Source organism: Copadichromis virginalis, linkage group LG23, assembly GCF_057382275.1.
Source record: "Copadichromis virginalis isolate Kocher_CV1m ecotype Utaka linkage group LG23, C_Virginalis_male_GT1.1, whole genome shotgun sequence".
Lineage (NCBI taxonomy): Eukaryota > Metazoa > Chordata > Actinopteri > Cichliformes > Cichlidae > Copadichromis > Copadichromis virginalis.
Window position 1 is genome coordinate 50,044,181 of NC_140639.1, and position 72,089 is coordinate 50,116,269.

At 42.2% G+C, this 72,089-nt stretch overlaps 2 protein-coding genes across 3 annotated transcripts; both read left to right on the top strand.

Moving 5' to 3' along the window:
- Positions 1–12,340: 12,340 nt before the first annotated feature.
- On the top strand, positions 12,341–29,063 carry LOC146682062 (protein NLRC3-like). 2 transcript variants are annotated; one of them, XM_085448461.1, is made up of 5 exons: positions 13,015–14,673; positions 16,741–16,914; positions 22,889–23,086; positions 27,746–27,919; positions 28,595–29,063. In XM_085448461.1, the coding sequence occupies exons 1-5, from the start codon at positions 13,088–13,090 to the stop codon at positions 28,602–28,604; spliced, it is 2,142 nt and encodes a 713-aa protein (XP_085304587.1). In that variant the 5' UTR covers positions 13,015–13,087; the 3' UTR covers positions 28,605–29,063. The 2 variants fall into 2 exon arrangements, with proteins under 2 accessions (XP_085304588.1, XP_085304587.1); XM_085448462.1 differs by lacking the exons at positions 22,889–23,086; positions 27,746–27,919; positions 28,595–29,063 and adding an exon at positions 12,341–12,783 and having other exon boundaries at positions 12,888–14,673; positions 16,741–16,918.
- Positions 29,064–29,740: 677 nt separating this feature from the next.
- LOC146682063 (uncharacterized) lies at positions 29,741–36,979 on the top strand. Its single transcript, XM_085448488.1, has 7 exons — positions 29,741–29,853; positions 29,981–30,206; positions 30,571–30,671; positions 32,610–32,798; positions 32,866–32,940; positions 33,062–33,151; positions 36,482–36,979. The coding sequence occupies exons 2-7, from the start codon at positions 29,981–29,983 to the stop codon at positions 36,716–36,718; spliced, it is 918 nt and encodes a 305-aa protein (XP_085304614.1). The 5' UTR covers positions 29,741–29,853; the 3' UTR covers positions 36,719–36,979.
- The last annotated feature ends 35,110 nt before the right edge of the window (positions 36,980–72,089 follow it).

Consider the following 72,089-nt stretch of genomic DNA (forward strand, 5'->3'; position numbering starts at 1 on the left):
TTGGTTTCTCTGTGTAAGATTACAGGACAGTTGTCAGTTTCAGTTTCAAGTCAGTTGGATAAATTCATATCAAACTTCTCAAACTGTATCATTAAAGCATTGTTTAGGTGGACAAATATGAAAGATATGAAGATAAAAACAGTAACAGCTGGCAATCAAGGGAAAACAACCTTACGAAAAAGGTCTTAATCATTATTGTTTTAAAGTAAATCTTTCAGTCCTTACTTCAGTGATTGTTTGAAGTCTCTGTGCTTGTTGTCAGTCGCAGATTTGTGTAAAATATTTGCAGTTTGTGAATAAAGTTTGCAGGAGCTCCAAAGTTTGTCTGTTCAATACCAAAGTAATGAGGAGACTGAGTGCAGGTTTGGAATCCTCAGTGACAGAAGAATGCAGCAATGTTTGAATTTGAATTTGTTATTGTTTTATTAACAACAACTACCAGGATCATACCATAGCAACACAGTGATGCCCAATCAAATGTCAGGTACAAGGGATAGCCCACATACACATCCAACAGCACAGTAAAGCAATGGGCACCAATGCCACCAGTCAGGCCTTAAAAATACCTGAGTTATATAACAGCACACTGACAGTGTCTCATCCAAAAATATAAAATGTATAAATACAGTTAATATCATTTTTATTTAAATTTTATTTAATTCTCTTCATATAGTGCCAAACAGATGTCTCAAGTCGTCATTGTTACAACATAGATAAACATGAACATGAAATCCATTATTTAATTCTCTTCCATTCACTCCAGTTCAATTCAATAGCTATATAGATGGATAGACAGATACTGTATTATATACTATATTGATTCCAAATGGAGAATTAATGTGTTATATCACCAGGATAATGAATTCAAGTAGTACAATCTCCAATAAACAGACAACACAGTTCAAGTTCAAAGTGCAATATGTGCAGGATCCAGGCTTTATATTGTAAGATGCAAAATGTTTATATATACATAATATTGTTGAAAAAATAAAGAAAGTTAAAAATCAAAATAAGTTTATTGTCACTGTGGCTGATGTGATTGCAATATGAACCCGGAAGCAGACAAGGGAGAGATGGAACTGAATCTTAACAAAAAAACAAACCATTTATTAGGTTGAAAAACACGAACACAAAACAAGGCCCAGCAAACAGGAGCGGAAACTAAAACTAAAACCTATCCTGGGAATAACTCGGTATGACTATGACAACTATGACAAGAAAAACATGAACATGAATCCGAGGAGGTGCATGCGAGAAACTCTGATGAAAAAACATGAACATGAACATGGACCTAAACAGAATCAGGAGATAACCTGAAACCCGGAATAACGTGAACGGAGGAAAACGCACCAACACTGCCCAGAGGAAGACAGCGGACTTAAACACACAGAAGAGAAAGGAGGGAAGTGGAAACACAGCTGACACAAATGAACCTGACACCACAGGGGAAGCAACATGAAACACACTGAACATGGAAACACAACCCTTTCATAATAAAAGACGAAACAAGGAGAGACGTGGACGTGTGATGGGCTGAGTTGCCAAATGGCTGGTAGGCTTTTAGCTAGGCTTTAGCTTCAGCCAAGTGGAAGCTAAATTGGCTAGTCATTCATATGTAAATTAGGTTGTTACCTGAGAATTCTGGAGGGGAGTGGGGGTGTGTGAATGATTGCTGATTTCTAACTGCCAACTGCCTCTTTGTTTGTCTGGGGGGGAGCTGCTAAAAGCGGTGAACTTCCTTTTGTGTTCGTCTTGATGCATTCTCAATCATCCAGGAAATTAAATCTCCAAAAGTCACCAACTTGGAGTGGTTAGTTTCCTGAGCCACAAGGAAACTTGTGTTTCAGTTTGCCATCTTAGGGAGAAGGAGGATCATCATAGTTTTGGTGGTTGTATAAATTAATAATTTGTTTTAATTAAAAAACTTTCCCTCTGTCATTTCCTGAGTGTTTCAAAATAAAAGTCCTCTCTTTCATGTTTTGAATGTGAGGCTGTTTCTGTGATGCCTTCAAATCTGTTTCAGTCTGCAGATTTTTACAGTTCAGACCCAAAGTGACTCAAACATTTACTTAAAAGAGGTTTTTGTTCGTCTGGGTTTTCCTGCTCAGCAGCTCTAAACAGGCAAAAGCAGAAACACACAAACAGAAAGAAACAGGAAAATATGTGTTTCTGTGAACAATGCAGCAGCAAAATGAAAGACCAGGATTTATTTTTAATGATTGACCAGTGTTGGGTAAGTTACTTTAAATTAGTAACTTAGTTACATTACTAGTTACTTCTATCAAAAGTAACTCAGTTACTCCAAGTTACTCGTTACTTTCAAAGTAACTAGTTACTAGGGAAAGTAACTTTGGTTTTACTCAGAATTCTCTTGTTAATGTGTTGCTTCCATAACTTTGCCAGTCTTCTAGCTTGCTTACTTGCCACAAGTGCACTGTGCCACCTACCAATAGAAAGGAAAAGATAATGTGCATATTTCCACGAGAGAAATCCCACGCCTGGACCGTCGTTGACCACCACCATGATTCTAGCCTACGTCACAGCATCATGTGCGCCTTTTACATCCAACACAAGAACTGCAGTCGTGGTGCTGTCGATTGTACTCAGAACTCGGAAATTCTGCCTTCTGAATAGGAAGATGTAGGTAACACCAGACTGCAGATGAGCTGCATACAGAGCTGGACTGGGACAAAAAAATCAGCCTGGGCATTTTGACTAGAGACCGGCCCACCATTATAGCAAAAATCCTAAAGCCTTTGAATGAAAACAAACGCTGTTGTGACAGTGATGCTCACTGTCTTGATGGTGTATATGCATCAATCTATCAATCGTTTGTTGTAAGATTCAGATAATTATTTTTTAAAAGCGAGACACTTTAAATGAGAATAAGATAGAAAAGTATTTCCTTGTGCCCCCCTCTCCCTGTTAATGCCCTACCTGGCCCCCCTGGCAAAACTTTGCTAGAGCCGCCCCTGCACAGTTACCAGCTGTCAGCTACCTAAAAAAGGATCCTGGTGTTATTTGTCTCTCAGAAACAGTTCATAACTTCCCTTCAACTCATTCATGTCACCTAAAAGGTAAACCTGTTTCTCCATCACAGCTCTGATGATTCAGTAAGGACATCTCCTGGTTTCATCTTCATGTTTCCCTCTCACCACATAACCAAACCGATATCATGACCAGCAGCTTTTTTGCAGCTGTGGCTCCAGCAAACATCAGCTGATACTAGAAATTAATATGAAATAAATTCTAACAACAGCTGATCAAGCTTAAACGTGCTGCTGTTGTTTAACGTGAACTCCGCTGGTTTCCTCTTTCTGTTGCAAAGTGGGAGATAAACAAACAAGAGAGACGATCAGCTGATCATTGATCAGCTGATCAATGATCAGAGGCAGCTGTGCAGCAAAGACACAGAATAAATCCAGCTTTGTGCCTTTTTCATTGTAGCTGAATTACGGGACTAACTGTTCCTTTTCACCTCAATAAGAAATGCGTAATATTTTCTCTGAATACCAGATGAGACGGTTGGCAATTCTAATAACTTATGAACAAAATAAAGTTCAACATCATTAACTTCATAGCACCCACCCAGCTGTATAGAAACTCCATCATGCTAGCTAGTATGCAGTACGGAAAAAGTCAGAATAACAAAAATAAACTCCACCTAAACTTGGTTCATATCTGACCCAGAGAGACTGCAGGTCATAACTTCTTACCTGAAGTTCAGTTCACACTTGGACCGGCGGCTGCCTCGGGTCTCTTTTCCTTCTGCTTCCCCCTTTCCCTCCTCCACCTGCTGGCTTCCACCACTTGCTAATGTTACTGAATCTGTGGAAGCTCCGCGATAGCCACCACACGAAGTAACGAGTAACGAGCCTATCTAAATCCCAGTAACGACTAACGCGTTCCTGATTTTAGCATAATAACTAGTTACCGTGCTCGTTACCACAATAATAACGTAGTTACTGTAACGTGTTACTTAATAACGCGTTAGTCCCAACACTGTGATTGACAAAAACATTAAATGATCATGTTTATTTTCACATAAATGTTCCATCGGTCCTTCTTTTAGAATAAGTTTAGAAATGAAAAATATTAATAACACACCAGGAAAAAGCCAACAGCACGAGTCCTGAAAGGCTTAAAGAGAAAATAAACGCACAAAGAATGAAACAAAAAGGCACAAAACCTCAAAACAAGAGTGAATTAAATCTGAGCGACACACAAAGATGCTAAAAGCCCCAAACATGAACCTGTGAGGTCATTAATACCTGTGTGTGTGCATGTTTACATGTCTTTGTGGGGACCAAAATGCCCGTCCCCACAAGTTTGAAGACATTTGTGAGACTCAGAATGTGGTTTTAGTGTCAGGGACAGTCAGGTCAGGGTTAGGCATTCAGTCTTAATGGTTAGAGTAAAAGGCTGAGGAGAGCATGATGTCAAATAGATGTCCCCACAAGGATATGAAAACACAACCGTGTGTGTGTGTTACTGTGAATTTGTGAGACAAGTGAAGATTTCAGAATCAGTGAGAAATGTTTCACTTCCTGTTGGTGAAGAAGAGCAGACTCCTCTTCAGCCACAGAAATGAAGAAGCTTTTATTTTTGTCAGCCTGACAAACACGAGCTCAGCCACGAGCAGAGGCGACCCTGCAGAGGTGAAGGTCACAGTCAGAATCAGCGCCAGAGAACCGCACAAGGACGGCCTCATTGGTCACGGCTGAGTTCATTATGTGATGGTAACAAGCTGATTATTACAGAACAGGAAACACACGTCTGCTCATCAAACACCAGCTGCTGCTGCTTTTATCAGTCTGACAACAAAACCTCACAAGAAAGAAGTTTTTGTGAGTTTGCAGCGTTCCTCTAAACTGAAAACTAAAACAGCCTGAAAATGGGAACACGCACCCACACTCGAGAGTCAGGCAGCTTAAATGTGTTTGTCTTCATCTGTAGTTACGTTTCATTGGCTGGAAATGTGCTAACTGGAATCATTCATGAGTCCAGATGAACAAAAACAAGTGTTTACTGCTCCACGCTGCACGAATCTGAATCAAAATCACTCAGACGCGCCCACGTAGGCATTCCACTAAAACCATGTGACCACCTTCACCTTTAAACCTGTCGTGAATATAAATTTAGACTTTTCACTTTATTTTGAAAGAACAGATTTGCAGGAAGTGCGGCTGCTGCAGAAACTCTTCACTTTTCACTGGCTTTAATCTTGAAGGTTTCTCCAGATGTGGAACATTCATGCTAAACATTCAACATCTGACGACCGTCTCCGTGTAAAACACTGACAAACTCAAACTTTATACGGTAACTGACAGATTTATTCCTCCATTTTCAGGCATTTCACAATGAACTTGGATTAGTTTGATGATTTTATTCACGTTGGTGAATAAAACCAGCCAAGAGGCTGATTCCTGCAGAGGAGGAGGCAGAGTGGAGGAATCTGCAGGTTCTGTCTCTAACACACAACCAGAGCTTCAATCATAACGAGCACATAATAAAACCATGATCCCCCCTGATCGACTCTTTTAGCCTGTTTCCTCTGGATCGAACAGGATCTAACAAACCCCAGCTTCTGCTGGGACACTGGTCAGCATGGGAGGAAAAAGATGGCTGCCGTGTTGCCGTTTCCTGTCTTACACCAGCATTATACTTCCTGTATCTGTGGGTCTGAGTTTTTAATCAGAGGATGAACTTAAAGCTTTCAGTCTGCTCTACAACCCACCACCTATCCACACGTCTGCTAAGTGGACTGGAAATCAGTAAAACTTCTACCAGACTTTAGTAAATATTGCATTAAGATGAGCAGACAGATTTTAATCTCAGCATCGTGCACACAGATTTTTCAGGACACTGGAAGAGTTCCTGCCGTGGATTTAGATGTTAGTGTTGTGTGGATGATCCCATTCTGTGATCTTTGTGTTACTAACACTGATGACACCACCGTTATTGGACTCATCTCGGACGGGGATGAGTCTGCCTACAGGAGGGAGGTTGAACGTCTGGTGTCCTGGTGCAGCCACAACAACCTGGTGCTAAATGCCCAGAAGACAGTGGAGATTATTGTGGACTTCAGGACGCACACAGCTCCACTCCCCCCCATCATCCTGTCTGACACCCCCATCACCTCTGTGGACTCATTCCGCTTCCTGGGTACCACCATCACCCAGGACCTGAAGTGGGAGCCCACCATCATCTCCGTCATTAAGAAAGCCCAGCAGAGGATGTACTTCCTGAGGCAGCTGAAGAAATTCAACCTGCCAACACGGACGATGATGCAATTCTACACTGCAATCATCGAGTCCATCCTCACCTCCTCCATCACCGTGTGGTACGCTGGAGCCACTGTCAGGGACAAACAGAGACTGCAGCGTGTTGTGCGCTCTGCTGACAAGGTGATTGGCTGCAGACTCCCATCTCTGCAGGACCTGTACACCTCCAGGACACTGGGGCGTGCAGCTCGGATCTCAGCTGACCCTTCTCACCCTGGACACAGTCTGTTTGACCTGCTCCCCTCAGGCAGGAGGCTCCGGTCCATTCGCACCAGAACCTCTCGCCATAAGAACAGTTTCTTCCCCTCTGCTGTCGGACACATGAACAATAACCGTATGACTGTTCCCACCACTACCACGTGACCCTACGCTGTGTTCACTGCATCATTCCATGTTTGGCACTGATCACCACCTGCACTCATGTATATATCATGTATATATCTATCTACTTAGCACTTTTAATTCTTATTCTTATTTTTATTTTCATGTCTATTTAAGCGTAATTTATGACAGTATGTTTGCACTGAAGCACCGCAGCAATTTCCTAATGTTGTAAACCTGCTCAACATTTGGCAATAAAACCCTTTCTGATTCTGATTCTGATGCTTTTACACTTTAGGACCCTCGAGACCTCTGCTGCTCAGCCGTCCTGATCGCTGCCTCCACTTTAACCAGAGGCTGTAACCTCTGATCATTTCACCTGCACCGGCAGTAAAACTCTTCTCCAGAACCAAACGTGCCATAAACCCATCACAGCTTCATCATCAGCTCAGTCTCAGCAACATGCAGACGACCGAGCAGCAGAAACTCTGCAGGGAACGTCTGAAGTCTGTTCTTCAGTTTTCCCAGCTCACTGTTTATTGAACATGAGACAGAAAAATAATTTCACCTTTAATGTGAAACTTTTATCGCCTGTGACATGTTTGCAGGAAGTTTTCATGCTGTGATTTAGTGTCACAGCCATAAATATCACACAAGGTAAAAACTACAAGTCCCAGCATCCTCTGTGTTTAGGGAGGAGCAGTGAAAGTGAAAGTGTTGATCCTCCGAGCAGCAGGAGGAGGAAGGTGGAGCTGAGGCAGGCGAGTGTTAACATGAATATGTTTCTTCTTATGACATAAAATAATTCCACGCTGTTCGTGTCTGTGGGTGAAACGTGAGGCCGGTCGGCTCCTCTGAGCGCTGGTTTCCTGTAAGTAGAGAGGAAGTGAGTTTAGCTGAGAGAGCAGGAGGAGAGTGAGAGCTGTGCTGAGGCAGGTGAGTGTTAACACCGCTCTGACATTACTGTGTCTCTGTGGCGGGAACAACAGGCTCCGTCAGTGGAGGCAAAAATAATCAGACTTTGGTTTTTCAAAGGAAACTACTTTATGTTGGGAGAAGCCGCGCGCTCATTGGATAACGGCTTGTCCATCTCAGGTTATTAGCCAATGAGCGCGCAGGTTCACAGTAAGACCCGCCCTTATCACGACTGGTTCTAAAACTAAAATGGCGACAGAAACTCTGTGAGTGGAGTTCAGGCTGACTTTATGAAAGTGCGACGTTTGAGCCACTTCCTGTTCTCAGTCCCGGCGTCCTGATCACCGAGGTTTCTGTTGCTCTGATGTCTGATATTGATTATATCGGTAAACAGGCTGTAGGCAGAAACATCAGGTCTGATCTGAAAATCCCTTCAGAAACAAACTTTAAGAGTTTTATGTCCGTGAGGCTGTAAAACTGTAACGTGTCCTGTGATCTATAAACACTCTGTGATGAATAATCTGAAGTCATTTTGAGCCTGACAGTAGTTTCCTGTCACAGAGCAGAAGCTGCAGGAATTTTTGGCACCTTTATATTTAATTTATTCCAAAATAAATCAATAAAGGTAGAAAAGAACTCTCAGTGACATTAAAAATCTATTTTTAAAGACAGATGTGACCAAGTGCAACAAATATAAGATGAGATGTTTACAGATATTTGAAGTATTGATCATATGTAGAACACAGAGCAGGTCCAATAACAGAGTCATCCTGCTCACAAACAGCAGTTTGGTTTCATGAGCTCACTTCCTGCAGTGATCCTCAGCTTCTCTCCAAAGGAGCCGTAACATGTGGGCTCCTCACCATGATGATGATCCCAAACACACTGAGTTCCTTCATCCACCTGATCATGTACTTATTAAATAATGTGATGGTTTTGGTGTTTTTTAAAGACTTTGAGCCTCTAAAATAACTGGTTTGGACTTTAGGGCCAAAGCTCCAACATTAGAAAGCCGTCAGTGTGATGCTTCCAGTACAACAGCACCTCTGAGTGTGTGTGTTTACCTCTCAGACTAACTCCACCCTGACATCAAGAAGATGGAGGAAGAGGACGGAGCAGCATCCAGCTGTGTGTCTGTGAGGAGTGACGGGGTTACACAAACACCTCCACCTTACAGTCATGGACCTGCAGCAATAATGTAAGAACACTACTAACTTTATTAGTCATTTCAACATAACCATGACAGAATCATTGATCTGTGATTGGTTCAAACTGTTTGATCGGAGTTTGATTTTTATTGACTTGTTTTCTTGCTAAGATCTGAACTCTGTAAGTTTAAGTGAAGTCAGTGCAGCAGAATCAGAGAGAAGAGCTGAGAACAAACTGAGTTCATTCAGAGACAGAAAAACTGGCTGATGATTGGCTGACCTGTCAGCGTTATGAGGCAGACACAATATCACAGAGGGATCAGCTGATCATATGGCTGTCAGAGAGAACTGATCAGTTATTGATGTTTGTGTTTGCAGAGGTCAGAGGTCACAGTCTCCAGTATCCAGCTGTGTGTCTGTGAGGAGTGACTGGTCCAGAGAAATATTTCCTCCATATTTCAGTCATGAACCTGCACCAACAATGTTCTTCAATCATGGAGCTCAGCTGACCATGTAAGAGATCTGCTGACTCAGAGTTCAAAGGTTGTTTCTATAAATGTTCTGCCAGTGACATCATAACTTAACCTCACACTGGTCTGTGTATGAAGTATCATTTAGTGGCAGTTGTTAAAGTTGTATAATGATGATGGTAGTTTGGGGTGTATTTTCCTGCTGATGCAAATGCATCTACTTTGCCCTTTGTCTGGTGCTTTGGACAAAGACGTCCAATGAAACTCAGAACAATACAGTTTGCACCACCAGCAGGCAGAGGAAGTGGCTGACATCCAGAAATCCTACCAGTGGCTGAACAAAGCTGGACTGAAAGACAGCACAGAGGCACTAATCATGGCAGCACAGGAACAAGCTCCGAGCACAAGACCCATAGAGCCCGGGGTCTACATGGCTCTTTTTGGGGGGGTTGTGTTGTATTAATAGTGACTTTGTTTCTTTGGACCAAAATCTTTTGTTTTTCAGTTCAGTTGCAACATTGACTAACACTAATGCAGGGGTCGGCAACCTGCGGCTCTTTAGTCCTTACAGTGCGGCTCCTCGTGGTTTGGGAAAATAAATTAGAAGTATTTAGCTGAAGTGTATTTTATTTATGTTCTTTTTTAACTTGTAGTTCTAAATTGGAAGATTATTGTGATATTGAAATATAAAAATAAAATTATATTTTTTATTTTTTCATTGTTCAAATAAGCGTCACACTCGTGGAAGCCGGTGTACCCGCCGAAACGCCGTGCATTTATCGAGACTTTCAGCCCCAGGTAGGCCAATTATGGATCTTCGGATCCACATTATGTCAGCAGCTGTTCTCCACCGTGAACTATGTTAAAAACAAACACCGCTCACGCCTCACAGACGACAGCTTACAGTCCTGTAAAGATGAAAGTGACTTCGTACAGCCCCGACCTGCAGACGCTGTGTGCAGAGGTTCAGGAGCAGAAGTCCCGTTGTAAACATATCACGGCAGACCCGACGATGTTTGCATGAACACGCTTTTCAGCTTCTCTTTATTGACCGCTTTTCACACACGGTTGCTGTACGCACACAGCCGGCTGTAGCTTTGCAGCTCACAGCCCGACACACAACAGCACAGACGTTAAGGCGGCGAGGCGTGATTGCCGCTCAGGTGCGTCCACCTCGCCGCTGCAGACCACGCCCCGCCACACACATTAACCAGGTAAAATACATATTTAGGCAGAATTTTGCAAATATCTATTTTTCATCTTTCAGCAGCATAGAGCTTTTTTTCCAATTGTTTTTTAAAAGTCAGCTCAAGGCTCCAAAAGCCCAAAGGAGATATAAGGGTGGCGGCTCACAGCAGCTTTTGTTTGCTACATCATTTTAGTTCAGCTGGGTGTCTTTCCTTTTGTTATATTTCTTTAAGAGTTCAAATGTGTTCATTACATAAATAACCTGTAATTTTCTCTGTAGCACTTCATGGATTTCATAAGCAACACACCTTAGTTGTTCATACAAAGCATAAAGGTAAAAACAGTATATACAGTGTTATCTTCATTCTAGATGTCAAAAAGTATTTGTGGCTCCCAGTGTTTTCTTTTGCGTGGAAACTGGCTCCAAATGGCTCTTTGGGTCCTGAAGGTTGCTGACCCCTGACCTAATGGTATATTTTTTTTAGCTGGATCGTTCTATAAAAACATGAATCAAATCTGAGAAAAGTTTCCACCTGACCTGTTGAATGTTATTGAAGCCAGAAGTTTGCCTTCATACTGTGTTTCTTGCATGCCTTTTGTGGTGTACTAATTGATGTGAAATGAATGCAATGTGGTTGTATTTGCAGAGGTCAGAGGTCACAGTCTCCAGCATCCAGCTGTGTGTCTGTGAGGAGTGACTGGTCCAGAAACACACCTCTATATTTCAGTCATGAACCTGCAGCAACAATGTTCTTCAATCATGGAGCTCAGCTGACCATGTAAGAGAGCTGCTGACTCAGAGTTCAAAGGTTGTTTCTATAAATGTTCTACCAGTGACATCATAAATGATTCCTAATGGTGGTCCGGGTACGATAATGCTAGTATCAATCGTAGTAGTAATGCAATCCAAGGTAATGATTTCTTCTCTGTTGCTGTGAACGTCTCTGCAGCCGTCTGTACTCTAATCTGAGACAACTATTACTGACAGAAACCATCACATCATCCAGTTTGTGTGTTTGCAGCTGCTTAAAAGATTTTAAACAGATTAATCAGTAATTCATGTGTTTGTGTTTGCAGAGGTCAGAGGTCACAGTCTCCAGCATCCAGCTGTGTGTCTGTGAGGAGTGACTGGTCCAAAAACACACCTCCACAATTCAGTCATGAACCTGCAGCAACAATGTTCTTCAATCATGGAGCTCAGCTGACCATGTAAGAGAGCTGCTGACTCATTTACGGGTGTTTGAAATTCTGTGACCACTTTGTAATTTTAGTTTATATTTTTAAAGTGTTTTTATTTGTAGTTGCCTGTATTTTTATTACACTGTGTGTAACGTGGTGGTTTGTGCTGTTTGGGATTGTTTTGGTGTATTTGTGTCAGAACATCAGATAAATGATTTCATCACATTTTAAAAGAAAGTATCAGGATAATAATCTGAACTGAGTCATCAGAAATAGAAAGATGGTCTCAACAGGCCACTGAGCTGATCTCCAAAGAAATGCAGAAGATTGAAGAGTCCGAGGCTGTTTATTTGTCACAGGCATCGTCATACACGTACAACACAGTGAAATGTGCTGAGCTGCTCCTGTGACTGGACAAAACATTAGAAACAATCATTAAATGAAATAATGAAACATTGTGCAGATGTAATGTTAAAGTGCTTTGTGCCACATTAGCACAGCATGTACTGACAGAGCAGTGCAAGCAGAACAAAGCAAATGAGCAAAGTGATGTAAACAGAGTAACTGAACAGAGTGAGCAGAGTAATATCAGCAGTAATGAAGCAGCAGGATCAGTGTAGCAGCGTGTGACGTCATAATGAATCAGGTATGATCTGAAATATGACAGTGAGACAAGAACATGATGTAAGGTCCTGTTTAAACCCTGATGGTGATGCTATGAGGGGAGCATGTTCTGATTTAGGACTTGGATGGTCTGAGGATAGAAGCTCCTCTCTGTTTGTGTCCTGATGGTGCAGAAGCTTCTGCCTGATTGGCTCTGTGATGAAGGCTTTTACTGTGGAGTTTGTAGGCTGATCACTCTGTGTTTAATAAGACAGGCAGGAACAGCAAAGGAAACTTGGATTCTGAACTCAAACACAAGTTTCTCCACTTTGACTTTTCTCTGTGACCATCAGAGCTTCTGCACAGTGTCATCAAATCTGGATGTTTGTCACTGACAGTCAATGATTTTAGTGATAAAGAAATGTGTTCACAGAGGGAGGAAGAGGAAGAGGAGTGGTGTCTGTGAGGAGGAGCAGCTGTCCTGCTGTGCTTTGTGTCAGGACGTCCTGAAGGATCCAGTCTCTACCAGCTGTGGACACTGGTTCTGCAGACAGTGCATCTCCTCATACTGGGACCAGTCTGCTTCATCAGGAGACTGGTCCTGTCCCCAGTGTGGAGAAAGATCCAGAAGCAGAGCTGGACTGCAGACAGCCAGTCAGAGCAGCTGTGTACAAAGTAAGACTGAACATCTGTCTGCTGATGGACTCATTTCTGAAAACTGGACTTCTTGTTGTTGTTCAGACATTGAAGAGTTTTCTTTCTGTTTTTCTTTCTTTCAGCAGATGTTGGTCTGCAGGAGGTTTTAGATGAACATAAGATCAGTCTGAGGAGGAGATGTGAACGTGTGACTGAAGGAAGTGATGAAACAGGAAGTAGAACCCTCCTCAACAGGATCTACACTGAGCTCTACATCACAGAGGGACAGAGTGAAGAGGTTCATAGCCAACATGAGGTGAGGCAGCTGGAGACAGCTTCCAAGATGGACGCCCTCCATGACACTCCAATCAGGTGCCAGGACATCTTTAAAGCCTTACCTGACCAACAGAGACCCATCAGAGTGGTTCTGACCAACGGCGTGGCTGGTGTTGGAAAAACCTTCTCAGTGCAGAAGTTCACTCTGGACTGGGCAGAGGGCTTGGAGAACCAACATGTCAGTGTGGTGGTTCTGCTTTCATTCAGGGAGCTGAACCTGATCAGAGAGGAGCAGTACAGTCTTCTGGAGCTGCTCCATGTTTTCCATCCAACATTAGAGAAGGTCACAGCAGAGAAGCTGGCTGTCTCTCAGCTTTTGTTCATCTTTGACGGCCTGGATGAAAGCAGACTTTCATTGGATTTCACCAACAGGAAGCTGCTGTCTGATGTCACACAGAAGTCATCAGTCAGCCAGCTGCTGACAAACCTCATCCAGGGGAATCTGCTTCCCTCGGCTCTCGTCTGGATAACTTCCCGACCTGCAGCGGCCAATCAGATCCCTCCTACATGTGTTGACAGGCTAACAGAAGTACGAGGCTTCACTGACGCCCAGAAGGAGGAGTACTTCAGGAGGAGATTCAGTGATGAAGAGCTGTCCAGCAGAATCATCTCCCACATGAAGACATCCAGGAGCCTCCACATCATGTGTAGAATCCCAGTCTTCTGCTGGATCACTGCTACAGTTCTGGAGCACATGTTGACTACAGAGCAGAGAGGAGAGCTGCCCAAGACCCTGACTGACATGTACTCACACTTCCTGCTGGTTCAGACAAAGAGGAAGAAGAACAAGTACCACGAGGGACATGAGACGAGTCCACAGGAGCTGACGGAGGCTGACAGGGAAGTTCTTCTGAAGCTGGGGAGGCTGGCGTTTGAACATCTGGAGAAAGGAAACATCATGTTCTACCAAGAAGACCTGGAGCAGTGTGGTCTGGATGTGACAGAGGCCTCGGTGTACTCAGGAGTTTGTACAGAGATCTTCAAAAGAGAGTGTGTGATCTTCCAGAAACCAGTCTACTGCTTTGTTCATCTGAGCATCCAGGAGTTTCTGGCTGCAGTCTACATGTTCCACTGTTTCACCAACAGGAAGTCAGAGGTGCTGAAGGACTTCTTGGGAAAAAAATACAAAGAGTCATCTCTGGATGATTTTTTGATGGAAACACTAACAAAATCCTTCAGGAGTAAAAATGGTCGTCTGGACCTGTTTGTCCGCTTCCTTCATGGCCTCTGTCTGGAGTCCAACCAGAGACTCTTAGGAGGTCTGCTGGGTCAGACAGAGAACAGTCCAGAAACCATCCAGAGAGTCATCAAGAATCTCAAAGAAAGGAAGACAAAATCCTCTCCTGACAGAAGCATCAACATCTTCCACTGTCTGATGGAGATGAACGACATCTTATTATCTCAGGAGATCCAAGAGTTCCTGAAGTCAGAGAACAAATCAAAGAAACTCTCTGAGATCCACTGCTCAGCTCTGGCCTTCATGCTGCAGATGTCAGAGGAGGTTCTGGATGAGTTGGACCTGAAGAAGTACAACACAACAAAGGAGGGACGACTGAGACTGATTCCAGCTGTGAGGAACTTCAGAAAGGCTCGGTGAGTCCAAATGTGATCATTAATATTATCAGTTGGTGATAGTTTAGTTACTCAGTCATAAACTGCAATCATTTCTTATTTGAGGTCACACTAGGGCTGCCACAAACGATTATTTTTGTGATTATTTGACTAATCAGATCAAAAATAAAACATACAGCTTATTGCACCAGCATGCATCTGCTGTTATATAACTATCATTAGCTTACAGCTTAGAGTTTTTAAGGTATGTGCTAACTAAAAATAAAGACCAGATGATAGTTTATTAAACTTTTAATGAAATTTGCAGATTGTAGCAACAAACAGAAAGGCCCCCAAAATGTGTGCCGAGTTCTTCAGTGTGATTTCTCCACGGTGAAAGCACACTGTGCTCCACATAGTTATGAAGATCTTTGTTAACCACATTAGCTTCACATTAGTAACTTTGTCCTCGACAGCTCGGCCATCTTCAGAACCTGCCCAGGAATTGAACTGCACATGTGCACTGGCTCCAGACGTGGGGTTGTCCTGCATAGTCAGTGGTGTCAGTAGATCATTAAGTAAAATAATATGTAACTAGATTCCTTTGAAAGAGCAACCATGGACGACAAAGCTGGGCGGAGTGCTCTAAGACACCAAATGAGCAAATGTTTGCTGACCTGTATCAGTGATCACCTTTTTGTTGGCCTGGTCCCCCAGTCCTCCCACTCCCCCCGGTCCTCGGTGGATGCTGTCACTTCCTCTGACACTGGCTCACCATTTATGTTGTGTCAAAAATCAAACGTGAAGATCTAATTTACTCTAAACTCTCTGACTGTTACTAATATAGTCATAAAATATGCAACAACCACTGGAGATGGAGATGAAGCTTCAACTTGCAGAAAATAGTTTATTAAAATCAGTTTGAATAAACCCAAGGCTCAGAGCAAAAGAGACAAAAGCGCCCCCAAGTGGTCAGACAATAGACGAACAGAATAAACCCTATCAAAGACAAACACGCTGGAAGCATCTTTTCTAACACTCCAGTATTTATTAGCATTTATTATAAATTTATTGTGACTTTGAAGACGTTCAGTGTTTCCTTTGGTATAACGGAGGTCTGACTACAGTCCAGTAAACACACTGATTAGGATTATAGATTAAACTGCAGTAATACTTTCACAGTGTGCAGTGATGCACAGGTCCGAGTGGTTTTACACTGAAATTCTCAACAACAGGAAACTATAAGAATTTGTTACTCTAATAATAAACATAGAAGAAGAAAAAATTTTTCATTTAGAGTTGATGAATATAAATGAATTTGAACTTTACAAACCAATCAAAGACAAACTGATCCATGTGAGTTTATAACAATATTCAAAGGCTGCTGCTGGACACAGACAGGTAACATCATTTTGACTTGCTGTCACCTGGATCTGGAGTCATAAACACTGAAGCGCTGAACATTAATACAAGTCTGTTTCTGCCAACTAGTGATAAACCTGCAGACTAATGGCTCAGAAAGCTAAAACGAGCCAATCATTTCTGTGTTTAGTTCCCCTGAAATCAGATGTGATATCAGCAGCTCTGAGTTCATTCATCATTATTGTCCAGTGATGAGATTTCTGCTCCGTTTGGTGACAGTCCGCAGATTTTTCCTGAGTGTGGACGTGAACAGTCGTACCTGACAGCAGCAGGTAGCAAACAGAGATCGTCTTTCCAGCTGGAACTCTTCACTGAGCTGAGCTCATTCAAAATGTTCTGGATTCAAGACAGGAAACAGTCCACATGTGTGTCTTCACTCTGACTCTGGATCAGATCTCAGTGACAGACTGTGGACATTATGGAAGCCTAAATGTGACGCCATCTTCCTCCTTCATCTGCAGATTAAAGCCAAACAAAGATTCTCATTAAAAGTCTGCAGGTCTGAGAGAGACTCAATCGTTGTGTCATGTCAAACACAGTAAGAGGAGCTGAAGCACAGATGTGAAGAGCAGATGTTCATCAGATTATGACCTCACTCTGTTTTGTCTTCATATACATTCAGTCTGTGTTTATAATGCAGACTTTCTGCTTTTATAATAACACATTTTGTATTTTCTATGATCACAGACTGGCTGACTGTGGACTCTCAGGGACTCATTGTGAAGTTGTGGCCTCGGCTCTGAAGTCCATCCCCTCCCATCTGACAGAACTGGACATGAGTAAGAACAAGCTGCAGGATTCAGGCGTGAAGCTTCTGTGTGCTGGACTGGAGAGTCCAAACTGTCGACTGGAGACTCTGAGGTGAGTTCACTGACTGCAGCTGTTGTTGTTTTTCTATATTTCTGATCTTTGATATTTGAAACGTTCTTTAGTTCCTAAATGTTCAGGATGTGTCTGAAGACAAATGTGAAGAAGTTTGAGTGCTTTCAGAAATGTTGTGTCTTTCCAAACGACTGAACAACAGTTTTTCCTCTTGGCTCCAAATAGAAGTGACAGACTTGAGCAGCGTTCATTTAAAGGCTGACAGAAGAGGAGTGGTGACGGGGAGATGTTTGTCAGGACAGCTTTTCAGCCTCCACAGGTTCATGTTGTGCTCCATCAGTCAGTGAAGATGAAGTCAGTACTGGTGAGGCTGTAGAGTGTGTGAGGGATGTGAATGAGGCTGTTGGAGATCTGATGATAGCAGATAAAAACAGGCTGCAGAGACTTTGAGCTTGTGTGGAAACAGACAGAGAAAAGAAAGACATGAATGTCAAAGCTAATAAAGGTGAAGTTAGGAGCTGTGATGATGTTCATGTATCAGAAGCTGATCGGGCTGCTACAGAGACGACCCACACAGCTGCTGTGGTGAGGTTTGTGTTAAAGCAGAGGAACACAGGCCCACACATGACAGCAAAGCAGGTTTCAGGCTCTGTGAGAGGATTTCAAACAGAAGCTGGAGAAGAGAAAGGACTACAGAAAGAAGGCAGCTGAGACCAGTCCAAGTGTTTCCATGGAGCCCAGTCTAACATTCATTCATACACTAACGTACAGAAGTGAACGGGAAAATGAATCCATAGTTTCAAATGTAGAAACAGTTCTCAGTTCATTTACAGAGTTTAATACAGTTCATGAGGAAATGTTCAAAACAGCAGCTGAGAAGAAATCTGCTTCACAAAGTTGGATCCAATTCCAATAGTTTGTGATGCACTTGAACGCAGCGTGAGCAGTTCACTGCCTAACCCCACAGAGACTGTCAGTCTGGACTTTTCTTTATTTCTATTGGCTGTCAGTGAGATTTCAGAGCAATCAGAGACTGTGGGTCTGTGTATGAAGTATAATTCATGTGCAGTTGTTGAAGTTGTAGAATGAGAAATGGCAGTTTGGGGTATTTCCTGCTTTCATTGTCCTGCTTGTGCTGATGAAAATGTTTATTGACGTGTGAATTCATTCTTCAACGCTCGATTCTGCCTGAACAACGTGAAAACTTTGCTTTTCTTTGTGTAACACAATTCAAAGCACTGAAGCATCGACTTCTTTCATTATTACACAACAGCAGACTGGTGTCTAATAAACAGTGAATGATGCAGAAACAGATGTTTGAAGCTGTTCTTGGAGTCCACTGAGAGAGAGAGAGCTGTGCAGGCAGGAACAGCCAAAGTCAGAGAGAATTCATGAGCATATTTATCAAACGTGAAGCAGAGTTTGGATCTTCTTTTGCTGCTGCTTCACTCAGTTTTGGTTGGAGACAGATGAAACCTGCAGCTTCAGGATCTGTGAGCTGTCCACTTTCAGCCCCGACGGCGTGTCCGTGTACGTGCCGTCGAGTGAACGATCCACGCTCTGTGTTTCCATCTTTGTGTGTTTAGCTGCTCTCATTTACTGTTTTATCTGTTTGCTGCTTGTTGAAATAGTTTGTGAGCTTTAACCTGAGATTCTGGCAAAATACATTTATATGAAACATCGATTCAGGATTGAATGAATCAACATCGTTTTATTCAAATTAAAACCATTTAAATGGGAACATGAATTTTTTACAGCCGCCTCTAATGCTGGGTAATGTCAGCTGGTCCATGTGCAGCTGGCTGTGAGGCTCAGGGAGCGTCTACAAAGTGCAACACTGAAAGAACATCATCCATAAATATTGAGTAATAACTGGACTCTCATACAGCGAGACTCAAATGCCTTTAAACATCAGCTTATCCTGCTGATCCAAGTCCAACACTGAGTTTGTAAAAACATGTTTGTCAATCATTTTGTTTGGTTTCTGAGGAAAATGATTCAATAACTTGCTGCTAATACACAACATTTCATCATATTTCCTCATAACCCTCTTTTGTCTGACCATTTGATCCCATTTGAATTTGCAATAAAGGATCCACAGAGTTTGGTGACAATAATGACAGTAGATGTTTGTGTGAAAGTGCTGGAAGCAAATGAGTGTGTGATGTTCTTTCAGTGTTGCACTTTGTAGACGCTCCCTGAGCACTGGTCTCACAGCCAGCTGCACATAGAGACCAGTGTTGTTAGTCCAGGTCAGAAGATGACTTGTTGGAATGAAAATGAGCTTGTAGTTTGTCTGCTTTAATAATGTGACTGGAAAAAGGTGTTGGACTTCAAATATGTCCATTTCTGTCACACTTCACCTTTAAAAGTGAAGCCATGTGGTTCCTGGAAGGAAAAACACGACTTTTTCAAGTCTTTGTCCTGTTTTTATGAGAAATGTACGACTTTAATGTTTTTTTTTCTATACTCAATTTTTATTATAATTTACAACATTGCAACTTGTACTTGTCGATGTTCACAAGTAGGACAGTTACAGGAACTGCAATGCAGAAATCTAGATTAAAATAAGAACTGCAATTAGGAAGCACAAAACAAAACCCAAGCAAACAAACAAACAAACAGACAACAACATAACAAAAAGAAAACAAAACAAAAACTTTATGTAATATTAAATAACTTGTGACAAACTTAGCCGTAAATGGACAAAACGAAACAGACCTATGCTAAATTATTGAAACAGTAAAGCATGTATGGGTCGCCAACGCTCAGTAAACAATTCTCTCTGAATCTGCAGAGCAGATGTTATTTCCTCCATCTGGTAAATTTCTCTTGCTTTATCAATCCACATATTATATGAAGGTGGGTCAAGATTCAGCCATTTAATAGTGATACACTTTAGTGCTGCTGTAAGATTCTTAAGAGATACGTTTTATTGTTTCCCGCAAAACCCTTTGGTAAGACTCCTAAAATGACTAACTGTTGGTCTTTTGTTAATGGTTGTTGGAAAACTGTACTGAGGACTTTAAATATGTCATTCCAAAGTGAGCAGATTTTTGGGCATGACCAGAATATATGTGAGTGGGTTCCTAAAGAAGTACCACAATTTCGCCAGCAGGTGTCAGGATTTGTAGGCTTCATTTTGGCAATTATCTCTGGGGTTCTAAAATATCTCATGACCACCTTCCATTTAAATTCTCTCCACAGCCCAGAATTAGTCACCAGATGGGCTTCACCGAACACCTCTTCCCAGGTGTCCTCTGAGATTTGAGTGCCAGTCTCAGCTTCCCACCTTGCCTTAATATCCAAAGTTGCATTTGTATTGAAACTCATAAATGTGTTATAAAAATGACTGATTAATTTTGGGGAGGAATGACTTTGAAATGTTTTTAGAAATATTTCCTCAATGGGTGAGGGCTCCAAAACTTGCCTCCATTCTTTATGTTTTGTCAAAAAGCTTCTTAGCTGCAGAAATCTAAAAAAGTCAGAAGAAGGAAGCCGAAACTGACCTCAACTGTTCAAATGAGCTCAGGTGCCCATTCCTCACAACATGACAAAGTTTATGAAGCCCGCTATGTGACCATGCTCTGAAGCCAGAGTCTTCCACAATAGGAGAAAAACCCTGCAGGGAGGAGAGCCTTGATAACATTGAAATTTCTTTTGGAAGACCAAATGATTGTTTGTTTCTACGCCAAATCTTTAGTGTGACCCTCGTCCGTTCCCCCATATGCACATTTTTAATTGAAATGTTAGAACAAAGCAGGGATTCCAATGATCTTTCGCACATTGTCTTCTCAATGTTTAGCCACTGAGTTTCAGACAAATCCCGCACCCATACAGTCAGGGGTCTCATGAGCTGCCCAGAAATAATATTTCAGGTTTGGAACAGCCAATCCCCCCTGCAGGTTTGACAGTTTTAATGTTTGGAACTTGATCATCCCTCATGTGTATTTAGTCTCTGTGTCGCGTCATCTGTGTTCCCACCCTCCATATTTTCATGCCCAGTCTTTTGTATTCTTAGCCATAGCTTTCTGTGTCTTCATGATTTATTATAGTATTAGTTCCCCAGTTTAGTTCTCTTCACTGTGATTCTGCCTTGTTTGATGTCTTCAGCCGAAATAAAGGCTCGCTTTTCGTTCAAAACTCAGTTTCATGTCTGCGCCAGTGTCTGCGCCTGAGTCCTCCACACACTCTCCATACGGTCAGCCACTGCGACCGTGACACTAAACTACATGCTGTGTGCAGCCACTCTCCTGAGCCTGTATTATATACACAGCGGTTACAATGACAAACTGAATACAATCTCATATCTACAAAACAGGCTGAGTCAAAGTTGCAGCTACGCTTATGGACATGGAGAAAAAACAGGCGAGTTATCAGCTCACCAGCTACGACTAAGAACAGCTAACCAACTATCCTTGAGATCTACAATGACCAGGGAATAAGGTCTACAGACAACCAAACTATCCTTGAGATCCACAATGATTTCAATAAGGTGTTTGATATTCCCTCCTTGGGAGAAGATGCGATCGCTAGTCTGGAGGAACCTGTCTCTAATGTTGGAATTGAAACGGCCGTACGGAGCATGCAGTCTGGAAAATCTGCTGCCCCGACGGGTATCCATCTGATTTTTTCATAAAGTTTTCTGACCGACTGAATTCACTGTTAAAATCAACTTTTGAAGAATCCTTCCTCTCACAGTCGTTGCCTCCAACAATGCATCAAGCAGTGATGTGTTTAATTGTAAAACAGGAAAAAGACCATTTAGATTGTCGTTCATGTCGTTTAATATCTTTGTTCAACACAGACACCAAGATCCTGGCTCAAGTGTTGGCCCGTCGCTTACACAAGTATTTGTCCTCCATTATTTCACCAGACGGGCTTTATTAGGCACTCTTTGTTGAACATTAGAGCTCTATTAAATATCATTTATACCCATGTTAAAGGTGATACATTGGAAACTGTAATTTGGCTTGACGCAGAAAAGGCGTTGGATCGGGTGAGATGGGATTTTTTTTTTTTTATACGCTTTAATTTTGTATCTTGGATAAAAGTATTGTATTGCTCCCCTCTAACAGCCGTCCAGACTAACAATAATCTGCCCCCCAGGACAGGGATGCCCTCTGTCTCCTTTTTGCCATTGAACCGCTAGCTGTTGCTCTGAGACAATGTGTTGGTGTTGAGAGAAAACATCGAGGGGGTATCGAACATGAAGTCTCTCTTTATGCCGACGACATGATTTTATTTATTTCCAACCCATCGAACAGCCTCCGCAAACTTTTGGATAGACTTACAATAATAATAATAATAATACGTTTTATTTATAGGCGCCTTTAAGAGCCTCAAGGTCACCTTAATGCATACTTAAGGAATTTGGGACAATTTCTGGATATAAAGTGAATTTTGGGAAGAGCGAGGCAAAGTCTATCTGTACGACAACTGGGGAGTTTTGTGTATTTTAGCCCCTTTTAAACCCAGCTATAACAAGTTTAAGTACTCGGGCATCTGGGTGACAAGAAAACCACAAAGACTTGTATAAAACTATCTTCCTTTATTGTCGAAGCTTAAAGAGGATTTTGGAAAACGTGAGTTTTGCCTCTTTATATTTATGGTGGGGATGCAGAACAAGGAGCAAAGATGAATGTGATGCTGAATCAGCAGAAGACTTGGACTCATTTGATTCCAGCTTTGATATCATTGATTTCAATATGTCCATTTCTGTCACACTTCACCTTTAAAAGTGAAGCCATGTGGTTCCTGGAAGGAAAAACACGACTTTTTCAAGTCTTTGTCCTGTTTTTATGAGAAATGTACGACTTTAATGTGAAACATTCAGAGTTTTTTCTCTTGTTGTGTTTGTTTGAAGCTGCTTCCTGTTGGCTTCAGCTGTTTGGAGTTTCCATTTTCTAAACTTCTACATTCTGAAGCTTCTTCAGCTCTGAACAGATGATGAAACACTGAATGATTTCAAGCACTTTGTCTAATAAACTTACATCTTTCATTCTTTATACAGATTGAGGAACTGTGGTTTGTCAGAGATCAGCTGTGATTATCTGGCAGCAGCACTGAAGTCCAACCCCTCCCATCTGAGACAGCTGGACCTGAGTAATGACTCCTCTTGGTCTTCGACTAAGAACAACCTGCAGGATCCAGGAGTGAAGCATCTGTGTGGTTTCCTGGAGAGTCCAGGATGTAAACTTGAAACTCTGAGGTCAGTCAGCATGTTTTAGTTGTGCTGAGATGAATATGATGTGAAAGTTGTGCTGACACTAAACTGCAGACATCAGGCTGATATTATACTGATCCACACTGAGGATCTTCATGGTAAAGTCTGTTTTCTTCTTCTCTGGTTTAGTCCATTGACTGCAGCAGAACAATGTTCACATTTCAAACAGTGATACTCAACGTATGGCCCGCGGCCCACACGCGGCCTGCCCACCTTTCCTGATTCAGAGAGAGGGGACCCTGATTAACTGTGTAGCTTCTTCCTCACAGTTCTAAGTATCAGACACAACAATGAATAATCCACAGCTGACTGTCTTTAGCAGGTCAAAGGTCACGGCACACAGCAGACAGTCAGAAATATTCTAACTCTGATCATTTATCAGTTGTGACACTGTGAGACTTGATCAGAGGTGTGATCATCACAGCAGAGGCCTTTGTGTCAAAGTCACTGAGGATCAAACAGAAACACATGAAGCAGATTTTCCTCTTCTGGCTTTTTATAGCAGATAACCTTCAATATATTCTGCAGTCGATCAAAAACTGAAGCAAACCATGAAGCAACATGTGAACATGAGCTGATGCTGCTGAAGTGAAGCAAAGTTACAGAGGTTTGATTACAGACACAGCTGAGAGTTTGTAATCTGTCATCATTTTAAAAAGTTTCCATGGAACAGCAGAAATGAGGCTTTACTGTCAGAGGCCGACAGCACTGAACACAACAGCAGACTGGTGGCTAATAAACAGTGAATGATGCAGAAACAGATGTTTGAAGCTGTTCTTGGAGTACACTGAGAGAGAGAGAGCTGTGCAGGCAGGAACAGCCAAAGTCAGAGAGAATTCATGAGCATATTTATCAAACGTGAAGCAGAGTTTGGATCTTCTTTTGCTGCTGCTTCACTCAGTTTTGGTTGGAGACAGATGAAACCTGCAGCTTCAGGATCTGTGAGCTGTCCACTTTCAGCCCCGACGGCGTGTCCGTGTACGTGCCGTCGAGTGAACGATCCACGCTCTGTGTTTCCATCTTTGTGTGTTTAGCTGCTCTCATTTACTGTTTTATCTGTTTGCTGCTTGTTGAAATAGTTTGTGAGCTTTAACCTGAGATTCTGGCAAAATACATTTATATTAAACATCGATTCAGGATTGAATGAATCAACATCGTTTTATTCAAATTAAAACCATTTAAATGGGAACATGAATTTTTTACAGCCGCCTCTAATGCTGGGTAATGTCAGCTGGTCCATGTGCAGCTGGCTGTGAGGCTCAGGGAGCGTCTACAAAGTGCAACACTGAAAGAACATCATCCATAAATATTGAGTAAGAACTGGACTCTCATACAGCGAGACTCAAATGCCTTTAAACATCAGCTTATCCTGCTGATCCAAGTCCAACACTGAGTTTGTAAAAACATGTTTGTCAATCATTTTGTTTGGTTTCTGAGGAAAAAGATTCAATAAGTTGCTGCTAATACACAACATTTCATCATATTTCCTCATAACCCTCTTTTGTCTGACCATTTGATCCCATTTGAATTTGCAATAAAGGATCCACAGAGTTTGGTGACAATAATGACAGTAGATGTTTGTGTGAAAGTGCTGGAAGCAAATGAGTGTGTGATGTTCTTTCAGTGTTGCACTTTGTAGACGCTCCCTGAGCACTGGTCTCACAGCCAGCTGCACATAGAGACCAGTGTTGTTAGTCCAGGTCAGAAGATGACTTGTTGGAATGAAAATGAGCTTGTAGTTTGTCTGCTTTAATAATGTGACTGGAAAAAGGTGTTGGACTTCAAATATGTCCATTTCTGTCACACTTCACCTTTAAAAGTGAAGCCATGTGGTTCCTGGAAGGAAAAACACGACTTTTTCAAGTCTTTGTCCTGTTTTTATGAGAAATGTACGACTTTAATGTGAAACATTCAGAGTTTTTTCTCTTGTTGTGTTTGTTTGAAGCTGCTTCCTGTTGGCTTCAGCTGTTTGGAGTTTCCATTTTCTAAACTTCTACATTCTGAACCTTCTTCAGCTCTGAACAGATGATGAAACACTGAATGATTTCAAGCACTTTGTCTAATAAACTTACATCTTTCATTCTTTATACAGATTGGAGAGCTGTGGTTTGTCAGAGATCAGCTGTGATTATCTGGCAGCAGCACTGAAGTCCAACCCCTCCCATCTGAGACAGCTGAACCTGTTCAACAACAACAAGCTGCAGGATCCAGGAGTGAAGCATCTGTGTGGTTTCCTGGAGAGTCCAGGATGTAAACTTGAAACTCTGGGGTCAGTCAGCATGTTTTAGTTGTGCTGAGATGAATATGATGTGAAAGTTGTGCTGACACTAAACTGCAGACATCAGGCTGATATTATACTGATCCACACTGAGGATCTTCATGGTAAAGTCTGTTTTCTTCTTCTCTGGTTTAGTCCATTGACTGCAGCAGACCAATGTTCACATTTCAAACCTTCAAAGAAGAAGAAAAATCCTCCACTGGAAAATTCACTGTGAAACTCTCAAACTCTTCATTGCACCTTAAAGTCTGTCTGACACTGAAATCCAAAGCAAAATGTGCGTTTGCTTTACAGACAGCAGTCCAACACAAACATACACACATCATCCAAAACACAGTCCAACATCCAAATCTCCTCCACTGCCAGCATGAATGATGGGAAAGAGAAGGAGGAACACTCTGACATTCAGGGTTAGAATGAGTTTCATCAAGCAGACTGTGAAGATCAAAGCTGCATTAGAAAGCTTACATGAATGAATGAGTGGACAGAAGTGGACAGAGATCATCTGAAGCACTTCAAAGGCTTTAAATCAGCACATTTCTCTTTATTCTTTATCAACTCTGTTAGTTTCTCTCAGTTTTCTGTGGAATGAAGCTAACAGCAGGCTAATAAGATGCTGACCAATAGGTTTCTATTAAAGGTTGTAATTTGTATATGAAAAAGTGCTTTGGCTCAGCAGGGATCAGCTTACAGGTAGAATACAGCTGCTGGATGGGATTAGCATGTCATAGCTATCTACCAAACTGCTAACTGGGGGATTTCAGGCCATCTATGGATCATTTTTGCTAACTGTTTATTCAGCTTAGGCTCACAGGGCTGCAGCCTGTGCCCTAGCTGTCATAGGGCAAGAGGCGTGGTCCACCTGCACAGGTGAGCAGTCCATCACAGGGCCAACAGAGAGCGACAGAGAAGCACTCCCTCACATCCACACCTACAGCCAATGTAGAAGCACCAATGAACCTAAGCAGCATTTCATTGGACTGTGGGAGAACATCCAACCTCCACAGAAAGGCCCAGCTGACCAACAAGCTTCAACCTACAACCTTCTTGCTCTAAGGCACTAGTGCTAACCACTTTTGCCCATTTCAGCCCAAATCCTGCATCTTCCTGTTTCTGACTCCAGGCCAGCTCCACTAACACTTTCTCATCAGACACTGCCACCTAGTGGAGGAAGTCTTAGTTCCATTTGAAGCTTCAGATTACAGTTAGTTCCTTTACAAAGAGGTGGAGGTGGTGGGGCCACAGCACCATCATCACTGAGTGCCATAGGACACTTAACCTTTGTTTCCATATGCTGGGAACTTCCTGTTGTTCCCAGGAGGACTGGAAAATGTGTGAAAATCTCCCAGTCAGTTCCTCACAGCACACTTCAATCATTTCCCTCCCACAGCATCAGGACCAGGGCTTTTTCTCTCTTTGGTCCCACTAAGAGATTTCCACACAAACACCTCATCAGTGGGACTCTCAGAGCTACCAGCCCTTTGCTACAATCACAAAGCTCTTCATTGAAATCAATGATATCAAAGCTGGAATCAAATGAGTCCAAGTCTTCTGCTGATTCAGCATCACATTCATCTTTGCTCCTTGTTCTGCATCCCCACCATGGACTTCATTCCTTTCCAAGCCAGCCTTGAGTGTCCTTTATTCAGCTCATCCTCTGCTTTACTTTTACACCTGATTTTAGCTGCTTTATCTCTCTTTCAACAGGTTTCTGTGCCTCAATCTTTTTCTTCTCTCCCTCATAACAAGACAGCTTCTTCTGCCTGAGAACATGTTGGAGTGATTTACTAATCCAGGGCTGCTTATTGGGGAAAATACTTCCTGTTTCCAAAGTAATCCCCATTTTTCCCAGAAAGAAATGTCAGTAGAAATCGATGATCTAAGTGAGAACATGAGCCTTTCAAAAGTCCCAGTGGGTGCAGTCAAAGCAGTCCCTCAGTCCCAGTATCGAGTCTTTGGTCCAGACTGGAACAACTGTGTGCCCAGTTTGAGCTCTCTTCAGTGCTGTGACCTGACAGACCCAGAGGGGCCATCACATCACATTTAGAAGCTCCCCTGATGGAGCCACAACACATGTCCAATACTTAGTCTGTCTTGTTGGACCAACTGGAAGAAATGATTCAAGGACTTAGTCACAGAACAGAGATTCAAATCTCCAAAATCCAACTGGCTGCATCAGGACATATAGTCTGAAACTCTGCACAGTTTCCTGTTTGAAGCTGCTTCCTGTTGGCTTCAGCTGTTTGGAGTTTCCATTTTCTAAACTTCTACATTCTGAAGCTTCTTCAGCTCTGAACAGATGATGAAACACTGAATGATTTCAAGCACTTTGTCTAATAAACTTACATCTTTCATTCTTTATACAGATTGAAGAGCTGTGGTTTGTCAAAGATCAGCTGTGATTATCTGGCAGCAGCACTGAAGTCCAACCCCTCCCATCTGAGACAGCTGTACCTGTACTACAACAACCTGAAGGATCCAGATGTGAAGCAGCTGTCTGATCTTCAGCAGAGTCCAGACTACAGACTGGAGACTCTGAGGTCAGTAGAGTGATGGAGTGAGTGGGTGGTGCTGTCAGCAGTATTGTACTAAACACAGTCAGTATGAAACAAAGATCCAGTGTTTCCTGTAAAGCTGCAGCTTCTCAGTGAAGCTGTGAGAGGAGAACGGTGACAGGCTTCAGGATTGGACACAAACACTTCCTGTTTCTCACCTTTATGGTCACCATAGTAACGGCTGACACGCTCTGATCAAACACTGTCAACAGCCAATCAGCTCTCTGAACAAAGCAGCACGCAGACCAATGACTGCATTGATTTCCAAGTTTAAAGCAGTGAAGAACACAGTCTGTAGGTGAGGAAGAATTTAGTGAGAGCAGATGTTTGGATGGAATTCCTCCAGTTAACAGCTGGAACCGTCCATCTGGATTGTTGGGCTTGTTGTTGGGGTTCCTACAGAGCTCAGAGTGGACACACCAAGGTTCTTCTAATGAATGAAAGTCCAAACTCAAACTAGGAGGGAAAAACATTTTCAGCAACTTCAATAAAAATCCAAAGATTAGAAAAAGTGAAGCAACAATGAGTCCTAGTACAGTCCCAGCACTGACGTCCCTGCTGCTCTTTATACTGGATGTGCTGCATCACTGACTGACAGCTGATGAAGAGTCTCTGGAAACACTCGTTTATCTCCTCTGCTCTTCCTCCTTCTCTCTGCAGGTGGAGGTGATGATGGTAAACAGGACGGTGTGTGTGCTGAGAGAGGAGCAGCTGTGTCCTGATGATCCAGAGAGGTTGAAGCAGCAGCAGCTTGTGTGTAGAGACGCTCTGACTGGGCCATGTTACTGGGAGGTGGAGAGGAGAGCTTCATCCAGCAGTGACTGACAGAGGAATGAAGTGCAGATGACTGTCAGTGCTGCAGAGTGAACTGCTCTGAGAACAGCTCCACTGTCAGACACAATGTAGAGTCCAGCATCAGCCCTGTGTGTCCCTCTGGATCTGACAGAGGATCATCAGTGTATCTGGACTGCTCTGCTGCTGCTCTGTCCTTCTACAGTCTCTGCACAGTCTCTGTCTCACTCTGGAAAGATTTTACAACTTGTTGTAATTACAGAACGTTAATATAATATTCAAACATGTGATCTTCTCTTTATTTCTGAATCTTTACCAAATAAAGAAAAACCAAACTAACAAACAGAAGCTGTCGTGTCCTTTTTCACCACATCTGTGAATCTTTTCTGTGTTTTTCCTCTTTTCCTCCTTCCTGCAGCTCCATCTTCATCATTCTGTGTCCAGTATATGTGAACACGTCCAAAGCATCTGAGCCTCATGTTACCCGTTTGTGTGAGTTACGCCTGTCGTTGTGTTGTGGTGTATAAATAAGGGGCAGGAGACAGCGCTGGATCTCTGAGTTCTTTACTCTCAATTTCTGCAACATCTGCAATATATAGAAATGCAAACCTGTGAGCTGTGTGTGTTGTGCGTCTGCTCGGCCACCTCTCCTCCGGCCGTGCTGGAAGCAGCTGTGCGTTTGACAGTTTTATCGACTCGACAATAATCGAACAAATTAAATGTTCAAAAATATCAACTTAAGCACTTCAAAGTCAACAAAAAGCTTAAAACAATGAAATAATATTTCACTGACAAAACAACAGCTCATAAGAACGATACACAAAATAATACAGAAACAAACAAATAAAAGTTATTAACCAGGATCCATGTTTTTGTCACAAACACTGAATCAGCTGATTCACTCTTTATGTTTCTGAGTTTGTTTTGTGATTATAGTTCTGGTTTCTGTTTCTGTGTCTTCACTGTGTCCCACGTCTCCTTACTTTGGACTGTCTGTCCTGTCACTGAAGGTGTCTGCCCAACAAGGACGTGGTGCTGAATGCATCCAGACCCCTGCTGACTGTCTTTGCAGCTTCGGTCAAAGGTACAGTGTCCACTGTGACCCTGAGAGCAGGACACAGCCAGAGGTGAGTCAGCGGTTACAAACTAAATGCTGCTGACATGAATCAAACTGCTGGATAACCCACTGCTCATGAAAATGGCACCTTTCTGTTGCTTTTTGAGATTACTGAGAATATTTGAATTGTGACTCAGATGGCAGATCCAGGCTCTCAGCCTCCAGCTGAAACTTCCAGTCCTCCCCCAGCCAGAAGCTCTGATGCTGGGCTGAGAGACTTTGATCCTTCCCTGGATCCAGAAATCCAGGAGGGAGAAGGAGAACAGGACCTCCTTCCTGATCTGGAGAGGCCTGAGGGAAAGAAAGATGGAGCAGACAGAGCTTTGAACAAATCCAAACCTCCTGAGCTTCACCTCCACAAAGGTGCAGACACTGATGCACAGATTCACATGTGACACCTGCAGCGTCCAGCTTGTGCCGCTGACATTATCTCCACTCTGATACAAGCCTCATTCACTCGCTCACACACGTTCATACAATCACCTTTTCCTCACAGTCACACACATGAATGTAATGAGGGGAACTCGGGGTTCACTGTCATTCCTCAGGATCCTTTGATATGCAGACTGGAGGCTCTGTGGATGAAACACCGACTGTCTGAAGCACTCTGAAGTGTTCATGATGGACTTCATCCTGATTAACACTACAATACTTGTTAGAGGCCTTTTATATGTAATAATATTCTTTTCCATTAAAGCTCTGAACATTCTCACTCTTTCTTGACCAGGTGTGACAGGTGAAGGACACCGGCGAATAGGAGGACAGAAGCTGAGAGCCATTAGTCACATGACTTCAGCTGCTGCTGCCTCACCAACCACTGGCCCCTCGGTGAGTCTAGAGTTACAGCAGTGACCACAGGAAGTGCACACGTGTGATCTAAAGCTACATGTGGGCCTGTGACCATCAGTCTTCTCACTGTGGTAGACGGGTTTGTGAGTCCCTGTGATGCTGGGAGTGTCCAGGACAGTCGCTCCTGATCGGGTCTCTCATGGAAAGCTGGTCCCAGGAATTCCTGGAAAATTCCTCCACAAAAGAGAACTGGGAACATAAGTGCAGAGTGACAGAGGTGCTCAGCAACCCTGCTGTTATATGGGAATAGAACCAGAATAGTCGGCAACCACTTGAGTTAAGTTAGCCAAAGAGATGCGACTCAGACTGACTTCATCATGTTGGCAACGTGTCTGCATTGATAAACTCCAGTTATTGACAAATCAGAGAATAATTCCAGTCATTCAGAGACAGATTGGGATTGTTTGGAGGATGTAATCGTTTCCCTTCAGGGAGCGTGTTGGACGCTCAGTGTCCGGGTGATTAGCTGATGCAACTACTTAGAATCAGTTTGTGAATATGAAGAAAATCAGTGCAGTCACTGGACAAACTCTGATTCTTCCTAGTTTCACTCTTGTTTCAGTCCAGTGTGACTGAGGTGGTAAAAAATTATCTGACTTTTAGCCACACAGCTGTCTGCTAGAGAAAAAGCCTTTGTGCACAACTTTCTTAAAGGCAAACGGCACCATGTTCACTGCAGCTGCAGCAAACGCAGCAAAGAGTGAAAGTTGGACTGAGAATGTTGTGACTGTTTCATGAGAAAGAGCAGGAAAACAAGCATCACACACCCAGACACAGTGCTGGGATTAGAATTAGACTTTAGAGCCAAATGTAGGACAAAAGCTTTAATATGAAAGAGGAAAACCCAACAACAGCCAGAGCATGAAGCTCAAATCTATACCAATCACCAAGAAAGCTGACAGGCCTGTGACACGTCAGAGATGCCGTTCAAATCATAAAGAAGTTGGTTTATTGACAAAATGTAAAAAACCAAAAGAATCAAGTCAACCTTCAGTTTCGAGCGAGTAGACCAATCAGGCACAGCAGCAGCTCTAGAATAAGCAACAATTTGATGTATTACAAACAACCTTTCATATACACACATACATATGGCTCATATGCTGTTTAAAAAGGGCTCAAAGACCCAACAGATTACACAAAGTACAAAAACACTTTCATTCAGACAACAGTCAGCTGTGCACGAGACAGAGAGCCGACTACAGTTAGTAACATGGACTCACTTTGTTTCAGACACGACACAAAGTAACACAAAGCCACAAAGAGCAGAAACATCAAAAAGGAGGCAGAGCAGCAGCAACTCTCCATGAGCTGTGAGGCTAACAGCCACCCACACTTCCTGTGATGCATAATGAAAACAACATTAACCTGAAGGATGATAACAACAGAAAGAAGTCTAAGCTAACGTTACACAGCGCTCACACAGCGCTGACTGTACAGGCCTCACACAGCTACGACCTGCATCCACAACACCTGATTCTACTGAACACAAACAAGTTAATGATATATGAGCAATCCAGGGAAGGCTTCCAGGAAGGTGAGGATCCAAAGACAGCTCTACAACAGCATCAGTCAGCAACAATGTTACTAATCACTGACTCTTTCATCCTTTTATACTCAATCAAAAAGTGCTGTGTTCACATTTGTTTCTGCTGAAATCCAGAGACTGAAAATGCGTCTTTTTAAAGTTTGAATAAACTGACTGAACTTCTCACGAGTCCAACCGTGAGGAACACTTCCCCCCATGACACATCACAGGACAACGTCTCAGTGGAGGGGGGACAGTAGCTCAGTTTAGGCAGTCACACTCAGAATCGATGCCTCCAGTCAGGGTCAAACGTGGTCCTCAGAAACCTGCAGATGTTTGGGCCAAGCTCTCACTGGTCTCTGCGTCTGTAGACTGAGCTGATGTTTCTCCAGGTGTCTGGTAAAAGGACGATGCTGCTGTCCAATGAGGCGAGGAGAGAAGTAGCCAAACAGGCGAGAGCCGTGAAGGAGGAACGGCGGGCAGCTCTGGATGCCCGACATAAATACCTGATGAGCAGGCTGGCCGACGCCGGCAGCCTGGAGGAGGCGGCGGTGGAAGACGCCATCGTCTCTGATGACAGAGTAAGTTCAGAGACGTGATCCTTCCTCAGAGTTGAACCTTTGAGTCATTAATGTCTGATTCTTCCAGTTCAGTCTGATCCATGAATTCTTTGCTGCAAACGGATCCAAGAAGCTGATTTTCTTCTATCAGGATGTCAAACAGGTAACTTTGATCACATTTCAATGACTGACACATGAAGGTCTAACCGCTCTTCATAATCTGCTGTCCTGTTTGTTGCACCGTACTTTGTATTCATATCTTTTAATATCTGCCTTTCTCCCAGAGTCTGTCCTCCCGTCAGTCTTCCTTTGTGGACGCATCAAACTCAGCTGTGGCTCAGAGGAAACTCTTCCTCACTACGGGGAACTCTGAGGTTGGCTTCAGCTTTTTATGTTTAGTTCATGTGAGAATCACAGAAAAATGCTGATATGAGTGGAAGCTTCTGCTGGGAAATTGGCAAAGAGCAGATTATTGAACAGCGAGGCAGACAGTTCATTTCAGTGATGCCAGTTTATTAGAAACGAGGACTGTGGGGCTGCTGGAAGTCAGGACGGCCGTTCTCTGGATAAACCTGACAGCTGAGGTGGAGAGCAGGATTTATCCACAGACGGCTTCTTCCAAGCAAATGTCCTGAACACACCTGAGCTGAGGGTTACACAGTGTGTCCTGTGTGATCTCTGCTTTATGGTGGTTGAATCTCACAAATGTGACCATCAGACCTGACGACTTATTTGTGATGTTTTAATTAAAAATATCCTGGGTGAGGTGTTTGGGGCCTGTCCCATGAGGAGGAGTCTCCAGGGCAGACCCAGGACACACTAGAGAGGTTATATCTCTCAGCAGGCCTGGGAATGCCTCAGTATTGTCCTGGATATGATGGAGGAAGTGGTTGTTTAGGGAGGTCTGGGATTCTCTGCTTAGACTGCTGCACCTGTGACCCGGGACCAGATAAACAGGAAATGGATGTTTGAAATTCAAAGAAATCCTCTTTTAATAATGAGGAAAAAAGACAGCAGGAGATCCATCGCAACTAACAAAACACTTCAAACACATCAATGCATCAACTTTAATCAACTTCATTTGGTTCAAATGAAGGAATCTAACAAAGCACTCACTAAAATGAAACACCAGTTAGTTTCCCGAGCTCAACAGGTCGAACACCTGAGTTTGGTTTGCGGTGCAGTTTTTATTTCTTCTAGATAACTTGGGTTATTTGCACAGGAAGGTTTTTTAAATGTATTTCTTAAGTACGATCTTATATGGGGGTTGATTTTATAGCATAACAGAATAATGTAATAACTCTAATAGAGTATAAAACATTTGCAGAATGAAGTACAAGGTGAAGAAAAGTCAGAACGTCCCTATTTGAAAATCCAGTCTCAGAAGGTCAGAGATGGACAAATTCAGCTACAGAAACATGTGGCCATTTTTTTAAAGCCATAGAGCATATTACAGACGACACAAAGAGCAAACACTGTAAACTTCTAACCACAGACCTCACACAGCTCACACACGTCAGAGTGAAGCTGTCATTTCCTGAAGCTTCCACACAAGAGAACTGGCAACAAGGTGGAGTCCTCATGGATCACTAGCAGAGAAATGTGGGTGGGTGCCAGACCACATGGACTCGACTCACTTTATTTCATACAAAGGAGCAGACTAATGCTGTCATCCTTAAAGACTAACTAGAAACAAGCAGTGCGCTCGCATCGACTCGACTTGTTTTGCAAGTTTGAAGTGAGATGGTACTTTGGAGTCAGCCTCCCGAGATGATGGCTGGTTTTTGAAAAACATCTCATATTTATACAATGAGCAGCAGACTTTCCTGACTTGCAGAGGTCAACGTCCTCCTCAGTCATGCGCCATGAGTGGCACAGATACTATTCATCAAATAACTAACATGGCCTTGATTGTTACTCCAGAGACTTATCTGCGATGTAGCTTTATAGCATTTTCATTAGCAATCGTATGATTTGTGTTACAATGACCTTTGTGGACGGGCCCGGACCCCCAGGCCTCGTCCGTGACGCCGACGGTGAGCGCAACGTTTTTGTTTTCTTGCGCTTAAAATAACCTGATCAGCGTTCTGTGGACGGTTTGTTTACATTTCTCACATCTGTGATTGTTCACACGGGTTGGACACGAGCAGAGAGGGCTTTCAAGATGAAAAAGCCAACGTGAAACTTTAACGGACGACAATTGCAAGTTTTTCAATCAAATCTCCGTCACACCCTTCCTTGACCTCATCACGTTATCCACCTTAGTCAAGGAACAGTGGTTCGGGAAAATATGCATTTGTTTTTTGGACCAGTTTAAAACGTATCTCAACTAGTGATGTGCGGATCAATACTGAAATATCGATTCCTCCGATACCCGTCATTGTGTCCGGCCCCTTGGCGTGCACACTCACAACAATGGCTGAGCGTAAACAGAGTCATGTGCAGACGTATTTTACCTCCACGAACAGCTGAGACGTGGTTTGCCATACATGTGGCAAGAATGTGAGGTGTTGTGGTAACACCGCTGACCTGGTCAAACACCTCAGAGCGAATCATATCACAGAATATGACGAGCGTATGTTGAGGCGAACTGAAGAGGAGGAGAGGGAGAGGTGCTGCCAGGGCGAGACAGACGTCTCTCACGGAGTCCTTTAATGCTGCAGGCAGGCAACAAATAGCCACAACTTCAGGTTTTTCATTTCTATATGATAATTCTGCATCATTAAGTGATAAGAACAAGTAATCTGATGTCCTGTGATCATTACGACGCTATAATTTGAGATAAAATAAAAGAGAGTAAAAAAATAAGTTTTTGTACAGAGTATCGTATCAGATCAGTATCGTCGATACCACCCTGAATTTTACTTGGTATCGGATCGGAAAGGAAATCAGTGGAAATCAAATCCTGCTTCTACAGGTGTCCAGTTCATTCACTCTGACCCCTCCAGATAAGCGTTGCCAGTTCTCACTGTGCTGTAGATCACATTTTCTTGTGTTTGGGGTTATAACGGTTACTTTTGAGGTCTGTGTTATAAAGCAAGTTAATCCTGAATTTAACTGGAGAAGACAAATTCCCACTGCGTGGTGTAGTGCACAGCCAGGCATTCTTTACATTAGTTCGTTTGACAAAACCAAAAAGCCGAAAGTATTTACTTGGAGTTTGGTTTGATGAAATAAGTGCCAGAATCAGTGAATACAAATGATTCCAATGACATGAAAACTGGTGGAAGGACAAATCCCTCAAGAAAAGCACGACTAGCACATTAAGTGTTTTTGTAATCATCATCATCTCTAACACCATGCGCACAACAGTGATTTTGTTACAGAACACTAAGATAGTAAAATCTGGGAAATGATGATATTTCTTTCCAAAACTTCCTGTCTGGAAGACATTAAAGCTGCTGTGCCACCTGCAGCTTCTTTCAATCTATGTTATGTGAATATATCTTTTTTTTTTGGGGTTTGAACATCCATTCAAACTCACTCTCTGCCTAGCAAGTGTCATTCCCTCATTTCCTTGGGGTCCAGCTTCACATACGTGGCACTGAGCCTTTTCCTTTGTCACCTCTTTCTGCTACATGCCTAGCCTCCCAGTTTCTTGGTCTATTTTCTTCATTTCACTAACTACACTTCTTTTTCTTTGTAAATCTCTTCCTTCAAATACTTTCAAAATCACTTTTCTTTTTTCCCTTTCTTCTGTGCAGAGAAGACGTCAAACCCCTTCTTGGCAGTTTATCTCAATAAAGCTGTACTATCCCAGCCATCTGGTAAGTCTTCCCTACTACCCAGAGCCTGTTTATACTCCTGCATGTCTCTGCCTTCACTCACTTCCTCTTCTTGATGTCCAAACTCATCCTTCAAACTACCATTTGATGCTGCATAGCTGCATTCTCCCTGACACCTCCTTGTCTCCTGTCTTTTTGATTTCACCTTCTGCATAATATTTAGTTGCCCTGTGTGCAGCTTCCTCCACTTTCATATATTTCTACAAGTTCCTCCCTGTTCTTGAAGTATGTGTGCACCACGGCCATTTCCACTTGGAAAATCTGCCCCACATCTGTCTTTCTAGATTTCTCTCCTAAACACCACACCTACCCAACACCTCATAACCTCTGTTCCCTTCACCTAAATGTCCATTGAAGTCTGTGTCAATCACCACTGTAGTATGTGGTCTCTTGCACACAAAATGTGTCTACCCTCCACCTCCATAATATGAGTCTGCCAGCCCTCCCATTGCCAGTCAGAGTCCATAACAAGTCAAAAACATAAACAGCTCGAACGTATTATTTATTTAAAAGAGAGAGAGAGAGAGAGAGAGAGAGGGAGAGAGAGAGAGAGCTCAGTTGTCCTTGCTCTAGCATCAAGAGTCAGTGACTGGCTGTTCACTGCAGGCTCAGCAGTCCAATGGCCGATCAGCAACAAAACAAATAAAAAAATAAGACACGTTCTTGATTATGACAACAAACCACATCCAAAAAAATATGACAGCAACACTTTAAGTTTTGTGTGCATTCATCATGTGCAACTCTGCAGAAAGTCTCATGTCAAGGATGTGTGGACAGGGGGGCTATTAAAAAGTTCCAGTATACAGAATAGAAAACCATCAAATGAATGAAATAAAATCTGTTGTCACAGTGGTTTTTGAAGGAACAATTACTTCACAGATGGACAGCCTCATTATATTTGAGTTAAATCTGATGATACACACTTCACGTCACCCTAGTTACATGTTTTTATTTGCCATGTGTATGTTATCCAAGGGAGGAAGAAAATGAAAAAGAAAACTTTTGATGTGTCCAGACATTTCTTCACATCAGCTGCCAGCAACCAGTTTCAGCATGTACAACTGTTGCAGTAAGTGTGCTCATGCAGACCAACTATGCTGGTCCACTGTTCTTAATGGTGCTGCATGTTGAGAAAGAAGTGAAACAAATGTTTTGTTTAACAAGTCCACTAGTGTTAGAATAACTTGGCATTTCCAATCTGTTTCTGCTGTAGTTCAATGAAAGGTTTCAGTTACTTAAGTTTGAGAAAAAACCAAAAAACCAAATTGCGTTTACAATTGTAGTTTCATCTTGTTATAAGATATTTGAAATAAAAACAAACAAAAAACATGAACAAACAAACCACAAACAAACAAACCACAAACAAACAAACCACAAACAAACAAACCACAAACAAACAAACCACAAACAAACAAACCACTACATTTTCAGAAATATTTCTGCAGTCTGATTTACAAGTATAAACTTTCTGACCAAAACGCCACAATTTCATCCCTCAAACAAGTTGTCAACTGTGTCAACGACCAATGAGGACATCACTGCTACACTTGATGATACTCACACCTTGAAAAAGTGCAAAGGTTTCCCAACAGGACTTCGACGGTTGGTCTTCTTGATCAAGCTATAATCTGTTCTCATCAAAACCACCATAAAACCAGTTTGACAGGATGATGCTGATAAATCCCTCTAGACCTTTTTGTGACAGTATTAAAAGCTTGCTGGAAATTCTCTGTACTCATATTTGTGCTCAGTATCTGTAGGAGCCATTTTTGTGTGGGTACCTCATGTATGCCACTAGGGGTCACCTTTTGTGTTACATATGGTGTGTCTATTTAAGGTAGATAGGTCATTAGCAGCAGGTGTGTTGTTGTTGGGAAGGAGCAAACAGATTGTGACCGCTGCGCTGTTATGTTAAATTGTGTAAGAATAAAGAATCTAAAGGACAAGATAAGTATGGTTTCAGTTATTGAACTAAGTTTAATACGTTTATTCATACCAGTGACATTGCATTAACCTGCCAACAAACAGCTCAGTGGCTTTAAATGTCGGCTTAGCCTCGACAGCATCTATAACACCATTAAAATGCAGTAATGGCCACACAAAAAATAAAACGTGACCATATTCAGTTTAAGCCATTTTATGTGGTTTAGTTTATACACTTGAATCACAGTAGATGATAGCTTTCTGTTTTTAAATGTCTGCATTTATTGCAAACACTATAGTTACTGTTCTGCCTTTTATAAGGTAAACTGGATATTATGGTTGCAAACGGCCCTAGAGCTCCCTCTAGTGGCTGCTTTGTAATATGGGTTTGACTACTTTGGGAAAGGAACAATGAGAAGGTGAAAAAATCAAAGATGGCGGAAAGTTATCGTTCTAAGCTGATATGGACCTTAAAATGTTGTTGCCTTGGACAAGATATGTCTGTAAGTATGAGTGACGATAAAATAATTATTATCTTTTGTTTTGTGTAAAAATGGTACGATAATTTGTACATTTGAAAGTTTTATCTTGTTATCAAATCACTTTGATTGTCACATCACATGTGCAGGTACACTGGTACAGTACATGTGAGTGAAATTCTTGTTTGCGAGCTTCACAAGCAACAGAGGTGTGCAAAAATACAATAACGTAAAACAAGCAAAATATAAGAACGGCTAAATCTGAGACTAATAAATATATGTACAATATATAATAGTACATGCATTACTGGATGTGTATACTAAATATGTTTTTCTACGCGCGCGTGTGTGTGTGTACATATTTTACAAATTAAATAGAGTAAACAATAAAATAAAATATACAGAGGTTGGTAGTTGGACATGTGCAAAACAAGTGGCATTTATATACAGTGTGGAGTGCATAATGTTGAAGTTCCAGTAGTGAAGCTGAGGTGTCTATGACGTGTTCAGCAGTCTGATGGCCTGGTGGAAAAAGCTCTCTCAGTCTGCTGGTACGGGACCGGATGCTGCAGAACCTCCTTCCTGTTGGAAGTAGTCTGAACAGTTGATGGCTGGGGGGACTGGAGTCCTTGATGGTCCTCCCCGCTTTCCTCAGGCAGCGCTTCCTGTAGATGTCTTGGAGGGAGGGAAGCTCACCTCCAATTATCCGTTCAGAACACCGCACTACTTGCTGGAGAGCTTTGCAGTTGTAAGCGGTGCTGTTGCCGTACCAGGTGGTGATGCATCCAGTGAGGATGCTCTCAATGGCACAGTGATAGAAGGTCCTGAGGATGCGGGGGCTCATGCCAAATCTTTTCAGTCTCCTGAGAAAGAAGAGGCGCTGCTGCGCCTTCTTCACTGTTTTGTTTGTGTGTCCTGACCACGTAAGATCCTCAGCCAGATGTACCCCAAGGAAGCGGAAGCTGCTCACTCTCCACAGCAGCGCCGTTGATGGTGATGGGGGTGTGTACTTCTCTGCACCTCCGGAAGTCCACTATCAACTCCTTTGTCTTTGCGATGTTGAGGGTGAGATGGTTGTCTTGACACCAGTGGGTCAGGGCGCTGACCACCTCCCTGTAAGCCGTCTCATCACTGTTGGTGATAAGACCCACCACTGTAGTGTCGTCCGCAAACTTCACAATGATGTTGGAGCTGTTAGTGGCTGTGCAGTCATAGGTGTAGAGTGAGTACAGGAGAGGGCTCAGTACACACCCCTGTGGAGCACCAGTGTTCAGTGTGATGGGGGATGAGGTGATGCTGCCCAGTCTGACTACTTGGCGTCTATCAGACAGGAAGTTAAGGATCCAGTTGCAGAGGGAGCTGCTCAGTCCTAGATCCTGCAGTTTCCTGTCCAGCTTCGAGGGAACGATGGTATTGAATACTGAGCTGTAATCTACTGTTAGCTTGCAGTAAGAGTGTAACAAGCTAGTTTACAATGTTAGTTAGCTAATACAGTATTTTGTACTTTCAGTTTTATGATGGTCAAAGAGAAGGCAATGGTCAGAGGCCATTCTTCAATAAATCAGCGCAGAAAGGAAAATAAGTCTGGTTATTGGAGCATCGTTATCTCGCTGTCTAGCTGGTGAAACTAAGGAACTCAGGGCGAGGACAGCAAAGTTACCAAAGGGGAAAAACTATCAAATTAAACCTGCATCATCTCAAAAATCACAAGTTTCTCTAAAATGTGTTTATTCTAGGGCTGCAGTTATTCATCATTTTAGTCATCAATCATTTTATTGATTGTTCGAAAATTGAATTGGATTCGAAATAGTTTTCTTATTAATGAGCAATAATTATTATTATTCAAAAGAGAAAACACACGGGTCTTTTGGTTACCATTTTAGAAATTGCCATCCTTTAATGATTCATCTGTTAAAAAAAATATTTTGACACTGCTTTTATCTAAAAAATATTTTGAGATGCTGAAATGCTGAAATAATAATAATAAAAAAACAGACACTGATGTCAACATAAAGGTAAACACGCAATTTAGTTTCTTTAGTTTCTGGTTCTCTCCTGTATGGACTAGAGAACGCACGATACCACTTTTTTGTGTCCAGTATCGATATGAATCCGATACAGCGTATTTTTATAATCAATAAAACAGTTTTTTTAATATCTTTCTTTATTTTGTATAAGTTCATACTCAAGTTTTAAAAAATAAAACATTAAAGTTATTTAGTTATACCTGTATGCAAAAAACACACTGCACCCAAAATATTTCATAGTTCAGCAACACTGATCAATCTAATAAACTTAAACCTGCACCATCCTCCCTATTCTGGTATTTTAAAGAGTACTTAGCAGAAATATTAAACAACCTAACTAATAGGGTTGCAAACTCCCAGCAAAAAAAAAACTAAAGGGAACCATCGCCCACCCTCTGCCTCGTGATGCTTAATCCACATAATCGACTTTAATTTAATGCATGTATTTAAAAAAAATGCACAGAAATCAATTATTTTTCAACAACAATTAAATAGATTCAACATCTTTCTTCAACAGAACTGCAGACTGCACAGATGGTATCTTCCCAAAGGAAAAAGTACTATAACTTACCAGGGTATATATTAGACTTAATAGTTACTATATACAATATTAGATTTCTATACATTTTACGTTAGATAAAAACTTTGGTTGTAAGATTCAGATAATTATTTATTAAAAGCGAGACATTTTAAACGAGAATAAGAAAGAAAAGTATTTCTTTGTGCCCCCCTTTTCCCTGTTAATGCCCCAGCTGGCCCCCTGGCAAAACCGTGCTAGACCCGCCCCTGCACAGTTACCAGCTGTCAGCTACTTATAGCATTAGGCATTAAAGTAATATTAAATAAATTCTAACAACAGCTTATCAAGCTTAAACGTGCTGCTGTGGTTTATCTGCTGGTTTCCTCTTTCTGGCGCAAAGTGGGAAACAAACAAGAGAGACGGAACTTGCGATCAGCTGATCATTGATCAGTTTCATGATTGAAGTAGCAGCAGGAGAGGGAGGGGGAGAGGAGGCGCGGCAGTCGCTCCATATATCGGTTGTTAAGCTTAACGTGGGAATGCGTTACAAACATTGAGAGAGAAACTTACAAACTTGCTTTACTTCTCTAGGACAGCTTTCACTGAGAAGAAATGCTGATTTGGAAACATGTAGCGAGGCGCTAAATGCTCCACCAGACAACCGAGAGGTCTCTTGTTGTCACATGCAAGAAAGCATGCTCTGAAGAATATCCAGGTAGATAACTGTGGCGATATGTTGGTTATATTACTTTAAAGTGCAACTGGCTAATTCTTATTTTAGCCAACTCGAAAAGTAAAAATGATGCAACGACCTTGAAATAACACATTTATCTCACTGAAACATGTCATTTAAATAAAAACATTTACTGAAATTAAAATAAATATACTGAATATAATATGGCTCAGATTTAATGGAATATAATTATCCTTTTGTGTTGCTGTTGTTAGATTATAATATTATTTTATGCCATGTTATACCCCTAATTAAAGATTGTGAATTATTATGTAGTTTTAGTTTGCATTATTCTCCTGAATTAGAAGAAGCTGATAACTATTGCATTAGTTAAACTGATTTGCATTACATTAAACTGCTGACTTGTTGTGAATGAATGATATTGTTTTATGATGCATTATACTGCTGAGTTATAAGAAATCTAATTTGTCTGAGTAGAAGAGAACAGAGTGTGCTGGAGTTTTCTGCCCCATCTCAGCAGGAGCAGATAAACAGGGAGCCAAGGTCGTAGCTTAGGCGCTGTGTGAGAGAAAGCATGTGAATGTTTAGGCTTTGTATGATAAGGTGGAGGCACCAGAGGCTATAAAAGTTTGAGCAATGCTCCACCATTTTGAGATTTTGAGGCTGTCTGCATCAGTGTCCATCTCCCACGCGTGTGATCATTAAAATCATCGTTTGACTCAACCCGGCCGGACCAGTGTTGTTATTGTGGTTTTTCTCTTGTTTCCATCCCCAATATTTTGAACCTTAACAGCTTGGGGGCTCGTCCTGTGGTATTGGGGTGGAATTTAAAAGTTTGGACGGTCCGAGGTTGTCGAACGGACAGGCACGAGCCAGTGGTCTGATGTGAGTGGACAAAAGCCGGCTTATCTAAAGGTAAGGCACTACCTGTTGAATTATTTCCAAAGTGTGCCAAATTGGATATGACTAAATTAAAGTCTACTCACTGAAATTACTGGTAGAGTGTCTGTTTTGATTTTGATGAGAATCACCGTGTGTTATGCAGTTAAAGTTGCTTAAGAATGTTTAATGAAGTTGAAGAAATATGAAACTGTTCTGGAGGTAACAGATATAATGTTGGGTTTGAGTCCCTGGATATTGAGCTAAAGGCTCAGGTAGTTTGGTAGGGAAATTAGGACAGAAACTGTTCTGGAGGAAACAGAGACTGGTTAATAGTTTTACAAATTAGGTCAGAAACTGTTCTGGAGGTAACAGATACTGTTTAATTGGTCGTAAAAAAGTTATCTTTCTTCGGTGAGACCCGTTATGGTAAAATTTCTCAAAATCGGTTAGGTGAAAATTGTTATAGGACGGCACTGGAAGATGCTAAGAAGCACATAGCCCGGGGGTTACGCCCCCTCCTGGTCGTGGACGCGCGGCTTTGACCTGTCGTCGAACAGGGTTAGTTCAGTTTGGCTTATCTGTGGGGTACAGGGCATCCTGAAATAAGCTAGGAGTTACCGAGTCTCCTCATCGTTTAAAACGGTGTCATGTGCTTGTTTGGACAAAGTTAAATTGAGTTAGGGATTTTAGAAATCAGGCCATAGGCTGTTCTGGAGGAAACAGATACTGGTTAATTGATTACAAAAAGTTGTCTTTCTTCGGTTAGACCCCTTATGGTAAATTTGTCGAAATTGTTTAGGTTCTTTAGAAATCAGGCCATAGGCTGTTCTGGAGGAAACAGATACTGGTTAATTGATTACAAAAAAGTGAAGCTTTCTTCGGTTGGACCCGTTAACTTAAATTTGTCGAAATTGTTAGGCGCTGAATCTGTCAGGCCTGTCAGTGGTTGTAAATATAAGACGTCTTTGTAATATAAAATAGAGTTTTGTCTGAGCTTTGTGTGACCCTGTGTGTGACGACAGCGCACTGCAGCGCTGCGAGCTATTTTTAGACTGTGTGTGAACATGCAAATGAGCTGTGGAGCGCACAGAGGACTTTTGTTGCTGTTTAGCGTGTTTTTGAGTTTTATAATTTTGATTTGCAAATAATGATACATGCCTGTAATTAAAACGCTGATTTTGCTGATTATGATACTACAGATAAGGTTTTGAATGACTAGGGTGTGAATGATGTTGGGTTTTAAAGCTGAAACTCAGAGAGGAGTGTGTTGGGAGACTGGCATGTAGTCTGCAGTGCAAAGGTGGGCGTCTTGCCTGCTAGTCTATTTAACAGTGATGAAAATGATATTAAATAAATCTCTCAGTGTGTTGATACAGGTGGCTACGGGCCTGGACCAACTGCCCCCACAAGCACAGCGGCCGAAGCAAATTATAGTAATGGAAACCACACTCAGCAAGAATCAGCAGCTGTGGAAAAGACAGCAGCTAGCAGAGAATTAAAGGAGAAATTAAGAGAAGCTTTAACACATAAAATTGCGGCCAACAGACTTGTGGAGGTTGGGAAGGCTTCCGGAGCATCACAACAAAAGGTGAAACAAAAACACACACAAGCAGAGTAATGTGAGAGAGAGGCACATGTTAGAGAAATGCCTTGTTTGAGGAAAAAACGTTAAAGTAGCCCACCTACAAACGCACATACACGCAATGAAGAAACAGCTTACACTCATGAACACGTGAAGATTTTCCAGCAAGTTTAAAGCAGTGAAACTTAACATACACCCGCCGTTAAATAATAAAGTTTATCCACTACTAACAAATAAACTCTCTGGGTTGCAGGACAACAACTTAACTTCAAAAAAAAAAAAAGGCACTGGTCTGACCAACCAGTGATAACACGACAAATTTAGTGGTTAGAAAAGTCAAATTGTGACATGTTTTCTTCTGATTGATTAATACAAGTGATTACTGAATGAAAGAAAATTCCATTTTTGTGCTTTTAAACATGATCTTAAGAATTTTAACATGTACCTGTGATGTCCTGTCAGCTTGGTGGGTCATGAGTGGATTATATGGTGAGAAAAAACAAAAAAAGGGGGAGAGAAGGCTGACACAGGGCCTGGTCCCGTTGTTTCTCCCCTCTCTGAATAACGCAGCCAAAATAACATCATTTTCCTGTTCATCTGTTTTTGTTTTGTTTTTGTTTTGTTTTTTCTCTTTATGCTTGATTACAGGCTGCTTTGTCGGCCCTGAAAGCCGAAGCTGACCCTGGACTCCTGCTCTCCCCCCTACCATCTTTGCTCTCTCCTCTACCATCTTTGATGTGACCCTGACCAAATGCTAAAGCAGCTGGACCCACAACAACAACTTGAAAATGTCAACAGTGCTGCAGGAAAACGATCTCATGCAGCGGAGACGGAGAGCGTTAAATCCAAGGCCCGTTTCACTACACGGGGAGATTTCCGTCAGCGTCTCTTCTTTCTGAGAAGACTGAGAAAGGCCCGGCTCCCACCACCGATTCTGACCACCTTCTATAGAGGAACTATCGAGAGCATCCTGAGCAGCTGTATCACTGTCTGGTTCGGGAACAGCACCATGCCGGACAGACAAGCTCTACAGAGGGTTGTGCAATCAGCTGAGCGCACCATCCGCTCTGAGCACCCTGACCTGCACTCAATCTACAGCAGGCGGTGCTGGACCAAGGCCAGGAAGATCGTGAAGGACCTCAGCCATCCCAACAACAGACTGTTCTCTCTGTTGCTGTGTACGTGACAAATAAACATCTGGATTTGGAAAACGAGGCACTCGCAAAGCCACCAGCATTGTGCCTGATCGGACACACCCCTCTCACACACTCTTTACATTCTTGCCATATGGAAAAAGACAGCGTCAGCTGACAGAGCTGTGACGAGACGCCCATTAAGCCCAGATGAAAAGTGAGGCCGAGCAAAACCATGCTGACCTTTACCACTCTGCATTAAAACTGTGCAGGACAGTGACGGACCAACAATGACCATCGGGCAGCAAGAAGGGCGTGCCAGAGACAGGAGGAGTAACTGAGGTCAGGAGGCACCTCAGAATGGACAAAACACCAGGAGAAAATAAGCTGAAGGCACAGGTGTCGGGGCTCGGCCAGGAGCTGACCTCTGAGAAGAGCCGAACAGCAGAGCCGCAAAAGGCCGTGGAGCAAGGCAAGGGAAACATCAATGGACTTCAATCTGATGTGTACGGAAAAGACTGAGGTTTATGTCCTCAGTGAGAGCTCAAGACATCAGAGCAGAAACTGAGCATGGCTCAAGAGGAGCTGGCTGATAATGGAACCCATCAGACTTGCAGTCCCAGACGCTGGACGTGAAGTCAGGCCGGAGCTTGCCGGGGCCAGATGAGCATCCCAGAAACGTCCTTGAGGCCTTTGTTAAGCTAACAGAACAAACACTGAGGTCTTCCACTGGTGAAGTTGCTGCTGCAGACTCTCATTTACACCCTCTGGATGTCAGCCGTTTCTGCCTGCAACAAATGGACAGCAGCTGCAATTGTACAGGCATAGAAACGGACTCCTCATACATGTGATATCTGCGACTGAGGGGCGAGTGTCGTGGAGGTATTGACACGGTGAGGAGGAAGAGGATACGGTGTCTGGACTGGCAGATCCCAGCAGCTCAGACCCCCAGACTTCAGGAGTGATGGAGCACTGGGAGCTTCTGCAGGCTCAGGACCTCAGCAAGGAGATGAGAACAAAGCAGAACGAGCAGCAGTGACAGCAGCTAAACTTTGACCTGAACAAAATCTTGACTTGGCTGGGAGAAACAGAGGAAGAGCTGGAGCAGCAGCGTAGACTGGAGCTTGACACTGACATCCAGACGATTGAGCTGCGTATCAAAACCCTGAAGGAGCTACAGAAGCAAAAGGGTCAAGCTAAGGAGGAGTGGAATAAGGAGAAGATGCAGGACACTGGAGAAAAGCACTGCCTCAATTGGGGCCAGAACCAGTATGGACAGAACTTTAATCAGCATCACCAATGGACGCAAACAGACTGAAAAGGAGGAGGGCAGGACCCCAGGGCATGCTTCAGGCCGCGGTTTACTCAGAACACCAGAACAGGAAAGTGATGAACACAAACACACACACACACATACACATCTACATGCACTGACTCAGAATGAAGAGAAACATATACGAACATATGCACTCGTTGATTGAGTGAGAAATGACACACACACGTGAAAAAAAAAATCAAAATGCTGATTCAATTCACTGAGAAGTGATCCACACACACACATTTACAAGCTTGTGCAATAAAGAGTGATACACACACGCTGATGCAATGAAGAATGCTTTACTAACAAATGCTGCACACAAACATCCGAATATGGAGTCGGTTACAACAATAAGAAGCCATTGATTGTTTATGGGTTAAATGCATTTCATGCCACACAGAGGGCATCTGTGTAGATTTAGGGGACAAGGTCTAAAGTAGTTTGGTTGTGAAAACAATGTCTGTGCGTGATGTCTGTTTATGGCTTAAGGCCTCCACTGAATTGTGTACTGTGCTTCACACAGCCTGATAAGGAGCAGTGGTACAGAGTGAAAATGATGAATGAACGGTGTGAGTTTTATTTCGGAGAGAATATGAAAAGGTTGTGTTGATTTAACTTAGTTGTTTGAGTTTCTGCCAAAGCAAAACATTTGTGTGCAACCAGTGTCCACTATTGAGTCAAGTAAATCCAACATGTTTTTGTTGGTGCAAAAAAAAAAAAAAGGAGTTATGGTAACTGTATGCCTACACAATATTGTGTGTGAAGTTCTGGTTGATTTTTGGGTTTTGTTTGACACTAGGTTGATACTATCAGTGAGGTTTGGATTGTTCTCTTTCTCTAACATAGAGAAAGAGGGTTTGATCTTTGGACATGTTTGTAATGGGCCCCAGTATTTGTTATTATATGAGTGTTTTATTGGTTACGTTTGTTTTTGCTTTTGTTACAGTGCACTGAGATAAGAACATCAGAGAGGTGTGATCCACCGGTGGTGATATTTTGGTATCTTGTGAGTTCCTGATTTAACAAATCAGCTCTTTAATCCAGGCCTGAGAGATTGAACTTTAAAGCGCTATAAAATATTCTTACTGAAAACAGTCGCAAAGTATTTTTCTCCATGATTATAATGAGCTTGGGAGAAAATTCACTTATATGGGACACTGATCCTGAAGCCTAAAAGGATTGCAGCGAGTCGATCCAGTCCAAAAAAGGAAAAACAAACAAGGAGCTGTTTCCTTTAAAATGATGACGTCATCTTGCTGGTGATGGAGGCTCGAATAGGTTGCGCGTGAGACTCCATTATCAGCAACTTCTGGTACGAATGTGTGTGGATGTATGCATGTGACTGGACTGTGACGGACTGACGACTAAAAGTTTAACTGACTTGATACTGAGACAAAAACGGTACCGACTTTAGGATTATTGAATGTCCACAGACAATTCACCCAGCCTGTAAAAGAAGGGTGGATGTTTTGTTTTTGCAAGAACAGAAGGATGACAGAGACTAAAGAGCTGTAGCTTCACAGGAGTGTGAACTGCAGGCTTAACCCTTTGGTTGCTAATTTTGAGTTACTGATGTTTGCATTAAGGAAATTGTGTTTTAGTAGCTGTGTTTCGATTAATGTATCATATTATATGGTGGGGAATGTTAAATGCTAAAGTGAAGAAAAGGTTTGATCCCACTCATGACTGAGCATGTTATTATTAACCATAGTGGGTCAATGTAGAGAGTGAATTAATTTTAGAGAAATAAAGAAAAAACAAACAAAAAAACCTCCACCGAGGTCTATGAATAACAGGGGAATGATAGACAGCCACACTCAAAATGGAGATATGTAATGATAAACACTGGTCCCCGTCTTTTGGGCGCTTTCTTGAAGTAGTCAACAATTTAAAAGTAAGATAAAATAACAGGGGCATGTGCTGAGGGGTGGTGCTGCACAAGAACAAGAGTAAAATAAAGAGAATATTGTTTTCAGTTTTGAGAAGTGCAAATTAAAATGTACCATTACACTCAGAGGATCAATATGAAGCTTGATATTTGTTAATTTTGAATGAAGTACATGATTGGTGACTGTTCTGTCCTGAGCTTTTGTTTTTACAGCACCCGCTTGATCACACCAATGGTTTCTCGCCACCGAGGAGGGGTACTTGCAAAAAATAGAGAATGGGGAGGAATATCATCAAAACTGGAAAAAGGTAATCCCCAAAGGGGGTGATAACGCCATAACTTTCACTTATGGTCAAATTCTCAAAATTTGACCCTCAAAAATTCTTCAAACATTTAGACACAAAGTGGAGATTTAGATAAATATAATGTCGTAAACCACATAAGCATGAAGTATTTGATTCAATAAGATGGTGAAATAACAAGCAGCAAAAGGTTGATCATGTTAATGGTGTTTATTCAAGGGTGCAGAGAAGATTATTATTATTAAAGACAACAAATGAAATAACGAAAACTAGAAGTGGAAAAAATTTTTTTGCGTTAACGGTAATAAAATCAAAACAAAAAGAAATACTAACTAAAACTGTACTGAATGTTCACAAAACTAACTAAAATTAACTAGATTTATAGCAAAATGTGTTTGGTTGCATTGATGTGTGCGTGCCCTGCAATAGTAAAGTCAAGGCAGTACGTTAGTCGAGTTGTCTGGGTTGCTGCTCCGTCCACGCGCAGAATCAGGTCAGGAAAAGTCGGGAGACAGCGACAGAATAGAATTGAGGATGATTTTAATATGACTGTTTTGTAGACATAACAAGAGTCTTGTAGTGGAGAGGGACGTAATGTCCTCCTGAGACCCAGAGAATAAGAAAAAACAGGGAGAAAATATTTTCGTTTTTTCTTTTTTCTTTTTTTTCTTTTTTCTTTTAAATGAATCAAGTGTTATTAAAATAACAATCTCATAAGATGAAGATCAGGGACCAACCCAGAAGTCACTGACACTTCACTAGCTGTAAACTATTGGTTCAGGAATAAGTGATTGCACTGGACTTTCTATTTCACAAAAGTCAATTTATTTAGGATATCTGAGGAAGTACTGTGATTTTTATTTTTATTTGGAGACACAAAGGAACATTTGGCACTTCCCACATCTCACATATGTTTTACTGTTGCACCCAACCATTCTACAACTGAAATGCCTTGGACTGCTAACCATTTCAGGCAAGTGGAGTGAACTATATTTTGCTAGACTCTCATCGGATGGGGGCTTCCTTTTATTGATCTTTGGAGAGAAGTCTTCATTACTGGTATTATTCAGGTCTTGTTCACATGTTTGTCCCAGGTTTCTCAGCTAAGAGGAGCTTAAACTCCAGATACTGTGAGTTCTTTTCACACATTGAGATCACTGATAACTTTTAGCAACGACGTGATCTCGTAGAAACAATTAGGTGTTATGGATTTAACTATAATTGCGACACTTATTTTTTTTACTTTACTGGAAAAGATTTCTGCATTTTACCCATATTTTATTTTTAACTCAAAATCAAAATTCCAGATTCTACTACATGTTGGTTTTGCACCAGATAGGACGACAGATTTCAAGTGGCCCTGTGTCTTTCTCTATTACATCTGCCACTGCATCTCGATAATCTTTGTGTGGCTTTTAGTGGGTCCTGACCCTCTCATATTTTGAAAAATCTATGTTTGAATCTCCCTTAATAATTGTGTTAAGAATTCTCTCCGACTTTGTCAAAAGTTGTGTATTAGGAAAAAGTGAAATAAATATAAATATAAAGTCCCAATGTGTAGAGCACACATTAATAAATTAGTCATGTTCTCTGTGAAACCAAATGAGCCTAATTCTTAAAGACCCCTGAAATTATTTACTAGATGTTTATTTTTTGAATAAAATAAAAATCTGAGTTTAACAAAACATTTTAAATGTAAATATCAAGCTTACCTTTCTTTCTTCCATAAAATGTGCTTGTGGGCACGTCAGCCATTTTGAAAAGGTGGGAAAAACAGTTGGCAAGGCCACACCCCCACACATGTGATATAATTTTAAAGGTACTGTTGCCCTCTCTAAGAAACATCAGGACTTAGAGGAGTGGCAAGTAGAATATGCGAGCTACAAGCAAAAACTAAATGTGTACTACAGTGTGTAAAAATGAAATACTGGGCCATCAGGGGGTCTTGAGGGACATTTATAAAACAAAAAATCCCACAAACCTTAAAGTGCACTTGAAAAGCTCACACAAGAAGGTTAACCTAGCTTACCTAGAAGACCTCATCAGGGGGAGCACACTCCCCCTCTTTGAAGAGCTCACCCACTTAACTCGCATCCCAAGAAAACAGCTAACCCCAGATAAGGCAGCGTGATGTATCCCGAGATAACAGGACTGGGACATCTAAATAAAGGTGTGAAACAATCGCATGGAAAAGGTTATCAATTGACTTCAACCAAAATTAGGAACACTCGGTGCGGCAAGAGTTAATAGTTATTAGTCTCAACACCCAAGGATAACCAGAAGAGCATGATTGATATGATGGAACTGAGATTTTGTTACACTTAACTTTTGCAAAACACAAATAAAACTAAATTGAAACTAAGGATTTTCAGAAAATAAAAACTAGACTAAACTAGCAAAGAATTGGTAAAAACTAATTACAACTGGCAAAAAATTGAAAATCTGGAGTCGAAACTAAATAAAAAATAAAACCTAATGAAAATGGCGAAACGTTTAAAACCCTGGTGCAGAGATTGGCAAATCTGACCAGGAACGTTATAAAATGGATTGTCAGGACAGTCAGCGTTAAAGCCACATTTGACAGTCCATACTAGGATGGCATTGGACATCTTCGGGGCGGAAGAGAGTTGGTGTGACCAAGGTGTGGTTTGGCTTGTTTTATGTATATTTGAGATCATATGGCTCTGGATGGACCAGTTACCAGGGCATGGAAGGAGGACAGACTCATTAAAGGAGGAGAAGGCATTTCCTGGGATTGGAGATCCTCTGGGTGAGTGGTTGATTAAAAGCATGCATAAAATAGAAGTTATCTGTTGTTATTGATTGGTAATAGATTGATAATTGGCCACATTTACAGCTGTATTGACTTGTTGTGGACGTAGTCGACTTCAGGTTTAAACACTCTAATTAACAGGTTGAAAATAGTGACATTAAAGAAAGAGTATGCAGCGCCACCCTGTCAGACGCCAGTGATGGTGGAGCTCACTGATGAATCAGGTGAGCTGGATTCATGGCTGATTCAAAACTAAGATCCCCCTGCTGTGGTCAGGAAGGGGAGAAAAGGGGGTGTTTTACTGTTATTTTAATATCAGCATTATTATTGTATGAGAATCATGCAACAAGTATTGCATCGATGATCATATATTGAAGCTTTTGACCTTATACTAACATCTGTGTTCCTGTGATTGTTATAACTTCTGATGAATCTTCTATTTACAGGTGTTAGGATAATGATATAATTTTTCATTGCAGGTGTAACCATGATCATTTTCATACATATTGCAACTTGTTGCTCATTGTGGAGTTGTGCTCAAGTTAATAAGGGTTAAAAGCTACAGTCAGCGCGAATGTCTGACTGATCTATTGAGGGGAAAGGCTTCGAGCATAGAAGGCCGCACGCGCTTACAAAACACTGATATCATGTTATTTTTTGTGATCTTTTCTTCAATTATGTCTTTAAGTTTAGTTTAAATAGTGGCAGTTAATTAAACGACATTTATTAAAATATTAAATACCTGAGTCAGAACATTACACGCAGATCACCTTAACGATCTGGGAAACCTTGTAGCTGCCTAACCTTTTCTTTTAATGTTCTAGCTCCGTTGATTTGACACATGGGGATGTGTCAAAAGAAAAGGGGGGAAGGTTGAGCTTTAACATCAAACAAGGATTATTTGAACATTTTATAACTTCATTTGTGTCTTTAATAATTTAGGAATGGTAAAGCTTAAGCTAATAGCGGTCCGAGAAGACGGACCTTTTAGAGAATCAGTGAAAAAGCATAAACTATCACTTTCATGTTTAATCATTACTCATTGAAATGAACTGAATAGCGTTTAGAAGATTTGTTAATTTCTTTGTCTTTTGTTAAAAAGAGTGGTTTCAATAATTTTCAGACACACCTTGCAAATGTGCTTATAATGAGTTGGCACTCGGCCTTTTGAAGGTCATAAGCTTCGTTCGGCGTGATGGTCCGGACTGATATATTGCAGGTATTGACTTTGAGTGCAGAGGGCTAAATGCAAACACGCTTACACACACATAAGATATGATTAGAATAAGTCCCTGGAACATTCTGAATGTTTTAGACCAATTTTGAATCACTAGAAGGTCAGTAGATAACAACATTAGATTATTAGGGTTAGGAAGAGAGGTGTTTTGGTTTTCTGTCTCTTACAGAGAAAGGAACAGACACCAGACGAGGTCACAGAGATGCGAGGATCCTCCGTAGCAGAGACAGACACAGTGACTGCCAAGACATCAACTGGGTCCAAGGGTCATGGCGTTTGGGCTCCAGCTAGTCACCACAAAAGGATGGATCCCATAAACACAGCAATAACCATGAAGGGGTTGGCGGAAATCCGGGAACACCAGACCAACGAAGTTCGAGAGGCTTTTGGGCAAAAAGGGGACACCTTCCTGTTCCTTTTCTGGAGAATACACAGATCGTTGTTTGAAATCGGGGCAGAATAATCCCCTGATCTGTGTCACGACTGAAGGGTTGTCTAACCCCTGAGGTTGAAGAATGAAGAGCAGAGGATCACCCAACTGGACGACACTGGTAGCTGCAGCAATAGAATAAAGGCTGAAAGCTGTGGGAGACAAGGAGAGAGTGTCATCTGTACCTGCTATTGTTGGAATAATAGTTTGTCTTGCATCTGAACTGCGCAAACATAGAGGTCATCCCACATATGGTTCGCCCCTCAGGGGGACAAAGGACCTCAGGAGTGAGAAGAGATGAACCCGGCCACACTGAATTGAAGGGTGTTTGTGAGGTCATTATTCTAATGACCTCATCAGGGGGAATTGTTAGATTATAATATTATTTTATGCCATGTTAGACCCCTAATTAAAGATTGTGAATTATTATGTAGTTTTAGTTTGCATTATTCTCCTGAATTAGAAGAAGCTGATAACTATTGCATTAGTTAAACTGATTTGCATTACATTAAACTGCTGACTTGTTGTGAATGAATGATATTGTTTTATGATGCATTATACTGCTGAGTTATAAGAAATCTAATTTGTCTGAGTAGAAGAGAACAGAGTGTGCTGGAGTTTTCTGCCCCATTTCAGCAGGAGCAGATAAACAGGGAGCCAAGGTCGTAGCTTAGGCGCTGTGTGAGAGAAAGCATGTGAATGTTTAGGCTTTGTATGATAAGGTGGAGGCACCAGAGGCTATAAAAGTTTGAGCAATGCTCCACCATTTTGAGATTTTGAGGCTGTCTGCATCAGTGTCCATCTCCCACGCGTGTGATCATTAAAATCATCGTTTGACTCAACCCGGCCGGACCAGTGTTGTTATTGTGGTTTTTCTCTTGTTTCCATCCCCAATATTTTGAACCGTAACACTGTTAAAGAAAGGGATAATGTGTGATTACTGTTTTTAAACTATGGGCTACAAACTAAATCCTTTTATTATTTCTGTCCTCGGTTTTAACTCATTAATAATCATTAGGATGAAGCCCCCTAAAAAACAACGTAAAGGTCATGAAAATGTAAACAATTTGGCATTTTGATGATGCATCATCCACATTAAAAAGTAGAGATCATATCAGCCCTGTATTTACTTGTATCGGATACATAAAAAATCTTTCCGTATCGCACAGCACTACAGAAAGCTCTTTTCTAGGGTTGTATTAAACATCTGTAACTACCGTAACTCCTGATCCATTTCCTCAATTAAAAGAAGTCCAATGATTCCTGAGAGCAGCAACTCTGCACTTTTCATTAATATTTGCATCATTACGGTAATCCCAGGTACATTGTTGCAGCAGCCCCGTGAAGGCAAAGGTTGAGAGAATAGTGAGTGAGCGTGATGGAACAATGTTATCACACGTTTGGCTTCTTTTTACCATGTTTGTTTGTTTTGTTCTTTCATGTGTTATTTACCAAGATTTGGATGGTGTTCTGCCTCGAGTTACCATAATGTCCCTAACATCACAAAAAAGCACAGAGTTGCTGCTTTCAAGAACTGCTGGAATTTCTCATTTGCCCCAATGGTTCAAGACTCAAGTTAGGCTAAAAACACTGGGACCAGTTTAAATGGGTTCATGTGTGTCAGCTGCATCGTCACTGCTGCTCTTATGTTATGTGTTTTTGTTGAAAACTAGGTGCTGTTTGGGCTTCATGATGTCAAACTTTTCATTCACTTGTTTGCTCCTAAATACGTTTCTATTGCAGGTCTTTTCCAGTTGAAAATGTGAGTGAGCACTACACAAATTACTGACACTGAAATACACTGAAAAGAAAAACAACTAAACTAAATCCAAACAAAAACAACTAAACAAAGTAGTTACACACGTTATAGAATATATATATACTGGGCATACAAGCCTGGCCTAAGCTTTCTGTCAGGAAGACTGCAGCAGTCCAGGAGTTGGGTTAACTGTCTTTAAGTCCCACAGAAGAAATGTTTACATCAAAGTGCTTGCCAGGCTTAATCCAAATTAGGTACAGCCATACTTGAACTTATCATTGTATAGTATGTGGGACTATGAGCAACGGTTTTGTGGAAACAGAAACAGGCAATGTTATCATTAGTAGAGTCACAAATAACTAGAAAAACAATTGAAAACATAATGTACTCAACACAGCAATATCTCACAATATCCACAAGGGGTCACTATAGCTCATATATTGCCTAAATAGCACGTCATACAAATTGCCAATCATAAGGCACGGACATGGCAAGCTAGCCACAGTTAAACTAAACAATAGAAAAGTCCTTTATTTGTAATACCGCTGGATGTAATGACTGCGGGAGATTACAGCCACTGCTATTAACTTAGTGCCAAATAATCCTACCAACATGGTATCAAAGAACTGAGGCATAACTTTAACATGCACAAACAATTATAACAGCTTCATGCGAGTCATCCTGCCAAAAGGACTAACACTCACAGGTTCATAAACACACAACTTAATCACACGAAACAACTGCGATGCTCTGCAGTGGCACCTTTAGTCACTCCCACTCTGCGTGCTGAGCACATGCCCACTGATACGCTTATTTCCTTTGAGTGTGCTTGATTTCTGCCTCTAGACATTCTGAGGCCGAGTCAGAGCAGGAAACTTGAGCACACGTGGTCTCATTAAATCAGACAGCTGGAGTCATTTAAAAAGGATCTTTTAAGCAGTGCTGTCCCTCAGCTTCATAGTAGATCCATCTATGGATCAGTTTGAAAATCCTAGCTGTCTTCTTTCCAGTTATCATGTTACAAGATTTTAAGAAAACTTGAACGCTGATCATGAGTTGAATGCCACTGATCTTCAAAATCATCCAAGCTTTTTGATAAATGCACACAAAAGTCGGGTGTCCATGCCACCCGCATGCAAGGTGACAAAAATACCCCAATCAGCCTTTCAAGCTGACAGCTAAAGAAACCATTTCACCAGATTTAGCTTCTTGGATATTGTGTTCACTGTACTGTGTTCAAAATGTACTTCTCATTTAATAGAAGAAATGTAATCATGTCAATATAGAGGATTTCAAATTCTCACTCCTGTTAATTAAAAAAAAGAAAAAAGTAGGATAAGACATGAGAAACTCCTTGAAAAGGACAGTCTCCATTATAGCACCTCATGGAAGCTTTGTTAGACGACCTGTCATTAAAAACTAGAAAGACCATCCAGCATCGGGAGCTTTCAGACTTCCAGGTATGACAACAAGCCTATTGCTGGTTTGCCCACTCTGACTGTGTCAGTATTTGCTCCACATACCAACTGCTCTGACCCTAAAGTAAGCCAGAATCACACACAGTCATATGTAGGCACATTCCAACCACAAAGAATAACTGGGGATTCTTCATCCTGTAAACATCCTGAACAACTGGTTTTGGTGGTTTGATGGGAACAGATCCTCACCTGATCAGGAATACCAACGATCACCCCACCACTCATGTCTTGTTGGGAAATGTTTGCAGTCCTCAAGCTGTGAAAGTCATCAGGTGCAGCAGTCATGAATACCATGTAAACATCCCTGTTGGTAGGACAAACAAATAACAGTGGGATTCATTCGAGAAAACAGAACTTGTTTGATTCCCTGTCTGACAAAAAGAAATTAATGCAACGTAAAAATTAGATTTAAAAAATCAGCAGCATCATATGTAACCAGGTCCTAAATTACATATTGTTATAATTACACAAAATTTGTTCTAAAGCCCAAACTGCTCCTGGTATATCTGACTTTTAGCACCTCCAAGCCTGTAGTCATCTTGGTTATTAGTTAGGCCCCTCCCCCGTGTGTCGCTATGTGTATAGGCACTGTTAATGCTAGCATGAACAGATCATTCTTGCTGGCTGTTGTAGTGGCTTGAGCTAACTCTCATCCCAACTGTTTATATTTGGTTATAGGAGCTGGAGTGGGCATTAATGCTCCACAATTTACAAGCTGGGACCTGCCGCTAATCCATGGTTAAAGCCTTTACCCACATCAACACTGCAGGCAGAGGCTAACATCTGCAATACTATTAATAATTACACATAACTGTAGCAACAACAAAGAGAGGCTCGAACAAGAAAGGCTTGAAACCCTTAGAAAAGACTGATCAGAGTTGGTTCAATGAACTCTGATCATGTTCATTCGGAGTTAAGCTCGTGTGTGTTTAGAGACAGAAAGCCATCATGTTACCAGGATTCTCCAGAGAAACACAGAAATAAAGAGCAGAGCCTCCATCTTCATTTAGTGGACAGAGGAATATGATCACAAATCAGTGTGGGCCAAAATTTGTATCTTAAAAACTAGGAGGGGATAAAGTTATACCAACATACTGTAATATTTTTATAATATACACTAGCAAACTTTCATGCTGTGTGTGATATTAAAAATATTGTATTGTGTGATATCACATTCTATTGTGATACAGCATTTTAATCTGACCTTTGATTTCTAAATGCTTCATTAAACTGTCAAATATACAAATATAGACAACTGTGGGATTTGTCTAAAGTATTTGCATATGCCATAGAAATGTTAGCACTCACAGTTTACTGGGCAAGGTTTATGCAACGTTTCAACAAGACCAGTCCACTTATGACAAACGCGATCATACGAGCATTATAGTACGATGCAGTCTCTGCATGATATGACTATCTATTCAGCTGTAACCTGACAGGGACAAAGTCTAGGAGACAGAAACTGAAGATAGACACCATTTACTGATGGACCTGTTATATTAGGTGACAATTCCACGTGAAAGTCAAAAGAAATGAATACATACAGGGCAAGTCTTTATTAGGCAAACATGATGTGCATCTCACACGAAAGCGATTTAGGTGATTTTCTGTGAGAAATGTGTAAAAAGATCCGTACTCTGAATTTCAGATACTATTGATCTGTTTGTTGTGTGTCTGAGGGTTTACGCAGGGACGTTTTGTGTAAGCACTGATTGCTACAGTAGCATCTGTTAAGATTCAAGAATTGAGAAAGGGTACAAGAGGTGATCGAAAAATAACCACACTGGTCCGGCCGGGTGAAGTCAAACGAAGATTTTAATTCACATGTGGGAAGATCACTGAACACAGCAATTGATCTTCAACTTACTAAAGCACAAACAATTATTTTATAACATCAGGGTTTGTTTACTGACGCCCCTTCATGCGTCACAGATACATTTTATACATAGATCAGATCAACATCATCATGACTTTTCACCTAGAAAATCATCTTCTATTTTCATGGCTAGCCCTTCCTGTCTACCTTTCAGTTCTTGTCTCGTTCCTCTTTCTTGCCGAGACACCAAGAAACGGTTCCTCTTTTACCAAGACAATTTTGCAGTTACAGCCAAACATAACTAACCTCTCCTCTAAATAAATCTAATTTAAAGTGTGTGTGTGTGTGTGTGTGTGTGTTGACCTCACATGCTCTTTGTGTCACCTCTTCACCTACTGTCTGTGTCTCGTCCTCAAATGCTCTTTCTCAATTCACCTGTTGCACTTCTGACCTTTTACCAGACCAGAAGCTCACTGAGACTATGTGTATGTCTTCTACTAAATAAATGTTTTAACCAAGAACCTCTACTAAAACCTTAATACAAGAATATGAACATATAAAAGATAATAAAATAAACTGATATAAGTGTTTTGTAAGCATGTATTGCAATTCCTTCTATGTTCTAGTTTTCCCTCAGCATGTATCACCTGAACAGTCACGTCAGTGAGGCTTAAAACCTTTAAAGAACCTGAACATCAACTCAAATAAGCACAGATATGCAATATGTATAAAATGGTTATAACTGCACCTGAAATACAAAGTTAGCATCATCATAAACATCTTAAGGCCATCTTAAAGCTATCTATTACATTGTTAAAGCAATGATCACACTGCAGATTATATTATGCTGGTAAAATACTTTTTGTTCATCCCCACAATTCCCCCTTACGACCTCTGGCACACCAGAGGTCGATACACAGGTTGTTGTTCACTCCTCAGTCCACTCGGCTACCTCCAGATCCATCATCGGCATCATGGACATAGGGGCCACCGCCCCAGGGTCCACTGCCTTTACAATCACTTTCTCTACCAACCTTCGGGCACAAGGAATGAGACAACAACCACAAGTCACCAAAATACCCACCAATACAGATAGAGACAACATAATTGACCGAACAAGCCCCTTCCACTTTCCCTTTTTTACTCTTTTTATTTAAACCACCCCTTTTCAAACTCTCAATTTGTTACCACTCCTTTCTGTAGGCGCGGCGATCTCCTCCTAGGCTGCTCTTCTTTCTTCGGCCTTCCAGGTAGACTACTGGTCGGCCCGTTACACAGGTGAAGAGGTTTATTCTGCCTCTGTTTCTTGACACCTGCGTTCCTTGAAGACGAATTTTCCTCCACCAAGCTCTCGTGTGCGGGTGCACACTGCGACCAGTGGTACCAGGTGTCGCCTTTCCCTTTCAGCTGGACTGCTGTAGCCGTCCGGGCGGTCACCTCATACGGACCAGTCCAGCGGGGCTCCTTCCTCTTTCGCTTAATGACCTTCAGCCACACTGCCTTTGCGTCCGGGACCTCTCCGTTCCCCGTGGGTCCCTCACAAGTGACCTGTTTTGTAAAGCTGGACACAAGAGCCTTCAACTCATTAAAATATTCTGCATGAGACCTGTTGCTTGTCCTGGGCTGCTCCACCAGGACCACTGTCCAGGGTGCTGGAAACTGTCTCCCAGTCAGCAGCTCATAAGGGGTGAAACCTGTGGATTGGTTAACAGAACATCTTATGGTCATCAAAGCAATGGGCAGGGCTGCGACCCAATTTAGCCCTGTCTGCGCACAAATTTTAGCCAACTTGTTTTTCAAATTTAGGTTCATCCTCTCTACCTTTCCTTGAGATTGAGGATGATAGACCGTCCCGAACTTATGTTGCACTCCCAACATCCTCTCTACCTCTTGCAAATCTTTATTCTTGAAGTGAGTACCATTGTCTGATCTAATTCTCTTGGGAAACCCATGCCTTGGAATGTAATGATTGATTAAGCACTTAATCACACTTTTCGCATCTTCACATTTGGTCGCCCATGCTTCGGGCCATCCAGTCAGAACATCCACACACACCAACAAATACCTCACCCCACCTGGGCCTGTATCAATCATGTCGGTATAATCAATCACGACCTCTTCTCCTGGCCTTTCTGGCATGAGAAACTTACCAGCTTCAGGTTTTACTGCTGGCTTTGGGTTGTGTGCCCCACAAATTAGGCACGTTCTGGCCTTTTCCAGTATCATCCTTCTCAAATCAGGATGCCACCATCGGCACAAATTTCTCTCCATCTGTTTCACTCCCACGTGACCAAGCCCGTGAGCCTCATTCACCTTCTGTTCCGCCATTTTGACCGTTAAAGCGGGACGCCCATCTGGCCCCCTCCACAAACCGCCATCTTGCCAGGCTCCTTTGTTTTCCCACACCCCCTTTTCCTCTGGGGATGTCTCCTCCTGAGCCTGTCTAACTTCTTCCATGCTGTTAGTGCTAACCTCCTCTTCTGGGGTTACCTGCACCAGTTGTCTCTGTCCTTTGTAGCCCGCTGCTTCCTTTGCGGCTTCGTCAGCTTTCTGATTTCCTCTTGCCACCATACTGTCTGCTTGTGAGTGGCCTTTGCATTTTATAATACTTACCTCGTCTGGGTCCTCCAGGGCCTTTTCCAGTTCCTCCATTTCCTTTTTGTGACAGATGGGTGCATTAGTGGCCGTCCTGAACCCGGCTCTCTTCCACTGAGCCAGTTCCACATGAGCTGCTCCAAACGCATATGCTGAGTCAGTGTAGATGTTCACTCTCATATTTTTAGCCAACCTCAGGGCTCGAGTTAGGGCTATCACTTCAGCTCTCTGGGCCGACTGTTGTCCCTCAATTTTTCCTGCTTCTTTCACCTGAAACTCAGTTCCTACTCTACAGACTACTGCATAGCCGGCTTTCAATCCTTCTTCATCTCTGTGGCAGCATCCATCTGTGAACCAATCCTCAGCTCCAAGTATGGGCTCTGCCTTTAGGTCTTCCCTGATTTTTCCTTCAACTTGGGCTTTCTTAATACAGTCATGTGGTTCTCCTGACCCCATTAGGTCCGCCATATTTATTCCTTCATGTGTGAATATCAAATTTGGCGCCTCTAAAATTTTGCTCAACCTTTGTTGCGTCAATGGAGTCATTGTGAATACCTGTGAGTTCACATAGGCCACTACACTGTGTGTAGTAAGCACTTTCAGTGGGTGTTCCCTCACTATATGTGCTGTTTTCTGAATTATCTTTGCTACTCCTGCTGCGTGTTGTGTGCATGTGGGATGCCTTGCTTCTGTTGAATTTAATCTTATGCTGACATACATAAGTACATCCCTACCTCCCCCTTTTTTCTGAAACAACACACCATTCACAACTCCCTTTGTTTCTGAAACATCAAGATAAAATGCCTCATCATAGTTAGGTGTGGCCAGATCTGTGGCTCTTGACAAATCCTGTTTTAGTGAAATGAACGCTGTCTCTGTGTCCGGCGTCCAAGGCAATTCAGCCTTCAGATTTCGAACACCAACTTTCTTGATCATGTCCCTTAAAGGGGCCGTTTTACCCGCATAGTTCGGAATGAACTGCCTGCTGTAACCTGTCAAGCCAAGAAAGGAAAGCAACTCCTTCACAGTACTTGGTTTTGGATGTGTCAGAATTTGGTCTCTGTGTGTGTTCATTAGCCCCACTGATCTGTGTGCGATCACCCGGCCCAGGAATGTTACCTCTGGCCGGACCAACTGCAGTTTTTCTTTGCTCACTTTGAAGCCACACTCCGCCAATCTGTTCAACACCACGAGCGATGCTGCCGTACAGGCCGCTGCTGACGGGGCTGCAATAAGAAGATCATCAACATACTGTATTAATGTACAGCCCCCTGGCAGTTGACATGGGGACAATGCCTCTTTCAACACCTGATTAAAAATTCCTGGTGAGAGTGCAAAGCCTTGTGGTAGGCGTGTGTACCTAAATTTGCGGCCTCTGTATGTGAATGAGAAAATGTCTCTGAGTGACTCGTGCAGTGGGAGACAAAAGAATGCATTCGCTAGGTCAATACATGTGAACCACTTTTGGTCCCCAGTAATTTCGGTCAGAGCCGTGTAGGGATTTGGTACAGGCACAGTGTCAGTCCTCAGCATGGCATTTATTGCTCTCAAATCATGTGCCATACGGTACTTCCCTGTCCCATGTTTTTCCACTGGCAAAATAGGTGTGTTCCAAAATGACCATGAGGGCTCAAGCACTCCTGCCTTCCACAGTCCTTCAATGGTTTCAGCTATACCTTCTTCTGCTTCAGTTTTGTGCTTATATTGTGGTCTGTTAATTGGTATGTCAGACTTCAGCTGGAACAGGACAGGCGAACAGTTAGCTAGACCTACATCTGTGGGCCCTGCGGACCACAAAGTACCAGGCAATTTTGAGAGCTCCGCTACTGCATCAGGATGATCCATTCTTTCCCTGCCATGTATTCTGGAGATTTCTTTATGTTCTAAGATCACTGCATCGTTGGACAAACAAGTTATGCTATATATTTTACATTTTGGTGCATACCAGACATTTGGAATTTGGGTGCTTTGCCAGCATGCGTTGTCCAGTGCCCGCTTGACCATTGGTCCCAGATCTCTTGGCCCATGACCCTCGTGGACCGCCAATGTAATGTGAGGGGCTGAATCCTCTCCCACATTGTACCAAGGCAGTTGTTCATCAGTAAATTTCACAGCCGCGGCCACACCTTCTGGTCCAACATAAATGTTATGTGTTTGCACATTCCACGTCTGTCCCTCAAGATCAGACTGGAACTGTTCCCGATAGATATCGTTATCTTCCCTATCATAAAAGAGTGTAACGTGGAAAGGATCTCGCGGAGGGGAGTAGACGGCCAGGCTCATTATCCAGGGTTTCCACAGCTGATAATGTCTCAGAATGCCTTCTTCCACTAGCCTCCCCCAGTAGATTTCGGCAGTGGGTTGTTCAGAGTTCTGGACTAGATATTGAGTCTTTGAAGGTGATCCCAGACACGGGAATTCTTTTCCTCCAGGCAAAGTAACAATCAGTCCATCTGGTGAGCACATGATTGTGGCTCCCAGTTTCACAAGCAGGTCCCTGCCCATGAGATTTGCAGGCACCTGTGAGGACACCACATATTGGTGTTTCAAAGTCTGTTTTCCCAGCTTTGTCAATGCTGGATCCGTCAATGGCAGTGTCATTGGAATCCCGGAAAAGCCTACCACATTAACTGTGTGACAGGAGAGTGTTGCACTGTCTGGTGTGTCTTTCAATGTTGAGTATGTTGCTCCAGTATCCACCAGGAAGGGCAATTCAGTGCCTTCCACGGTCATCGACAGCATGGGTTCTGCCGTTCCCACACTGTTCGGTTTCTCCGGGCTCCGTCAGTATTGCTCCCCCTCCCAGCCCCAGTCAGCTACTGGGTACTGGGGGCTGGTGCTGCATTCGGGTTTGGAGCTTGATGTGCTCCCCTGTAAGCAACTCTTTGTCTTGGGGCTCCTCGTGCCTGGGGCTGATAGCCTCGCCTCTGATAATTTCGCTGCGATTCAGGGCATTCTCGGGACCAGTGTCCTTCTGCTCCACAGCTGTAACAGCCAGTCCAAGACACATTATTAGGATTCCCTGGATTCCGAGCCCTTTGTCCTCCCCTCACGGATCCACCACGCCCTCTCTGCGGTCCACCGGTCCCCCGATTCCCTACGGGTTGACGCTGCCTTGGTGCATTGGCGGGCCAACGGTCATCAGGGTAGAGACCCGGATCCTGATCTGGCCAGTCAGGCACAGGATCGGGCTGAGACCTTGCCACCATTATAGTCTTATTTAGTTCTTTCAGTTCTTTTCTCTTCGCATTATATTTTTCGCGAGCCTCACCCAGCTGCAGCCTAAGCAGCCGCGCCTGTACTTCATCTAACTCTTTCTTTTGTTTGTTCGTCAAATCCTGTTCCCGCTGAAGTCTGTGGGTCACATGTCTATCCCACTGCACCGAGTCTGCAACGGCAAAATCTGGGTTCTTTTCCAAGTCAACTGCAACCTGGTTGGGCAGCCCTGCCAGCACTGCCGAACGAAAGCACGCTCTACTTTCACCCTCCTTCCCCGGATGTATTCCTGTTCCTAACAACCATTGTTCCTTTGCTTTAGCTAAACACTCTCTGGGTGTGTTTTTGGGATCCCAAATAATTTTTGGAATGGCTCCAGAGTTAGGAGTTGGGTCCTTCTCCCGGACTGCATCTGCTAAGTCATTCTGCACCTCATGATATTTCAGGTCATTTGCATATCTGGTTGTTTGAGCTATCTGCTCTACATCTGCTAACCCACCACCCAGCATACAACGTCCGGCCAAAGCGCGAAAGTCGCCCAGCGCTAATTCTTCTCCTTCCCAATGTTCTCCCTTGGTTATTGGTGGAAGTTGTTTAACCAATGCTTCCAAATCTCTCACCTTATAGGCGCGATAAACTGGTTCGTTCTTTGGACCTGCTATTAGAGGCAGATTTAAACCAGGGTCAGGAGCTCCTTGTTCAAAACTCACTTTTCTACTCTTCCTCGACTTTCCTTTTCCCTTTGAGCTCCTAAATATGGGCTGTCTCTGTGCTTGGTCTCTCTTCACACTTCTTTTCCTCAAAATTAGGCTTGTACTTGGTTGGGGCTCAGGTCCTCCATCTTCGTCCTCCTTATCATCCTCTTCTTCTGATGACGTCGCACGGTCTTCATTCTCCTCTTCTGGCCCTCCCTGCATTACTCTCTGCTTTATAACCTCCAATGCCGTTAATGCCTCTATGGACGCACGTAGGGCCTCATGCATTTGTCCATACACTTCTCCTTCAGTTTTTAACACCAAGCTCAGAGGTATTTTATCACCCAGCCCTTTCTGTTGGGATGTAATAAGTTTACTTACCTCAACCTCCATCGCTTGGCACTCTTTCTCTGCTGCTTTTAATGCTCCAGGTGAAGCCAAACGAATAGCTTTCTTAAGCTGTTCAAGCTGATCCTTCAGAGGTTTGCATCCCCTTTTCCCACTAGGTGTCGCACCCGAGCTGTCAGCCATTCTCTGAAACACAGACTTACCTCTTCCAATGGCGTTTGTCGACTCTACCTTCTTGGTCTAGGTCACCCAGACACGCTTAACTTTCGGTTTCAGTCTTCGTCTCGCTGTTCTCGCAACCACTGGCTCCTCTTCCCCTGCTCGGTGATACACAAAGTTTAACCCAGCACTTTAGACGCTGTCCTCGCGTTCTCAAGCGTTGACACTCAATCAAAATTATTCGCCCTCAAAGTGTTAATATATGACACCAGCAACCCTTATGCGCAACGCGCTCACCTCCGTATACTTACCTCTCCAATAGTTCCTCGGATTAGTGTTTTTTCATTTATTTTAAACCCATTAACGGCGCTGCGCGTCCCTTATATACTTTACAGCAACACACCCTCAAGGGTCCCTCAACTTGTCCCGTACTAATAAGTCTAAAACCAAGAAATCACCTTTATGACATTATGTCAAAGCTTTCTCCATGTTGCACAGCCTGCCACAGGTTTAACAAAAAAATCGCTGCCCGAGAAGGGTCCCACATATCAAGGTGGTCGTTTTCACAAACTTCCAGCAGACCCTCAAATAAACAAAAACAACGACCCAGGCAGGCTTCCAGTTCAGCCTCCTCAATTTCTATGCACACTGAAAACTCATGGGGAGATTCTTCTGTCTCCCCGTGTCCTACACAATTCACCTCCAAATGATCCCCTACAATTGAAATTTCAGTGTGGAATGACGCAGAGATTAACATTTCCTTATTTATTCACTATATGTAACCTGAATTTTCTCTCTCTTATCAAATAACAAAGGTTATCTTTACAATTTGTTATTGAACTACTAATTAAGTTGCTTTTTATGGTGTCAGTGATAAACTGCCCCTAAAAAGTCCACTTTATTGCGTGCTCATTGAGTTACTCCTATCAAAACTATTTAACAAGTTCAATTTACACATACTCATTAATTTGTCACGCTTATTAGTGGCTCATGGTTGCTTAAAGCCTATGTCTGACTTGACCACAGAGTTAGGGCATCATTCAATCCTCCCAGGATGACCACTCCACTTACTCTGCATCCAGTCAGCTCATGAATTAACAACACTTGCAGACTGTAACCCTTTTATTTTTTGTTTATGCCTTCAAATCCACCTTAAATCTTCTTTACCTAAACGTTGGTTTTAAACACAAACAATTCTTATATTCTATTTTGAAACGTTGTCACCATTCATATATTTACAATGTTATTATTTACTAAGCCAGCATTTTAATCGCAGACATTTATCCACATTTGCAAACAATAGTTATAGAGCTGAATGACACACAAAACCGAAAGCATAGTCCTCTCATGCGCTCTGCATCTGCTGCCTCATTTGCATGCACACACACTCTTCATCTAAGAATAGCAGCAGGCAGTCAGTGCATTGCTGACTCGACCCACAGAGATCTTTTTTATTACAGAGACGTCTTATATTTACAACTGCACAGATTTTAAACCTTTTAACACCTATCGAATTTCGACAAATTTAACATAACAGTTTAACCGATAAACTCCCTGAGTTTTTTGCGATCAATTAACCAGTATCTGTCCAACAGTTTCTGGCCTCATCTCTAAACTCCCTAACTCAATTTAAAAGTGTCCAACACCCAAGGTCCAACCTTTGCTGCCCAAAAAAGCGCAGATACCGTTCCAAACGGTAAGGAGATTCTAACTCCTAGTTATTCTGGAGTGCCCCAAGCTCCACAGTGACCAACTGACTATCCCTCTTCGAGGACAATGCATAAGCGTCCTTTGCATTGGCAAGCGTTACCTCTGAGCACTGCGCTTCCTACCAGTCCAACTGGCGTTCTTGAGTAATTTATAATACTTTGGAACAACAGTAAAACACCCAACCAAGTGTAAGACTGAAGCAGGTCCAACCTTATAACCAAAAAATAACCAAATTCCCTAACCTACTAAACGGTCCAACCGCATTCAATCATTACCAGCAGTCCAACTGCTTTAAATCCTCAGATTCTTATCAAAATCAAAACAGACATGCACCAGTAACTTCAGTGAGTAGACTTAAATTTTATCATGTCCAATTTGGCACACTTTGGAAATAATTCAACAGGTAGTGCCTTACCTTTTGGATAAGCCGGCTTATGCCCACTCACTTCAACCACTGGAATTCATGTCTGCCCGTCTGACCACCTCGGACCACCGCTCACACCTCCACTTTTTTCCCTTACTCAACCACCGGACGAAGCCCCCAAATGTTAAGATTCAAGAATTGAGAAAGGGTACAAGAGGTGATCGAAAAATAACCACACTGGTCCGGCCGGGTGAAGTCAAACGAAGATTTTAATTCACATGTGGGAAGATCACTGAACACAGCAATTGATCTTCAACTTACTAAAGCACAAACAATTATTTTATAACATCAGGGTTTGTTTACTGACGCCCCTTCATGCGTCACAGATACATTTTATACATAGATCAGATCAACATCATCATGACTTTTCACCTAGAAAATCATCTTCTATTTTCATGGCTAGCCCTTCCTGTCTACCTTTCAGTTCTTGTCTCGTTCCTCTTTCTTGCCGAGACACCAAGAAACGGTTCCTCTTTTACCAAGACAATTTTGCAGTTACAGCCAAACATAACTAACCTCTCCTCTAAATAAATCTAATTTAAAGTGTGTGTGTGTGTGTGTGTGTGTGTTGACCTCACATGCTCTTTGTGTCACCTCTTCACCTACTGTCTGTGTCTCGTCCTCAAATGCTCTTTCTCAATTCACCTGTTGCACTTCTGACCTTTTACCAGACCAGAAGCTCACTGAGACTATGTGTATGTCTTCTACTAAATAAATGTTTTAACCAAGAACCTCTACTAAAACCTTAATACAAGAATATGAACATATAAAAGATAATAAAATAAACTGATATAAGTGTTTTGTAAGCATGTATTGCAATTCCTTCTATGTTCTAGTTTTCCCTCAGCATGTATCACCTGAACAGTCACGTCAGTGAGGCTTAAAACCTTTAAAGAACCTGAACATCAACTCAAATAAGCACAGATATGCAATATGTATAAAATGGTTATAACTGCACCTGAAATACAAAGTTAGCATCATCATAAACATCTTAAGGCCATCTTAAAGCTATCTATTACATTGTTAAAGCAATGATCACACTGCAGATTATATTATGCTGGTAAAATACTTTTTGTTCATCCCCACACATCCAATCAATGCTTACAGTGCAAAGAAACTGGCCTACAGTCTGACAGCTGCATTAATGTCTACACAATCTAAGAGTTTGAAAGATGGACACACGTGAGATGATCATAAATCCACAACAGAATCCTTTCTGTCCTAACATACTGATGAGAAAATAACTGAAGCACTCGTGTCAAGAACAACAACAAAAAAGGGAAACATGCCTAACTTGGATTTCAGTGATTGTGAAAACAAACATATGCAAATGAATTTCCTCTGTGCGCTTTGCCTAATTCAGGAAATCACTATCAATCAAGTTGAGTGTGAGTCAGTGAGTATGTTATGTTCACATAGACTGTTACCTCAGGGGCTAACTTACCAGATGAAATGAACCTTTATGGAACGGAAACCCAGAATTTGTTTCAAGTCACATTTTAGCTTAACCTGCATGGTGGAAAGTGCCTGTACCAGAGACATGATTGTTGCTGCTTAGGTTAAAATATCTAGTATATGTCAATAATGTAACAAAAAAGAAGAAGAAAATCTGTGGCGGTGTAAAAGTCCCACTAAATGCGTCTCTCGGTGTACATCTAAACTATATAACGATTAACCGCCAACTGTGAGTTCAATTTAAATTTTCCTTTACAAATGTGTGTTTGTTTAGGAAGGAAAGAAATGTGTGCGCACAGTGTTCGGCAATATAGACTCAAAGGCAGCACCAAGACTGGCACGAGACTATTTCCACTGCACTGAGGGTGGGAACTCCAGGCCTCGGGGCCGCTGTCCTGCAGGGTTTAGATGTGTCCTTGATCCAACACAGCTGATTTAAATGGCTCATTTTGAACGTTGACATATACATCAAGGAATGGACCAGCCACTGCACTGATGTTAAACCAGTTCAGAAGTTCATTTATCATCATGAACCACCAATTTATGAGCAGACAAACCAAAGTACACTCCAAGATTCAGTTGCTTGTAGAAGCACGTTTAGCAGCAACAGCTCAAAGTCATTGTTTTCTGTATGACTATCAGTCTCTCACATCATTGGGGAGTCATTTAGGCTCACTCTTCTTTATAATGTTGCTTCACTTCATTGAGGTTTGCACAAATTTGTTTATGCAAAACTCACGACCACACTACTTCTATTAAGCTGAGCTTTAAACTTTCTAAAATATAAAACCTGCTAGACACCGGTGTTGTGCCAAAAAGTGATTGTCTGCCAAAAACTGATTTCTGGTATTTGCCAAAAAGTGATTGCTCGTATTTAAACTGCTATAAGTAACTTGTTGGGCTATAATATGTGAAACATATGTCAAATGCTTCCCTCATGGATGACATAAAGTCGTCTTGAGCCACAAACAACATTCGTGTAACAAGGTAGAAGCCGCGATCAGTTTTTGGCAGCGACTTTTATATAACCTTTATTTATGTAGTTAAAAAAAATCTCATTAACATTAAACATGTCTTTTGTAAGAGTAAGTTGGCCAAGAGGACAGCAGCAATGGCAGCAAATATTACAATAGTTCAGTAAAAATATTTTAAGTGGGGATAAAGGAGCGGATTGGTTATAATGTAAGTACAATAACACAGAGTTGTAAAGACACTTGAAACACAGATTTTTTTTAATTCTATATAAAACCTCTTTGTAAACCCTGTTCACCGATGTTAGGGTCCCTGGGTCGTTGACCCAGTGTTTTGTGTTTTTGGTTCTTTGATTTTGTTATTTCATTATATTCTAGCTTTGCTTTATGGGTTTTAGGATTATTCTTAGTTTAGGTTGTCTGGGTGGGGTTTGGTTAGAGTTTTAGTGTTCTGGTTTTCTGTCTGTGTTCCATAGTTGCTGTCTCCCCTATCTGCTGTATCCCCACGTCCAGTCAGTGGCTGTATCCCAATTCAGGGTCTGCAGCCTTAAGGGCCGCATTTTAAGGCCGATTACGTCAGAGCGACGCGACGAAGGCTGTCCCAATTCGAAGGCTGCTCGAAATGCGGCCCCCAAATGCGTCCTTCATTTCCCTGAATTTTAAGGACGTGGCAGTGTAGACTTCGTGGCCCAACATATCCCAGAATGCATAGCGCGCGCGGCAGTGGGTGTGGATAATTTTGCCGAAATAAAACGGCGGATGAGGGGCGCCCGAAGAGTAAACTTTAAGTAAGTACTGAATATTACGTCACTTATTTATGTGCAAATGTTTAATAACGAAGAACATTAAAACATTACTGTTGGCCACATGTCGGCAAAGTTATGTGACATTAGTGACGTTTGTACTAACTTGGTTTTAAAGCCTTTACTTTCAAATATACGCCGTTCAATAGCTGAGCTCAATCTTACAGAGAATGATCAAAGCTCATGTAGAAACAAACAAACAAATACACAAAAGATTTTCTCCTTCATTTCTGTCAAACAAAGCTGTAAGACACGTTTCCAGCTGTTAGTATCATGGTTGCTAGGCAACCTGGGCAGCGCAACGGAGGCTAGACCGTCCCATTTCACAAGCCTCGCACTTCCGGCCTTAGCGGTCTTTGAGTATGCGGCCCTTGAAGATCGTTGAGGCTGCGTACTTTAAGGCTGCAGATCCTGAATTGGGATACAGCCAGTGTCTGTGTCTGCCCTGGTCCCACGTCTCTGTTCCCTTTGTTATAGAGCCTGCCTGAGTCTGTGTTATGTTTCCTGTTTTACTTTGAAAGTCCATGTCTGATGTTAATGTGTCTGGTTTTGCTTCCCCTTGTCTCGTTAGGCCTGATTTGCCCCAGCTGTGTTTCCCTCCTGTTACCCATTCCCTGATTGCTCCCTCTGTGTATTTAAGCCCTGTGTTTCTTTGTGTCGGTGTCGTGATCTGCTTTCATTTATGCTGTGTGTTCTGGCTGCCTGGTCATGTAACGTTATTTGTAGTGATGGCCAAATGAAGCTTTCCGAAGCACTGAAGCTTGTATTGAAAAATGGTTCATTACTCGAAGCTTTTCAACACAGTCCTCTCCGGTGACATCTGGGGCCCGTTCTTCGTACGTCGCTTACTACATCCAAGATCAAATGACACATCCAAGACCAAACCATCGCGCTAACCGTGAGCTCGCTA

Bases quoted from the DNA above. Each gene is read 5' to 3' on its own strand.
- LOC146682062 (XM_085448462.1), top strand. From the start codon at position 12,510: ATGATTTTAGTGATAAAGAAATGTGTTCACAGAGGGAGGAAGAGGAAG. The intron at 12,784-12,887 runs GTAAGACTGAAC...TCTTTCTTTCAG, and splicing joins TCAGAGCAGCTGTGTACAAA to CAGATGTTGGTCTGCAGGAG. The intron at 14,674-16,740 runs GTGAGTCCAAAT...CTATGATCACAG, and splicing joins AGGAACTTCAGAAAGGCTCG to ACTGGCTGACTGTGGACTCT.
- LOC146682063 (XM_085448488.1), top strand. From the start codon at position 29,981: ATGGCAGATCCAGGCTCTCAGCCTCCAGCTGAAACTTCCAGTCCTCCC. The intron at 32,799-32,865 runs GTAAGTTCAGAG...TGATTCTTCCAG, and splicing joins CCATCGTCTCTGATGACAGA to TTCAGTCTGATCCATGAATT. The intron at 33,152-36,481 runs GTTGGCTTCAGC...TCTTCTGTGCAG, and splicing joins TCACTACGGGGAACTCTGAG to AGAAGACGTCAAACCCCTTC.